The sequence below is a fragment of the Pyrus communis genome, chromosome 2 (assembly GCF_041283825.1).
Source record: "Pyrus communis isolate YQ-2024b chromosome 2, ASM4128382v1, whole genome shotgun sequence".
NCBI classification, from domain to species: domain Eukaryota; kingdom Viridiplantae; phylum Streptophyta; class Magnoliopsida; order Rosales; family Rosaceae; genus Pyrus; species Pyrus communis.
In genome coordinates this window covers 6,659,167-6,731,255 of record NC_142566.1, presented here as the reverse complement: position 1 = coordinate 6,731,255, position 72,089 = coordinate 6,659,167, and the positions used below count along the sequence as shown (strand labels likewise).

The 72,089-nt window shown below is 36.0% G+C and overlaps 4 protein-coding genes and 3 pseudogenes across 6 annotated transcripts in view; 3 read left to right on the top strand and 4 right to left on the bottom strand.

Annotated features, from left to right (window-relative positions):
- Positions 1-3,235, bottom strand: part of LOC137747048 (3-hydroxyisobutyryl-CoA hydrolase 1) — a 6,581-nt gene extending 3,346 nt beyond the window's left edge. Inside the window, exons 1-6 of the mRNA XM_068487051.2 lie at positions 3,083-3,235; positions 2,656-2,736; positions 2,079-2,147; positions 1,345-1,408; positions 1,035-1,114; positions 813-896 (exon numbers count right to left, since the gene is read on the bottom strand). Coding sequence (XP_068343152.2) covers positions 813-896; positions 1,035-1,114; positions 1,345-1,408; positions 2,079-2,147; positions 2,656-2,736; positions 3,083-3,121 — 417 coding nt within the window. The 5' untranslated portion in view covers positions 3,122-3,235. The remainder of the gene's footprint in view (positions 1-812; positions 897-1,034; positions 1,115-1,344; positions 1,409-2,078; positions 2,148-2,655; positions 2,737-3,082) is intronic.
- Positions 3,236-26,934: 23,699 nt separating this feature from the next.
- Positions 26,935-28,063, top strand: LOC137746671 (uncharacterized). The gene is made up of 2 exons (XM_068486671.2): positions 26,935-27,074; positions 27,572-28,063. The coding sequence occupies exons 1-2, from the start codon at positions 26,997-26,999 to the stop codon at positions 27,824-27,826; spliced, it is 333 nt and encodes a 110-aa protein (XP_068342772.2). The 5' UTR covers positions 26,935-26,996; the 3' UTR covers positions 27,827-28,063.
- Positions 28,064-30,721: 2,658 nt separating this feature from the next.
- Positions 30,722-31,192, top strand: LOC137747962 (agamous-like MADS-box protein AGL80 pseudogene; annotated as a pseudogene).
- Positions 31,193-40,340: 9,148 nt separating this feature from the next.
- LOC148698438 (uncharacterized) lies at positions 40,341-40,721 on the bottom strand. The gene has a single exon (XM_088678101.1). The coding sequence runs from the start codon at positions 40,719-40,721 to the stop codon at positions 40,341-40,343; it is 381 nt and encodes a 126-aa protein (XP_088534227.1).
- A 4,530-nt stretch (positions 40,722-45,251) lies between these two features.
- On the top strand, positions 45,252-48,284 carry LOC137749036 (Heavy metal transport/detoxification superfamily protein). 2 transcript variants are annotated; one of them, XM_068489219.2, is made up of 4 exons: positions 45,252-45,461; positions 46,710-46,894; positions 47,463-47,550; positions 47,678-48,284. In XM_068489219.2, exons 1-4 carry the CDS (start codon positions 45,302-45,304, stop codon positions 48,133-48,135), a joined length of 891 nt encoding a protein of 296 aa, XP_068345320.2. In that variant the 5' UTR covers positions 45,252-45,301; the 3' UTR covers positions 48,136-48,284. The 2 variants fall into 2 exon arrangements, with proteins under 2 accessions (XP_068345320.2, XP_068345319.2); XM_068489218.2 differs by having other exon boundaries at positions 45,254-45,461; positions 47,633-48,284.
- Positions 48,285-50,215: 1,931 nt separating this feature from the next.
- LOC137746465 (AT-hook motif nuclear-localized protein 23 pseudogene) lies at positions 50,216-51,586 on the bottom strand (annotated as a pseudogene). Its single transcript, XR_015955274.1, has one exon. The product of XR_015955274.1 is annotated as an AT-hook motif nuclear-localized protein 23 pseudogene (transcript).
- Positions 51,587-62,630: 11,044 nt separating this feature from the next.
- LOC137746828 (putative aspartyl protease At4g16563) lies at positions 62,631-63,859 on the bottom strand (annotated as a pseudogene).
- Positions 63,860-72,089: the final 8,230 nt, after the last annotated feature.

Genomic DNA, 72,089 nt, shown 5'->3' with positions numbered 1-72,089 from the left:
AACAACAGATCCCTCTTCCTTCCCAATAGAACGGTCAAACCATAATCTAATATCATATACAAAGCTTGGGATTTCATGCATCCCTTGGCCTGGTATAAAAATGGGAACTTATGTACCTTCCTTGCGTGCTTGTTCTTTACAAGTCCCCCATTTAGCTCACAGCATCTTAGCTCTCCATAAATATAAAGAAATGCTACATTTTAATCTCTGGTAAGTGCAAAATACGCCATAAATATTTTTTAACAAAATCTCAGCATTCGCCTTATAGGCTTATATTATTCTCAAAGCCCGTGGACTTTGGCCATGACGCAGAATGTGTTTTAATACATTTTCTAGGGTAATAGAAAGGCTATGTTTTCATTCCTTGATCAGGTTAACTCAAACTTACAGATTTTCAATGTACTCACAGAAACCTTGGGGTCCATAACTCCATATACAACAACAACAACCAAGCCCTATCCCACTAGGGTCAATATAAAGCAACAAAATTATTACTGATGTACAATGAAAAGTAATGAGATTATTTTCAAGATATTGAAGTGACAAAATAACTAGTATCTCACAACGGACAATTAACTGAAATACTTACAGATATAGCATTGAAATTTCGGATATAGGACACTCAGAATTATCATGGGTAATTCAGTCATATTCTACTGTGAATAATATAAGCAGAAATTAACTTCCCATAGTTCAAAACAAAGAGGGAAAATAGAGAAAATAGGAAAATATGCAATTCATAAATAGTTCAAATCAAAAGGATGCACCCCAAATTACTCCCAACTTGAGACCTGAGATAAAGTGAGACATACCGAATTCTCAGTTGCAACACGAAATATTCCATGTATTGAAGCACCAGCCCCACCTCCCATAACAATTCCGTCCAGAATTGAAACCTTCAATGATGTCATGATAATAGTAAGTAAAATATATTTTTCCAAATAAAGCTATATTGACCTAGAACGAATACCTCTGATACCAAAACTCAATAAGTTTTAATATGAAAACAGAAATTAACAAATGAACTGGGTCACCTGGGGTTTACTGTACGTTGCCAGCAAATAATTCAAGGTAAACTCCTTCTGAAAAAAATGAGCAGCTAATCTCCAATTTCCTAAGTTATACAACAGGGTGATCTCAGGTTGAAAGTAATTTATTGCATACTATAAATAGATACACAGCGTAGCAGAAAGGGGGAATGGACACTAGTTGAAAATTTAATAACAGTTAAATGAAACTTGCACCTAAATTGATGATATAGCTCAGTACTTGATGTTAATGATCAGTATATACGCTCAATAAAAATAGAAAAAGAAAAGACAGGTGACAAAAAAGCAGTCATGCCTTCATTAATCTGACGAACTACAGCCGCTACATCTCCACCAGCACAAAAAGCTCTTCCTTTCCCCTACAAAAATACAAACAAGTTGCACCTGTCACAATGTTTTACTTTCACTGTCTAGCTGAAAACAGGAGTATGAACGTTCAAGAATTATTTCAATCAAAGTTTTAGTGGATAAAAGCCCAGCCTCTATCCCAGATGATCCATTATACACCATAATAAACTGTAATCAAATCATCAACCTTTTAGATTGCCATTAAGCAAGCCAATTGAAACAGCAGAAAATGAAAGAGAATACCAAGCTGGCTTTGGTTTAAATTTAATGCAGGAGACTGTAAAACTTATTTTGCTCCCAACCATTTTTAAGGAAAATGGTCAAGATGAATTAGGGGAAACAAGTGGTATGAAACATGTGCTCCAAATAAACTTAAAATTCCTTTTTCTTGGAGAAGACACAACAGAATCGAAAGATGGCTTTACATCAACAGGATTATAGGTTCGCAACATCAAGCCAAACACTTTGATGCTAATATTTATAAACAGAACTCAAAAGCAAATGTAAGCACCGTAGCTTTGTCAAAAAGAGATATTAAGTTAAATGGTTAGAAACTTACAAACATCCAACTGCATATGCATAGTAACTTCATGCTAAGACAGCATTATTGGACTTCTTTCTTGTTCCTCATTTATAAAGTTTAAATACAATATATAAAACTAGAGCATGGAAGAAGCGTACCTTGACAATTACCAACTTGACATTAGCATCATCCTCATAGGCAAGGAAAAGTTCCAACAGACGAGAAATCTACCCAAAAAAGGAACAAGAAATGAGAAACATTATAATCTTGTTTCACCAGAACCCATATTAATCATAGTTAAGTAGATAATATCGCTACATGAAAAAGTTATAGACACAGCATAGTATGAAGCAGCTTAATTTAATAATCTAACAGTCATTTAAAAGATGATGCAGGCAACAAAAGATTGAGGATAAACAATGTTCGAGATTCTGTTTATTTTCTACATGATACCTCTATGGGATCTTCAAGGCTGATATGATTCTTAGAAAAGCATATACCTTCTTAAAAAAAAATTAAGAAAAAAATGAGAGGGTATGCCTTCTGCTAAAATCTTATCCTTGAAAATTTATAATCTAATTCCAAATTTAAATTCAAGAAAGTTGAGTTATGAATAAAAAATAACACAGAACACAAAACATCAATCATAAAACATAGACACAAGACAAAAACCGGAAAAAAGAGTTAGGTCTCAAAATTTCAACTAAAGCAGTAAAATTCATGATAGGGAAATACCATATCAAAGTTAAGGGCATTCAGTTGCCGAGGCCGGTTCAATGTCAATGTCCTCACAAACAAATTCTTCTGTACCAAAACCTATCAGATAACAAGAACCAAGCCATAAGCTCCAGACAAATATTAGGCAACAATTGAAATAAAAGCACTAAATAATCACATAATCCGCATTTCTACAATAACAATTTCCGACCCAATTCAGGAAAGCAACTAAAAATTGGAATTCAAGCATTAGGAATAAAAATTTCAAGATGCTCCAAGTTCCACTCCTAATTTGCCCAGAAGCCAAACACACAATAATATGGATTGAATTAAAACAGAAGAAACACACATACATACACACACAGATATATATATATATATATATATGCATATATGTATGTTTATGTATTGTAAAGGAAATGAATAGAATAAAAAATTGGTTTACCGAATCTTCTTCGCGCGGAGTAGGGGTGGAAGAAGCCATGGTTGTACTGGAAATGCACTAAAACGACAGATACAGACGCGCACGCCTGAAGCTTTTGTATACTGGTTTCAACTGTATATAGCGGGACAGATTTGTAATTTCCCCGACCCAAAACTTTGGTTGGGTGTTTTAATCGGTCAGAAAAAAAATGGTTGGGCCCAGTAATTAGAGTCGCAAGCCATTCGGCCTACCAGCCTCAGACTCCGGTCCACTTGATTAGAAACCGTGTCTCGTGTTCGACTCACATAGTGGAACTGGCTTACAATAATGAAAATAATTTGAAAATTTTAAATTTTAACAATAAGGACAAAATAAATTGTAAAGTGAATAGTACTAGAATTGACATTTTAATGGAAAATTATGATTTTTCATTAAAATGAACAGTACCAGAAGCTTTTCATTAAAATTCTCTGTATTATAAGCAAGGATTGGAAGATACTCATTTTATTGTCTAGGATTGTGCGAGTATTTTAAATGTCATCATTTCATTTCAAACTCCAACAATTCAAAACTTAACCACTGGAGTTGATTTTAATTATTATTGATTAAATAGAATGAAGAGGAGAGTTTTGTATTTTAAACAAATAATTTTGTCTACACTAAAAGGGTGAGGGAGTGGGCTAAGCCTCATAATGGCTAGCAATAATGTGGTTCAAGTTCGTCTTTGGTAAGAGTCGAACCTAAGATCTCTCACTTACAAGTAAAGAAGAATACCACTAGACTGTAATATTAAGTGGTAGAATGAAGAGAAGAGTTGATTATGTTAGCGTGAGTCAACTTTTTTATTTATTATAGTCAACTTTCTTATTTATTCTAGTCAACTTTTCTATTTATTATAGATTTGTAATTGATAGAAATTCCATATACATTGAATAAGAACTTTATGTAGGGGTGGGGATGATGCGTTTCGGTGTAGTTCCAACCCTAAACCGAAACCAAAGCCTTAAAATATCAACGGTTCGGTTCGGTACGGTTCCACTTAAATTTATTACTAGAACCGTATAGTTCGGTCTACACCGGTTCTGATTCGGTTCTTGCCGATTTACGATTTCAAACACTAAATTATTTGAACACCAAATCATCATGCATTCAAATACATCTTCTAAAGCAACATTCAAATACACCAAATCATCATAAACTATTTGTATCTTGTCATTCACATACATGTTGAAATTGATCTACAAATTGATCCACAAGCAGTATCAATTTGAAATCCACATAAGCAAAGCCGTATAAAATCCGAATACAAAACTTAGAGCAGATTCTAACAATAAAACAAAAGAATAACACTCGCATAACAAATGAAGAAAGATAAGTTGAGAAGTCACACGACTAGGTACAGGGGAGCCTTCAAATAACCTGACTACATCAAGTAACCCGCACAAAAAATATCTCAGATACCTGGATCAAAAAATTGCATAACAAGATACAAATCACTAAACAAAATAGCAACAAATCCAACACCAATGATCGTTTAGGTGTTTTTGAATTACAAATTACAAGCATTAGATCTATCAAAAACACAAATTAGTACAATTAATTACTAAATTATTTATATGCAAGTTTAAAGAGAGAGAGATACTCCAAAATAATCTGAAACAAAAGAACCCAACACTTAAAAACCTATCAGTTCTTATAATCCCAAAACAATTCCACATATCCATCCACATCTCGCATGAACAAGTACAGGTTTAATTTAACTTCATTTATTTATTTTTTGGGATTAGAGAGTACAAGAGATCTAATTAACAATTATAACAAGAGGTTGGTCAAAAGATATCTCGAAACAAGTGGAGAAGAAAATGGAGTTTTACCTCTAGAAACGGAGTCCACGACAAGTTTGCGCTACAGGAGTTGGAGTTGTGGGCAAATCAAAGCTTAATTCAGGTATCAAAAAACTGAAACAATCCAACCATGAAGTGATAGAAATCAACCCAACAATATGAACAAAATAAGGGAACAAATCATGTTACATACCTTTACTCATGACACCGGCAAGGAACCCATATGCAGGACATGAGTCACATAACTCAATTAGACAGTGTTAATCACACATATATAGTGCAGGTAAAAGAAAATGGAAAACCAGTGGAACTCAACCATATTCCTAATCTCAAATATGTGAAATGATAGAGAAAATACCAAGGAGGGAGGACGGATGACAAAGAGTCGTGACTTGTTGTAGAGGAGGGATGATGAGGGTCGTCGTAGAGAGCTGAGGTTGTGGGCTGCCTGAGGAATCACTGATATTTTTGGATGAGAGGAGGGTCGGCTGTGTGAAATGGGGGAATGGGGATGTGAGGGGTGAGGCCGTGTAAGAGAGGTGAGGGTTAGGCCATGTGAGCCCTAATTAGGATCCCCTGCTTTGCAACTTAGTGAACCTAATTTTTCAACCTATTATACCATGACATGTGTGTGTATATAATTAATTAATTAATTATTAATAAAACGGTTCGGTTCAGTTCCGGCTGGTTCTTGTTCATTCAAAATCGAAATTGAAACCGAAACTAGTTTGAATGGTCCAGTTCAGTTTTTTACTCAAAGTTGACTTTTCCGATCAACATGGTTCTTTTCGGTTTTTTTTCATACGGTTCGATGCGGTTTGGCGGTTTTTATGCCCACCCCTAACTTTATGTACCTAGATATCCTTGTATTTGTGTGTGTGTGTGTGTATTCTTTTTGAGAGAAGAATACATCAATTCAAACCCTAAACACTTTTATCTTGGTATCAAAGCAAGTTTAGGCATGTCTCTTCCCAAACCCTAGTTTGTTAGTCTTAAAACACAAGATCTACCAAAAACCCTAAAATCCTTATCTTTGTTATTCGTGCAATTACAAGTAGCATAAATCCAAACCACTAACAAAAAAAAAAAAAAAAAAAAAAAAAAACCTGGCTGATCGTTGTTAACCAGCATGAATCCAAATCAAACAAACTAGTTCCATCAAAAATCATCTCTTCACTATCATTCCCTTCAATGGTTGAAGAAAAAAAATTCTGTAGATTTGGTTCACATAACCACTCAAGTTGGGTCTTCCTCTAACAGATCATCCAACACCAATGCTTTGTTGTTTGGGTTTAAACTAACCAACTTAAACTTCAAGGTCTGGTCAAGGATGGAAGTACACGATGCTAGGTTGGAGAAATTGAGATTTCTGAATAGACAGACGCCACAGCTCAATGACACTAGTCCAGGGTACAATAAATGCTGCTGAAAACCATGGAGTCTCATCTTCTTGGCCTCTTTCTTCAGTTACTCAATGCAAAAAACATCTAGGATAATGTAACCTAGATGTTTTACTATGGATCTAACAATTCTTAATATTATGCACTTCGATGTAAAGCTACACACACGTGGTAGAACATATGCCAAGTTAATTTGTATTTAGCTGAGTTGAAGAGCCTTTGTCAAGAGATGGACAAGCAACACAAGTTGGATCATTGATTTCTACTGATTATATGACATATGATCAATCTTTGTTTCGATATATGACATCACCTTAAAGAGAAAGTGCAATTACTGCTGATGGGGATATTACTCTTGTTACTGGAGTCAGCTCTATTGCACTTACTCCGTCTCTTTTGTCGCATCACCCACTCTTTGTTCCAACACTGTATAATCATCTATTGTCCGTCGAACAAGTTGTTGAACAAGTAGGTTGTGAAGTACTAATGTTTCCCACTTTTTATTTACTTTAGGATATCTAGACTCAGATGACCATTGGGCATGGTACTAAGAGGTGTGAGTTGTACTATAGGGACGATGTTGCACTAGGCCATGTTAATCAATTCAAGTGGGAGATAGTGATAAACTTAAAAAATATTTGGTTATGTGGTATTTTAGACTCTGCTCTCTAGTATAATGTTTGCATTTTAGCTAAGTCATCATGCTTCCTATTCTTTGAGTTCCCATAAAAGACTAGTTAATTTATTTCAATTTGTGGGGATCTTCTCCTATTTCTACTCAACATGGCATTCGTTGGTTGTTATATTTGTGAATTATTGTGTTGAGAATGAATCCTACATTGATGAGATGATGAACCTTGCAAGAGCTTATAAGATGTTGGGTTACTCCCCCTATTACCAATTGGTTTTATGGTGAAACCTCAACTTTGTTCTTGGTATCAGAGCAGATTGCCCCACGTGAATGTAAAGCCCAATAGTTACATGTGCTCCACGTCACCTAATTCATGTTATCCAAGTTGATGGGGGACTATTAAAGGGCAGAGAATCAACAAGACGAACACTAGCACCACTAGAAAAGGAGACTAAGATAAAGAGCCAAGCTCTGTTCATAAATTCATTCAAATAACTTCCCCCCTCAACCTCCAGAATTTTAGCATTTTAAAAGGCCTAGCCAACTGCTTAATTAAACGCTAACACAACTTCCTAGTCCACTAAAACTTCATAAATGATAATCACGTCCCAACCCAAATACATAATTAAAGCATAACTTACCAAAGTACAAATTACTAAAATATAAATCAGCCATTAAATACGAGAGCTCAATGAATTTCTCTTTCATGCACTGCATCAGACTCTCTAGGTGAGAAAGAACTTGCCCACGAGTTCACTATTCAAAATCGATCCATAGCCCAAAGTGTTGTAACCAACTTTTCTTCGCATGCTTAGTTTTCTTTTTCAAGCTAACAAACAACTTCTTTGCATAATAGAAAAAAAAGGCGGTTATTTCCAGAAGACGCAATAGTTTATAAAGATTTCTTGAGGATGTATCAACTTCCAAATATTGCAATAACTTTTTTTGCTCTCCCATTTTTTTTGGTTATGTTAGTGTGCATGAAGTCATACCAAACCAAATCATGTAACTCAAATGTAAGAGTAATTTCCACAGCTTTAAGTTGCTCATGTGTGGCAATGTGTTGTGGCGTGCATCTATTTTTGAATTCTAGCACCATATCTCTATTACCAAAAACCATCAATTTGTTGCTGCTTGTTTGGTCAACACAAGACTCCACATCTAAAGCATAATTAGAGGCCAAAATATCCCTTGTAGAATTTGATTTGCAAACCCCGTCTTGACATAGACTTGTTGAGTTCTTCAGTGATACAAATTCAATTGTTTTATCTAGAAAAGTGTCGAGGTTGACATTCTTCAATTTCACTTCTTCATTGTCAGCATATTCATTAAAAATATGTGGTATAGTCCAATCAAAAGAACTAACCATTTGATCAAACTTGGGTTCTTTATCACAATCAAATTTCATTTCACCATATTGAGTTTCTTCTTCAAGAGAAATGCCAAGTTTATCTTCCTTACACCTAATTTCAAAATAAGAAGGCAAAGAAAATTGACTTATGTCCAGGTTTGAAACTTTGTTCAATTAGTGCTTCAACCTCAAACGCTAATCCTTCAGCGTCATCTGGTTTGTAATCTTTCGCATAATCCTTCACCACCTTAAGCCAGTTATGAAATCTTGGCATCCTAAGCTTCCATAATTGATTTTTATTCCTTTGAGATGAACGGTGTCGTCGATTGTAAAACCACCTCAATTCTGCCTCATTATCAGAATTATTGTGTCTTGACCCACCAAGCTTCATACGAGCTTTTTGGAGTTCAATTCACCTACTAAGTTGCTCAACTTGTCTTTGAAGTGCTTGAAGTTCTTTATCTCTTTCATCCCTAGATTCCATGATGCTCATATGGTGCTCATGCTTTCCTCTACCTCTTTGTCCCACCATTTTACATAAATGGTGCGGAAATGACCCAAAGAACGTAGCAAAGCTCTGGTACCGAATGATGGGGGACTGTTAAAGGGCAGAGAATCAACTAGACAAACGCAACACAACTAGAGAAGGAGACTAAGATAAAGAGCCAAGCTCTATTCATAAATTCATTCAAATACCTTCCCCCCTTAACCTCCAAAATTCTAGCATTTTAAAAGGCCTAGCTAGTAGCTTAATTAAACGCTAACACAACTTCCTAGTCCACTAAAACTTTATAAATGATAATCAAGTCCCAATCTAAATACATAATTAAAACACAACTTACCAAAATACAAATTACTAAAATATAAATTAGCCATTAAATATGAGAGCTCAATGAATTTCTCTTTCATGCACTGCATTAGATGTGTTTGGCTTGAAAAAACTCCCTACACGTGAAGGGGTGTGTGAGGATGTAAAGGTAAAAGACTTTATCAACCAAATATATTTATATAAAAAACTGAAGGAAAAAAAAAAATTTAAAGCAAACAAAATTGCTACCAAATCCTTCCAAGAGTAACACCGCTCCAGTTTGGTTTCTGCTCTTAGATGCCTACAAGGGAAAAGACTTTATCAACCAAATACTGTACATAGCACTTTAAAAGAAAAAATTGCAAACCTTAAATTTTGAAGAATAAACACCAAAACCTAGAGTGAATTTCTAATAAATTAGGGAGCTTGAATAAAAGAAATTCAAATTTCAAAATTAAAAATTTTGGTTAGTTAAGAGAGAGAGAGAGCCTTTTATAAATACTTGCTTGGCTGCTCAGAATAACCATGAAAGGGAAGAAGATGGGGTCAATAAGAAGGAGAGGGTGAATGAAAATCTATAGATGGCTATGAAGTTGAATGATAAGAATTTCTCGAAAATGGGTTTTTCAATTCAAGTCGGTTTTGAAAGGTTATGAGTTGTTTGATCACCTTGATGACACTGCTGTGTGTCCACCAAAGTTTGTGATTCATATTGAGCGTGGGGTAACTAGTGAGATCATTGATGCATTTCTTAAGTAGGAAGCAAGAGATTTAGCATTGCTCAGTTCGCTTATTGCAATCTTATCTGATGAATCCATTGAACATGTTTTGGGGTGCAAAACAACACATGAGGCTTGGGTGAGTTTGCATGACATATATGCATCTATTTCGAAAGCAAGAGTGAACACTTTGAAAACTGAATTCTAGACAATGCAAAAGGGAGTGATTCAATTGAACAATACCTATCTAGGCTCAGAAATATTAAAGAACTGTTGATTGCAGCTGGTGAATTTCTATCTAATAATAATTTTGTTGTGGTTGCCTTGTCTGGTTTAGCAAGAGAGTATTCAATTATAAGAACTGTGATACTCACAAGAAATACTTCTGTTTCTTTATGAGAATTCAAGGAACAATTACTATGTGTAGAAAGGGAAAATGACTCAATGGTAAATAGGTTGGCATGTAATTTCTCTAGTTTATATATGCACGGTTCACCTGGCTCATCTTCATCAATGTCTGGTATCACAAAGGGAACTTCAAGTAATTCTGATAACATTTCATATTCAGCTAGAGGTACAATTACTAGGGTACCAAATGCTGTTCCTAGTTTTGGTTTACCATTTCCTCAACAAAGTGTTTTGCAATTTCCAGCACAAAATTCTTTTTATGGGGCTTCAAATGCTAGTGGTTTTTCTTTTTTGCAACAAAGTGCATTTCAGCCAGTGGAAGTCTCAATTCAACAAGGGTTTCCTTATGATAATACTCAGTTTGGTGATGCTTAGCAGCAAGCATTGTTTCAGCAACCAATGCAGTTTCAACAAGTTAACAATTGCTTATACTATTTCAGCAACCAACACCATTTTCTGACTTCTCAAACACTTATGGTTTTGTTGGACAGAATAGTGCACTAAGATAGTTTAGTGATAATTTAGGTATCAACCAAAAGCAAATGGCAATGGGAATTACAAGTCTTCAAATGGCAGAGGTCAATCCTTTGGTAACAAGCAATCTAGTGGAAATTGGCTATCATGGTTTGGAAATACTGAAACTAGGACACAGATGACACACTGCACCTAATTGCTAAAAATGATCAAATACTTCTAGCTTTGGTCACCAACTATGGAGTGTCAAATTTGTGGAAAGAATGGACACAATCCTCTAAACTGTTACCATAATTGATTTTTATTCCCTTGAGACGAATGGTGTCATGGATTGTAAAACCACCTCAATTCTGCCTCATGATTGGAATTATTGTGTCTTGACCCTTCAAGCTTCATACGAGCTTCTTGGAATAAACACCAAAACCTAGAGTGAATTTCTAATAAATTAGGGAGCTTGAATAAAAGAAATTCATATTTCAAAATTAAAAATTTTGGTTAGTTAAAAGAGAGAGAGAGAGAGAGAGAGAGAGAGAGAGAGAGAGAGAGAGAGAGATGAGAGGGGGGAGAAAGAGAGCCTTCTATAAATACCTGTTTGGCTTCTCAGAATAACCATGAAAGGGAAGAAGATGAGGTCAATGAGAGGGAGAAAGTGAATGAAAATCTGTAGATGGCTAACTAAGAACGGTTGGGAAGTTTTGAAGTTGGTGTTGGTGGGAGAGAATAAAAAGGAAGTAAAAAAAATTATGGAATGATTTCACTTAAATTTGGGGAAGTGTGGGAATATTGTGAAAATTTTTAGTCCCGCGTTCTAAAACTGTTTAAAATAGTGTATAACAACATCACGTTTAATGTTCGTGGAAGATTAAAAAATACGGTGTGGCTACTAACAATATTGATCACGGCCAATGTACGTGGTGGTTTAATACTTTCACAATGTGCTGACTACGATTGTGGTAGTAAGTCGTTTTATTATAACAGGCTACTATTTGCCCGTTGTAAAATATTACAATGTCAGAGTCATGAACCTATACATAGAGTCCTGGCCGAATTACTCCACTCGGTTACCAAACCATGGCCGTTCAGAGGATAAGCAATGGATGTAATCGGCAAAATCACGCCGTTTTCTAGAGCAGCAAAACACACGTGGATACTAGTGGCTACCGATTACTTCACTAAGTGGGTCGAAGTGAAATCATACGATAAATTAACGACCAAAGAAGTTTGCAATTTTGTAGAAGAAAATATTATGACCAGATTCGGCATGCCAGAAACGATCATAACTGACAATGGCACAATCTTTATAGCCGACAATTTTAAGAAGTATACGGCAAATCTAAATATTCAACTCAAGCAGTCTACCCCGTATTACCCACATGTGAATAGGCAGGCCGAAGCAAGTAATAAGGTTTTGATCGATATTCTTGAAAAAATGGTAAGAGAGACCTAGTATGTGGCATTTGAAGCTAAATGAAGCATTATAGGCCTATCGAACTTCACTCCGATCTGCCATCAGAACGACTCTATAGGCGTTAACCTATGGACACGACGCTATGTTACCGGTCAAGCTGAGTATAAACTCGTTATGAGTGATCGAACAAAGTAGTTTGTTCAGTGCTGAATACAGTTAAGCCATGAGACAAGAGTTGGAAAACTTGGAAGAAATTCGTCTTGATGCTTATAATTTATTGGTGGCACAGAAGAAGATTGCCGAACGAGTCTATAATCAGCGAGTCAGAAAAAAAAACATTCGAAAATGACGATTTGGTTTGGCGAACTTTGTTGCCCATAGGGACTAAAGACCCCAGGTTCAGCAAATGGTTGCCAAATTGGGAAGGACCGTTTGTCGCCACAAAGTCCTTGGCAAGGAGGCATAACACCTCGAGGATTAGACTGGTTTAGTTCACAAGTTGCCAATCAACGAGAATTTTTTAAAGAGATACTACCCAGTCACTTGGGAGATGCGAGAATAAAAGATTATTTCATTGAAAATGACGTACAAGTGAAATTACAAAAGATTCCTAAAATCCTAGGGGGTATAAGGAAGGAAGGCTTCAAGAGCGGCTTTCAACTCCAACCACCTTACTTCGCTTATTATGACTTCGGCTTGCCTCGTCTTTTTGTTAAGTTGAAGATGCTGGATCTGCTTTATTCCAGCTGCGAAGTCTGTCAGTCAAGCCTTATTCACCTCAAAATTCTTTTCGAGTTCTGAAGCAACAACCGACCTTTGTTGTTGAAGCTTGGCAATTTGATGTTAAAGCTCAGAAATTTGGTGATCAAAGCCGATCAGCTGCACTTTCTTTGCTTTTATGGCCTCAACCTTCGACCAGCTGGCCTCATGAGCAATCTTTGCAACCATTAGGTCGTCCTCCGCCCGTAGAGCTTGTTCAAAAATAATAAAGTGCTACCGAGTCCGCTCCAGGAGATTGAATAAGTGAACGACATTTTCGGTGCTTAATACTCTCCTACAAAGTTGAGGCCTTTACATTGAAGGACCTGTGAGGCAGAGAGGGATAGGATTTCTTGCAGCTTGGCAAAGGCATTGGATTCGGCCACGGTCTCCGAAAACTCGGTCGACGCAGCAGAAGACTTAGCTACTCTAGAAATATTCAAGAGTAGAGCCTTAAGCTCGACCTCCCATGAAGGCTGCACAAGAAAAGATTTTAAGCAAAAGGAAAATTATAAAGAACATAGCAGAGGGAATTTATTTTAAACCTGTCGAGAGGAGACTTCGACCATGTCCCCTGGTTCATTGCTTAAACCTAGAGAGCTTAATGGCTGAGCCCAGTGTTTAAGATTGCTTCTCAATTCACGCGCCCAATAAAGGTTATCTACGTTCGACGACCATTGAGGTGGCCATGAAATATAGATAACACCCTTCGGCGCATAAAATTGTCGATGAAATGAATAGTTGGGCACCTGACATTTAATATTTTTCTCGGTTCAGAGTTGTTATAGTAAAACTAAAAAGAGAAAGGGATCGAGCCTTACAAACGCCGAAGTGACTTCTTGTGGAGGAACGCCAAGGTTTTGATCCTGCAGATGGATTGGTGTCTCCACCGTTGCTTCTGGCTCGACAAGAGGCCTTTTCCCATGATCTACTACAGAATGATCGACATGGTCAGCCGCCTCAACCACAAGAAGAGAATAAGTGGTAAGGGGTTTGGTCGGTCGAGGGCAACTTGTTAGCGGGGTTTCGTCGCCTTCATCATCCTGAAATAAGAGTTATTAGTATTCATAATTTATTCGAAGAAGTTACCAACAACATAATCATACCTCTTCTCCCGAACGACCACTGTTTTTGTTTGTGGATGGGGATGGATGTTTGTCTCGACCAGGATGGCCACTTCCTCCAAGACAGGAACAATGGCAGGCCTTGGTGCTGCAAGTGTTTTGACCACCAGATCATTGGTTGGTTCGACCACAACTTGTCGAGCGGGATGAACCTCAACTGCTCGACTAGCGGAATGATTTAGTTGCATGTCCATCGAAGTCTGAGTAACAAGGGTGCGAGGAGACTCAGCGATTACTCCTGTGGTCTGACTGGAGATCACATGGATCTCTTGCTCCTCTTTTTTTGCCAACTTTTTGACATTATTTTTGGGGCAAGGAATATTGCCTGCTGTTGTGGCTTCTGGGTGAAACTGGGAGGCGGTTGTGGTTTTCTTTAGCAAGGGGGCAAGTTTTTTCTTGCCCACGGTTGCAGCTGCTGCGTCCGTATGACTACCTAGAAAAGCTAAAATCAAATCAAAAGAGAGTTTGAAAAAATGGCCAACGTAAAATGATAGACACAGACAAATACCTTGAGCTGTTTCTTTGGGTGTCGGGGCGGAAGTTTTCTTTAGACGATCGCCGAATATTTTCTTGATAACGTTTTTGACTGGTACGTTGAAAAAGTCTTGAGTATATGCGGCCCACCAGTCAATAAAGGTGGCAGTGTTGAGAGTCTCAATGACGTTTGGCTGAAAACAGAATTTCTTGCACCTTTCTTGAAATTCTTGCTCGGCCTCCTTGCATTCTCTTTCCGAATACTAGAAAGGTGTCATTGGCTTAGGAGAGAACAGGAGGTTAGTAGAGGTAGAGGAAAGCATTGAAGGTAACCAAGTTGCCGCGCGGTGAAATGGGGTTGGTAGATTTCCCAACTTTCACGTTTGGCATCGTAGCCGAAAGGAAGATCGCGAGTTAATACGGATGACCTTCTAGCTCTTTCGAAGGTTAGCGTCTTCAACTTCATTCCATGCCGAGGATGAGAACTTGATAGAAGGGGGTATTCTTGATGATGGCAGATCAAAACTCGTCACTAGAAAGGTCTTCTAGGCTGAAAAAGTATTTAAAAACTTCTTTGGCCAAGTGAGGAGAAGTGAGTCTAGAGCCCAATTGAAGACCTAACGCTTTAGTGGATATGAAATTGGGGACTTATGGCCTGAGGGTGGCAAAATAGACTTGCAGCCAGAGTTGAAGAACTCATAGTGGGCCAGTCTAGTATGGGTCAATCTTGTTGACCGTTGTCTCAGCTAAGCAACGTGTAAGCTGGGCAAGAATAGCCGAGTTAAGAGCCAGGACATGACCATTTGCTAATGCTTCAACGACCGACATGTTTTTGACCAAACATTTATTTGACTAGGTACAACAAATAAATTTGTTGTCCCAATAGAAGAGGAAGGCTTCGTGTTCTCCTTTCCTGAGGTTTTCTTCCCTTCGACTAGCGAAATGTTGAATGAGGGTGTTGTAGTTGAAGAAGTTCTTGTGCAACTTCTTAACTTCTTCTTTTAGGGGCTCTTGATTTTTCTTCCTCAGCGATTCGACAGCGCATTCGTCGAAGAACATCTTAAGGTCAAGGTTGGATGGGCACCCTGAGAGGAAGATGTCAATCGGGAGACTTGAAGGGGAGGTCCTAAGAATAGCTGAGATGTTGAGAATAGTGGGACCAATAGGGTATAATGGAAGGACCTTAGTATTAGTAGCCGAGCACTAAAATCCTAGAGCTGCCATGAGAAGTTCTTTGTCCATGACGATCTCGATGGTCGAGAGCTTAATGGCATCATAAATGCCGAGAATCCTCCATTTTTTATTGAAGAACTTCTCCATCCTTTCAACCCACGCTACCCAGGCCGCGGTAGTTAAAGGCCAGGCTCCTTGGGGTTTAGTTAATTCCAACTCCGACCAATCATAACCTTGAAGTAGGGGTTCCAAGCAGTGATCTTTAAGGAGGTTGATAATGGATGCCAGGACGTTGTCTTTAAAGAGTGGTCCCAGGATCTGATGGGAAGCGCTCGAGTCACCTTCGAATCGCAGGTTTTTTATGGCGCTCCGGTCAATAAAGTCCCGACACTTGGCACATTCGTCGGAAAGCTTGGAAATAAAGGTGTTGAAAGCCATTGTGGGGAACTTGAAGGAATTTCTGGATTCAAAAGAGTTTTTCTGGTTAGAAATGGAGCTTTAAAGGGTGATCTGAGATTGAAATGTCTGAGAGTTTTGAGTGCGTATTTATAGGGGTTTTGGAAGAAGGCCAATCGTTTGATTTTGAAAAGAAAGGGTAAGATTAGTCGGACGGTTTCACAATCATCATGGAGATTTAGGAAATCCATATGAAGAGACCAAGAAACCTGCAGATCGAGGCTGCACGATGGTATGCGACAGCGGATTCGATGATGAAGAGACGTTTGATTATGTGCACAACTCAAACAAACCGAAAAATTCACAGTTTAAGGTTATAATGATAGCATGTGGTAGGGTTTTGGGGTTTGAGATGAAGTTTTAGTGTCAAAGACGAACATGCCAGGAAGATGCCACGTGGCAGGATGTCTGACAGAATCAAATCGTGCGATCGTGCTTCATAAATACGCTTGATGGATGGAATATTTGAGGTTTTTCATTATCCTTTAGTTACCATTTAGGGTTTGATTTCACTTCTTCAAGGTTGAAATTCGACGAAAGAGTTCGAGGTCGAAGACCTCAGAAGCGAAGGGGCAATGTTTGGGCCCAAAATAATATTATTGGGCCGAGCATAGGTTTATGTTCGGCCCAAAGCTTTTCCAAATTTACTATGGGCTGTCTAGTGGTCATAAGCCGCTCAGTTAGGGCGGTCGAGTCCTATTACAAGAAAGAGTGATTTGGATAAGAGCGGATGGGTCGAAGTCCTAGTACGATAGGGAGCCTCAATGGAGTGAGGACGCTGAGATTTGAGAAGTGAAAGTGGCCAGATAAAGAGTTTGGTTCAAAGTCCTAGTAGGTGTAGGATTGACCGAGCCCTAGTTAGACTAGGATGAAGAATCCTAATTCGAGTATAGTTCTGATTCGACCAAGATGAGATTTGCTATTATAAATAGTAGGGGGTGCGTCATTCGAAGTCTTCTCCAATTCAACACACAAATTGCCCTGTGCAAACCTCTCAAACATTTTGAGATTTTTTTTATTTTCTTTTTCCACCAACACATCTTCAGCTTGGATAAACAACACTGTGAAGGCAACCGGTGACATCTTCAGTTTGGATAAACAGCATTGTTACTATAGAATCAGCCGTTCCTGGAGCATCTTCAATTTAGATAAACAGCACTGTGTCGAGGCCGACTGGCTATCTATCCAAGTCTCGGCAAGAAGGATTTTCAAATCCTTATTGGTAGAGGTCATCTCATTAGCCATCTCGGCGAAGTGAGGTGTTACAAGTTATTACATTTGGCACATTGAAAGCCGAATTTGATATTGAACTTCGCAGAACTAGTAGCCTTGTCTTCAGGCTCTTGAACCCGAAGGCCGAGGCATGTTCCTTCCTCAGCCGTAGTCACAAGATCAAGAAGTCAGCAGCGTGCTCAACGTAATATCAATACATTTTACTCCTCGGCCAAGCTTGGCCGACGAGTTGGCACACCCCACATACACTTGAAGGACGTAATTAGGTTATTAATTATTCGGCCTGCGCGCCACGTAGACTTGATAGTTTTTAGGGTCAACAATACTATAAGACCATCTCCAAAGGAAATGTGAAATTATAAGAGTTAAATTACAATTGATGGCTGATGTGACAATCTGAAGCTTTATGTCAATTTTTGTAATTCTCCAATCGAATTGTCAAATGTTATTTTATTTTTTAAATAGAGTTTTAAATGATTGTAATTATTAGAAAAATGTTGAAATACAATTTTTATTAGTTGAAATGTTAGTGGAATAAGGGACCCACTATTAAAATGAATTAAAATTAAATTTGACATTGATGTCAAATTTGACATCAAATCACTAAACCTTTAAATCCAGTCAACAAATAACACTTCGGTTGGAGAGACTTTTGATGTCAAACATGCATAGTGGCATTCCACCTAGGATTTTGACATCTTCTTTGAAGATGCTCTAAGGCGTTTTCTCGTACCCACGACCTTTTGTGGCAACCTTAATTGAATAATAGAGACGTTTTGGTTGAATGGAGCTAATGACGGACGTTGCATTAACTAGTTGAAGTGGGATGCTTTGTGTGCCCCAAAAGGTGGGGGAGGCTTTGGCATTAAAAATATGTATTCATTTAACCTTGCTTTCTCAGTGAAATAGGACTGGCAGTTGATCTATGAGCCTGACTTTTTGGTGGCTAGGATCCTAAAGGCCAAGTATCACCTCAAACGTCGTTTCTTGAGGTGCAAGTTAATAGCAATTCTTCATATGCTTGGAAGAGCATTTGTCCTTCTAGAAGTGAGATTGTTAAGGGTTCGCGGTGGTTCATTAATAACGGGGAGAAACTGAAAATATGAGTTTGTTACACCAACACAATAAACTCTACATATTCTACAAAATTTCCCCTGTACATATATTGTCACACACTTGACAATAAATCAATTTTGTTGAGAATATCTGAGAATTTTTCTCATAATAAGGGGAGAAATTGAATGGAGATGCCACTGGGGCAATATATTCTAAGCCAGCCACACAATGTCATACATCTTTGTTTTTCTATGTAACAATGTGTGGTTGGTTATCGAATTAAACATGTGTTGGGTTTGAAAGTGTTGAATTGATACGAAATGCAGCTTACGTTGAACTCTCTAGGATATGAGATTATATTGGTGCCATCAGGAGGTGTAAGCCTCTGATCATCAGTGACATAGATATCGAAATTAATTAACAACAGGTTAGTATCGTGTTTCGTGTCCACAATTACCAACATTGATGTCGTTTATTTGGAGAAGGTTAAAGACAATTGCTTTAGAGACTTTTATGTCAAGAAACTTGGGTTACGAATTGATAGTTACTGAAATTTTGTAGTTTTGCCTATCTCTAAAAGTCACAAGTTGAACTTGATACAACATATCATTGGACAAAACTGTCTGATGGTGCTCTACGAAACATTGTTTAGTCAAGTGAACGCAATGATTGTGTGTTAAATATGTTCCCAAGCTGTATTAAAGCCCTGTTTTGGACTTTAAATTTGATTATTTGTGTTCTTAAGAATAAAGCTGATCTTTATTTATATGAGCTTTTTAGTTATTGCCCTATTTAATTTTTTCGAGGCCTTGTTAGTGCTTCCTTGCTGTTGGATGTGTCTGATGAAAAGCATCAGATGGGTTACTTGAATTTTCACACCATTGATCATCAGGTGGATTCTTGTTTGCGTAATATACTAATTTTTAGTGTTTAATTAAAGCTAATCACAAAAATTAGAAATTTTGAATTTTCCAAAAGATGCCCAATTGGATTTTGGCTCATCAAAACCATCTTGGGGTATTGGTGTGTTGAGTTGATTCAAATGGGTTGAATGTGTTAATCAAATGGGTTGCCCACTTCACTATTTCATTGCTGAGATTTTTAAGCCATGTTGTGTTTGAGCTTGGTGTTATTTACCAACAAGATGAGGCCTTTAAAGTTTAAATCTTTTGCTGGATAGGTTGACATTTTGCTAGCTCTATACCAAGTCCAAAAAATATTAGCGTAAAATAAGAGTGGAGTGCTTTTGCTCCTTGTGGGCTAATTGATGCTAATTAACCGTCTTTCTTTCTCCTTGAGTCTTTTTAGATATGCAAATGCAATGATATTGAAGTAACCGATGTAACAATCATTTTGTAGGTGGAGTAAGGGATAGCATGCAACTGCCTTAGCAACTTCCATTTTGAAGTCATAATACCCTCTTGAAATGAAACAAAACATATTTAAGGTTTCCCTTTATTTCTTCTTGTTTTAGTTTGCAGAAGCGAAAGAATTAAAATAGTATGAGGTTTCGATTTCTGTTTGTTTATGTGAAAGTTATGATCAATTTTGTTTTTCTTTCTTTTACCTAAATATCGTCGACCTGGCCTTTGTAGGAACTGGCCGAATGGAAATTCTGGGCGAGACCACTCGCCAACCTTACCTATAAAGTTGAATGCCAAGAATTTCTCAAAAATGGGTTTTTCAATTGAAGTCGGATTTGAAAGGTTATAAGTTGTATGATCACTTTGATGGCATTGCTGTGTGTCCACATAAGTTTGTGATTCATATTGAGCGTGGAGTAACTAGTGAGGTCACTGATGCATTTCTTGAGTAGGAAGTAATAGATTTAGTATTGCTCATTTCGCTTATTGCAACTTTATCTGATGAATCCATTGAACATGTTTTGAGATGCAAAACTGCACATGAGGCTTGGGTGAGTTTGCATGACAGATATGCATCTATTTCGAAAGCAATAGTGAACACTTTGAAAACTGAATTCTAGACAATGCAAAAAGGGAGTGATTCAATTGAACAATACCTGTCTAGGCTCAAAATTATTAAAGAACTGTTGATTATAGCTGGTGAATTTCTATCTAATAATGATTTTGTTATGGTTGCTTTGTCTGGTTTAGCAAGAGAGTATTCAAATATAAGAACTATGATACTCATAAGAAATACTTCTATTTCTTTGAGAGAATTCAAGGAACCATTACTATGTGCAGAAAGGGAAAATGACTTAATGGTAAATGGGTTGGCAAGTAATTTCTCTTGTTTATATATGCAAGGTTCCACTGGCTCATCTTCATCAATGTCCGGTATGACACATGGAACTTCAAGTAATTTTGATAACATTTCATATTCAACTGGAGGTACAATTACTAGGGTACCAAATGCTGTTCTTAGTTTTGGTGTACCATTTCCTTAACAAAGTGTTGTGCAATTTCCAGCACAAAATTCTTTTTATAGGGCTTTAAATGCTAATGGTTCTTCTTTTCTACAACAAAGTGCATTTCAGCCAATGCAAGTGTCAATTCAACAATGGTTTCCTTATGATAATACTCAATTTGGTGATGCTTAGCAGTAAGCATTGTTTTAGAAACCAGTGCAGTTTCAACAACCTGCACAATTGCCTATACTATTTTAGCAACCAGCACTATTTCCTAACTTCTTAAACACTTTTGGTTTTGTTGGACAAAATAATGCACCAAGACAGTTCAATGATAATTCAAGCAACGGAACAAGACAATATTATGGACCAAAAGTAAATGGCAATGAGAATTACAGGTCTTCTAATAGCAGAGGTCACTCCCTTGGTAACAAGCAATCTAGGGGAAATTGGCAATCATGGTCTGGAAATACTGAAACTAGGACACATATTGTTCCCGAATGTCAAATTTGTTTCAAGAGATGACAAATTGCACCTAATTGCTGGAAAAGATCAACTACTTCTAATTCTGTTGGCCAAACTATGGAGTGTTAAGTTTGTGGAAATAAGAGACAATGCTCTAAACTGTTACCATAGGAATAACTTTGCGTATCAAAGGACTGTACCATCTCGATCTCTAAATGCTATGCAAGCTCAAACATTACAGTCATTTCAAGCTTCTCAGTCATTGCTTCCCAATGACTCATGGATTGTAGATATAGGAGCATTTCATCACATGACTGCTGATATGCAATCTCTACAGAATATAACACCATATGAAGGCAAGGATAAAATAATAGTTGGTAATGAAAAAGGTTTACCTATTAAGCACATTGGTTCTACACAGCTACAAACAATGTCTCATTTCTTAATTTTGAGGAGTGTATTACATATCTCTACAATTGTTGTTAGTCTTTTATCAGTAAAGCAGCTAAAGATAACTAGTGTTGGTTTATATGTGATGACACTAACTTCTATGTGCAGGACAAGGTAACCAATGTTGTAATCTACCAAGGAAAGAGTAATGATGGTGAATTGTTTCGAATTCCTATGAAGATGCTTACAAAGAGTTCAAGTCTTTCAGGATAGAGTTCAGTAGGATTGCTTGGTCAAAAGGTGAAATCTACAATATGGCATCAAAGGTGTGGTCATCTTAGCAATGAAGTCTTATATGTAATGGTGAAACAATCTGATATAGTTAGTTCTTGTGATGATAAACAACATTTGTGTTCATTTTGTATTGTTGGGAAGATATCTATATTACCATTTGTTGGTAAGAAAGAGTCATGTATTTTTCCATTTCAGAAAGTACACTCTGATCTTTGGGGTTTTTCACCTATAAATTTCATAAAAGGTTACAAGTATTAAGTGAGTTTTGTTGATGAATTCACAAGATATGTATGGATATTCTTTTTGATCAATAAATCAGAAGTTTTTGATGTTTTTCAGAAGTTCTATAATCTTGTTGTTAATTAGTTTGGTTACAATATTAAGTGCTTACAGATAGATGGTGGTGGAGAGTATACCAGTGATAGATTTGATGAGTTTTTGAAACATAAGGGAATTGTACAAATGGTTTCATGTCCATATATCCCTCAACAAAATGGACTTACTGAGAGAAAACATAAACACATAGTGGAGACAGAAATCACATTGCTCATAACTACAAATTTACTTTAAGAGTTATGATTTCATGTATGTGCTCATTCTGTATTTCTTATAAAAAGAATGCCATGTAAAATTTGATTATGAAATCACCATATCAGGTTTTGTTTGGGTGCAATCCTTCACTGCAAGGTTTAAAAATATTTGGCACAACCGTGTATCCATACATTAGCCCCTATAATGAGAACAAATTGTAGCCCATAGCATCTCTGTGTTTTTTTGTTGGATTTGAAATGGGATATAAGGGAGTAATTTGTTTCCATATACAGTCTAGGAAGTTTATCATTTCCAGACATGTCATACATGATGAAACACTGTTTCTATATAAGAATGTGGATCTTCGAAGAGCTCAGGTGTCTAGTAACACTCATACATCCAAATCATCTGGTTCTCCAATTGTAGTTACTATTCCAGTACAAAATATGCACAGAGAGGTACGGATTCAATATGTGAATGAGAATCAGGACAACATCGATTATACTTTTTCAAGGTCTTCAAAGGATTCCAATATTGAGGTATCTGCAATCCCAGAGTAAGTGCAATGCAAGAAAAATGCAATGCAAGAAGAATTTGATGCACTGAAAAGTTAAGGAACTTGGATTTTGGTTCCTCCACTTACTCACAGAGCTATTATTGGAAGTAAATGGGTATCTAAGTTGAAAAAAAAAACCCTGATGGTTCCATTTCGAGGTATAAAGCTTGATTGGTGGCTTAAGCTTACACTTGAGAACTTGGCTTGGACTATTTTAAGACATTTAGTCCAGTTGTAAGGCATACAACAATTAGAATGATAATTTCACTTGCAGCTCATCATAAATAGGAATTAAGACAACTTGACATCAAGAATGCTTTCTTGCATGGTGAATTGGAAGATGAAGTATATATAAAGCACCCTTAAGGATTTGTAGATTTTACACATTCACACTATGTGTGCAAATTAGTAAAGTACAGGCACCAAGAGCCTGGAATGCCAAGTTCACAGCATATTTTCCTACAACGGGGTTTCAAATGTCACATTCTGATACTAGTCCATTTGTTAAACATGATCGAGAAGATGTAATAGCTCTACTATTATATGCCGATGATATTATACTGACAGGATCAAATTCTAGTATTGTGCAAGTAGTTATTCAAGAGCTCAATAAAGTGTTTAAGTTGATAAACATGGGGAAGCTGTCATATTTTCTAGGGTTACAAATTCAGTATAAGGAGATTGGAGATATCTTCATTAATTAGTCTAAATATGCAAAAGACTTGATTCACAAAGCTGGGATGAACTCTTGCAAACCAACTACAACCCCATGTAAGCCACACACTCAGATGTTAGCTACTGAGGGTACTTTATTGTCTGATCCTACCTAATACAGAAGCTTGGTTGGTGCACTTCAATATCTAACATTTACTAGGCCTGATCTATCATATGTTGTCAATGTAGCATGTCAATATATGACTAATCCCACAAATGTGCAAGGATTAATACAGTGTGGTTTGACATATTCAACATCATCAAATACATCAATTACTGCATTCTCTTATTCTGATTGGGCACCTGATCCCAATACCAGAAGATCAGTCATAAGCTTTGCAGTATATATAAGACTTAACCGTATCTTATGGCAATCAAAGAAGTAAGCATCAATGTGAGATCCTGTATTTTTAAACTTTGTATTAATGTTATTGTTAGCAGTCTATTTTAACCTAGAGCCTTTTTAGCTGTTTTAATGTTATATTAGTTACTTACCTAACTATTTGTGACACTATATATGTATACTTTTTGGTTAAGCCATGCATGCTTTCATTTCCTGCATGCAAAGAGTAAGGACTAGTGATTAGGCTTGCCATTGTAACAAAAACTATGGGCATCCTCACCTATATAAGCTGTCATATTTCTGTGACATTCTTATCTTTTATCTTTGCAATATTTACACCTAGCATGCCACCATTTCCCAGCCGCCAAAGCCAACCAATTAGAGCCATTGGTAGCCGCCTTATATTCCTATAAATAGAAGCTCTGCTCCATTTGTTTTCCTACTACAATTTGCGTGCTCTAGAGGTGGTATATAATGTGTGTGTGTGTATACACATTATATATGTAGAGAGAGAGAGAGATTAGAAAAGATAAGGGTGGAAGAAATACATTGGTTTAGAAGTGATCAAGAAGCTAGATCAAGTGCGTGAAGTTTAGCTATTGCGATAGTGACATGGATCTTCGTTTTAGCTTTGGAATCCAAGTAGGGGAAATACGGTAAACCTTTACGGAAATTGATTTTATTATATTTCGTGAAGTGTTATAATAATCTTGATTCTTTTTATTGATTAACGTGGTTGGATATTAATTGGCTAATTGCTTCGGTTAAGTGTTTACTTGTTATTGGTTATGGAATTATTGCTGGAATGCTATTCGTTGAGAATATATTGTGATACAAGTGAAAGATGAAATGATATTATTTTTGCATCATTCATGTTGTGAGATGTGGTTGGAACTTCAGTGTTAAGATTGGAATTCGGGAAATGAGGGCAGTTGGAAAGGATCTTTTGTGTAGTTGAATCTATTCATTGTGAAACCAGTTCTAGGTGAGCCCGGAGTGCACATTAGAATAGGATATAGGTGGGAATTGTCGATGTGAGTGATGTGGGCTGGAAATCAATGAATTGGATAAGATGACTAGCAAAAGGGGTTTATGAACTTGGGATATCGTATGGGGGTTAGTTTCTGTAATAGAACATTCGAATCACCACTGCAGTGGTAAAATGCATGGCATGGGACGTGCAGGTCTGCATGTTTTATTATATAAATTAACGGGTGTAGCTGAAGAGGTTGGATTGCATACATACATTGTTATCATCTATGATTTGATATTTGGCTATATGATTTCATGACACTTAATTTAATATTGTCAATTTACTGTGATAAGGTTATGTCCATATTGAGCTGTTGAAGCTCATCCTTCTATTATTATGCAGGTTTACGAACTAGACATTCAAGAGAGTACGTAAGATGAGATCGAATTATATTGGAGTAAAGAAAGTTCATCTATTTATTGTAGGTTGTAAAGAATTCTTGATTTGTTTAAGAATCATAATTATTTTATAAGAGGAATTTATTTTCCAACATGTTTCAATTTCTTTTTATTTATTGAGCTTTTAACTCATGTTTTGAATTCGGGTTCGAGTTTTTACTATCGATTCAGGGCGTGACAATCAGTGTCTCAAAGCTCCACTGAAGCAAAATACAAAGCTTTAGCACATTGTGCTGCATACATGGCTTGGATAAGACAGTTATTGAAAGATTTACATCAGTTCATTGCTGAACCACCATTGTTACACTATGATAACCTTACTGCTTTAGCTCTATGTTCTCATCTAGTATTTCATACTAGAATCAAACATTTGGATACAGATTTTCAGTTTATCAGGAAAAAAAGTGCAAAGAAAGGATTTGATAGTCTAGTATATTCCAATTGAAGAGCATAATGCTAACATTCTTACCAAAGGGTTACATGGACCAATGTTTGTCAAGCACTGCAGCAATCTCAAGCTTGGTTACGATAGCTGAGATTGAGGGGGATGATAAGCTTGGTTACCATAGCTGAGATTGAGGGGGATGATAAGGGAAGGAATTGAACAAGTGTCATCAGTTTATTGGTTAGGATCCATGTCAGCATAAAACAGTTAGAATTACTTAGGATTAGTTGGTTGCCTAACTTCTGTAAAGAAATCTGTTAGTTTGTTAGTATCGATGCATTACAATGGCTAATGAATATAAAGCTGTTAATGTACTCTCATTACTCATCAAGGAATCTTAAACACCCTTTCTTCTTCACATCTCTCTCTCTCTCTCTCTCTCTCTCTCTCTCTCTCTCTCTCTCTCTCTCTCTCTCTCTCTCTCTCTCCATTGATTAATTCTTACCTTGATCTTTAGCTAATTCTTGTACTGTTAATAAAGTTAAGATACAGGCAAATTTCAAATGAGAATTTCACCACATACAATGTTATGTGTTAGTTTTTGTTTACGTGACAATAGATTATTAAACTGGAATGTCACAGTAGTCATTCCCGTACACACAAAATTGACACTCATCGAATAATAGAAGTACAATACATATAAATTTACACTAGTCAATAATTCTGCTAGTGAAAAAATTAGATTAAGATCCAACACAACCTTATTCTCGAATTAATTATGCCTTAATCCTTGATGTGGAATGGAATTAACCACGTTAAAACAAAAATTTCCTCACTCATCGAAAGACACAATTTGAAATTGAAATGGAGTCACGCCTTCAACTAAAAAATCGGATCTTGAATTGGCATTTTGGGATGGGATTTTAGAGTACTTGACGCCTTTTCAACATCGCCCACAAGTTTTTCCTAAACGTCTGCATGTTTGACACGTCTCAACCATACGTCCACAAGCCATCTTTGCTCTTTCTGGGTCGTACGAACTCTCGATATACATGTTAACATTTTCATTGTCGATTGGGAGCATTATAGTTCAGTTTATTCGGCTAATTTTGTAAGGTGCTGATAAAAGAGAAAGGAAAAATGCAGGCAGTGAAGGACAAGATAAATGAAATGGGCGCCTTGCGCAAGGTCAAGGAGGAGGCCAGGGCCGAAGAGAGGGTACGTATATTTCATATAAATAGTAATGCAATATTGTTACATTTTAGATCCCATTGTCGCCCATAAGAAATATGTCAACGACTTAATTATTTGTCTCCACAAATAATATATTCTGATGTTAGATTTTCTTTTCGGTTTTTTTTTATCGTACAATATTAAACTTGTTTGGAAATGCTTTTAAAATGACTGAAAGTACTCGCACAAAACAATTCAAGTGTTTTTCCAAGATTTACTTGCATTTTACTAAAGATTAGTTCCGCAAACATTTTCATAAAAAGTGTTTTCAACAATTTTAAAAACAGTCCAAACAAGTTCGTTATCATTATAAAAGTACACACAAGAATAAAGGGGCATGTATCGTATATCAATGTACCAACGAACGTGAATGTACCTGGAGTTTTTACTACGCATAGTTTACCTAATCAAATGACTATAATCAAATTTCAACCTAACACTCATTTTTCATACTGCTGGATATTCAAATTGTATATTGCTAGGCTGAGAAGGAAATAGCAAAGGCGAGAAAAGACGTAGCTCATGAGGTGAGGTTGGCTAAAGAAGCTGAAGCAGCAATGTCACTGCATGTGGCCATGGCTGGGGAGATTGCCAGAGCTGGAGACAAAGCAGCACATGAACATGAAATTAAGGCAATGCATACGGCTAATGGTACGAACACTACACATGAACATGGAGCTTCTCCTGCTGAAATGGCTGGTGCGGGAGGTCATACAGCTTATAAACGAATGCCCTAAATTTTTATTTATCTTTCTCTGAGCATGCACCTATGAATTTGTAATCTCTTTATTCATATGTGTGTGTATATGTATGCACGCTTTGTACGTTCATGTATCAATTTCCTTATAATCTTCTACGTTAAATTATTTCTTATAGGTTTGAATATTCAAAACAGTTTCCGTTATATTTTTGGCAAAATTGTCTCAGCATTTTTTGTAATACAGAATTAGTAATATTAATTTTGATGTTTATAATCTTGAGTTTTTATCACAAACGATCCTTGAAATTTACTCAACCCATTAAGATGGTCCTTAAAATTGAAAATTGATCAATGTAATTCCTGAGAATAAGTGTTAGAAATCAATGTGGTCCTTCCGTTATAATTTCATCAAAAACTGTGTTATATGATGATGTGGTACATAAGTGGGTCCCATAAGACTAATTAATATTACCATGTGGATTAGAAATATTTTAAAATAATACAAAACAATTTTTATTTTTGGATAATTAAAAACTTAAAAAAAATAAAAAATAAAAAAAGTCATCCTCTTCTCCCACCCGAGGAAGCTGCACCCATCCACTTCGACTCCGAATCAGGAACTATATGCCTGATATCCAAAGCCTAAAGCCCCTAATATCTCATCCACCACACAATGAAGCAACACATCCCAAAATTCAAATACAAAATTCAAAAATTAAATAAAAAATGTAATAAAATAAATTAGAAAATGTGAAATTATGAGAAGAAAAAGCTGATTAAAGGAGGAATTACCCTCAGAATGCGCATCCCAACCTCTTTCATGAGTATGTTGAGGCCGCCAATGATCAGAGGGTACCTGGGCTCTAGCTTGTGCAAGCGGAACCCGTGCGCGATTCGAAAAGGCAAAACATTGGACGAAGTGGTGGAAGTTGGAGCTTGGTCGACCTTGAAGGCCGTGCTAGCAAGGTGCAAACGGCGGGTCTGCTCCTGTGATTACTTAGATGGGAGAGGAAGAAGATGATGAACAGTCATCTTCTTCTTTTTTTTCTTTTTCTTTTTAAGTTTTTATTATATAAATAATTTTTTTTTATTTAAATATTTTAAATCCACATAGCAATCTTTAATTATATTGGTGGGATCTAGTTATGTGTCACATCAACATTGTCACATCCTAGTCTCGACTCCGTTTTAGCATGATATTGTCCGATTTGGCCTTACCATTCCCTCACAAATTTATTTCTGGGAACTCAGACAAGAACTTCCCAGTGGGTCACCTATCCTAAGATTGCTCTCGCGCGAACTCGCTTAACTTCGGAGTTCTGATGGAATCCGAAACCAGTGAGTTCCCAAAATGTCTCGTGTTATAGGAGGTGGGCATGTACATATAAGGCACATCACTCCCATTCCGTTGGTCGATGTGGGATGTTACAATCCACCCCCTTAGGGGCCCGACATCCTCGTCGGCACACTCGCACTGAATGGCAGAGTGGTTCTGATACCATTCTGTCACATCCCAGTCTCGACTCAACTGTAGCACGATATTGTCTGGTTTGGGCCCCGGCCACGCCCTCACGGTTTTGTTTTTGGGTTTTTCGACACGAGAGCTCCTAGTGGGTCACCCATCCTATGATTGCTCTCGTCCGAACTTGCTTAACTTCGAAGTTTCGATGGAATCCGAAGCCAATGAGTTCCCAAAAGGCCTCGTGCTATAAGAGGTGGGCATGTACATTTAAGGCACATCACCCCATATGCGTTGGTCGTTGTGGGATGTTACAAGCATATAACAGGATTTTTGATAGAATTGTAACGGAATGACCACATTGATTTGCGACACCAATTTTGAGGGACTACATTGATTGATTTTCAATTTCAAGTATCATCTTGATGAGTTAGGTTCATTTTAGGGATTATTTGTGATAAAAACCCTATAATATTTGTTCTGATATATTTAATCACACTACTTTTTAGTCGCCACACATCCCGTCCTCGAGGCTCTATATGTATTCAGGTTTTTATTTTATTTTGTTGTTTTAGGCTCAGCACTTATGGACGGCCCCTTATATGGTCTTTTAATGACCTTAGAGAACTTTAATGAGCTCCCAAAATGAGAGCTCCAAGTTAAAACAAGTTAAAATATTGAACCATATTATTTTTAGCCCATTGTAAGACTTAACTACTCCCTCACTGCTTAATGTAGATAATATTATTTGTTCAAAAAAAAAAAAAACGAGTTAAAAATATCAAATTCTAATCATGTCTTTTTTAGAGAGATTTTATGAGTTCCTAAATCTAGGAAATGAAGTATCAAGCACATGTGTGAGGCGTATTACACCAGCTATCCATAATGAGGTGGTATTCCAAGAATGCGGAAATTTTTCTCCTCATAGTGGCTATATTAATGCTAACGGTTGTAATATTATTTTTAGTAACTAATGAATTCATGGTTGGAGTACAAGAACTTTGTAAAGCTTATGCGTCAACATGTCGAGATTTACATGATATTTATGGATCATCTAATGCAACACGTGATACGATAATGATTTAAGCACTGAAATGAGTATGAAAAAAGTACCAAACAATTTTTTGTCTACAGAACGATAGGTGGATTTGAATTCAAAGCCTTGGTACACAGGTAAATTCTCAATCAATTGACTAGAAGCCCTTGCAAGAACATCCAACTATATATAAAGATGCAGAGGATTAGAACTTATCAGATCCTCCATAAATGTGGATAATAAATTCATTTGTCATCACTTAGTCATCCATATCCAACCAACCCTAATCTATCTGGCTTTACATTTAACTAAACCCTAAAACTACATATTTCAGCTCTACAAATACCTTCTTTCAGGGAATGAACTACAAGGAGCCGCCTCAACCTCAAACCCATCTAATACATTGTCTCTTCCTTCAGCAATATCCCTAGCTCACCATGGCAAGAAAGAAAATTAAGCTTGCATACATAAGAGATGATGCTTCAAGAAAAGCCACCTTCAAGAAAAGGAAGAACGGGCTGATGAAGAAGGTAAAGGAACTTAGCATTCTTTGTGGAATTGATTCATCTGCTATCGTTTATAGCCAGTATGACATCAAACCAGAAGTTGGTCCGAACCCGGATGTAACCCGAAGGATAATCACAAGGTTTAAGCAGATGCAAGAGATGGACAAAAGAAAAAATATGATGAACCAAGAAAGTATTCTAAGGCAACAAATAGTTAAAGTTGAGGAGCAGCTGAAAAAACTAAATAAGGAAAACCAAGAGAAGGAAATTATGATACAATCTATGTACGGGAGCCTTCCAGCTGACTGCTTGCAGAATTTGAGTGGCACGGATTTGAACGGCTTGTTGTAGTCGATTGAAAAAAGTATAGAAGCAATTGAGGAAGAAATGCAAGAGCCATGACCATAAGCAACAATGATTAATGAGGTTCGAGGGGTAACGGAAAAGGGGTGTGCTATCCACACACCCGTTTTTACTTCTCCCACATCTCTTGTTAATTTTTGTCTTTTGATATTCTTCAATTCATCCGATCCAACGATTGGAAATTAAAAGGGTGTGAGAGAAGTAAAAACGGGTGCGTAGATATCACACCCCAACGGAAAATAGAGTAAGGGACTAAGGGAGGAGAAATATGGGGTAGTAGGTTAATTAAAATAAAATTCAATGTATTTGATTTTTATATTTTAATTTACTTTTGAATGTTACGTAGTGCAACGTCATATGATAATTGTCTAGTTCATTTATGATAACATTTAGAGTTAAAGAGGTATCAATGATACACAAAGATTTGTACCCGAAAAACCCTTAACATGGTAAAAAATCGGGGGAACTCCCAAGAGCTCTATCCACTAATAGAAAAGTATGTTCATACAAAGAATCAAACACATACAAGCTCAAATCCTAGACTATGTTAAAGAGCAGTTTGTACCTTGTTAAAGAGCAGTTTGTACCTTGTTGGAATCAAATTTCCACACCACCGCGGAAGGAGGAGTGTCTAATCGGTCTCCTACAAGAAAGAGCAAACAACTCTGAACAACCTAAGGTATTGGTGTGGTACCGGGCAAAGGGTCTCTGGTCATAACCTAAACTGATGTGGTATTGGTCAAAGGTTCTATGATGGTCAAGTAAGTCTAAAGATCTTAGAACTCAAGTAATAGATAATAGAGAAATTAATAGCAAACTAGGCATTACCATGTTGAACTCTAGAAGGTGTGTTTATACCAGTCGAGAGAGAGTTTTCAAGATAGTGAAATCTGCATTAAACTGAGAGAATCCTAAAGGATATCTAGCATAATGATAATTAAATATAAGGGAGCTTTAATGAAAAAGGCTTGGACCAACAAATATTTAAACAAAAACCATCCCAAAATGTTTTTTAACCAAAATGGCTCAAAGTTTAATAAAAAGCCATCCAAAACTATTGTCCATGGGTCAAATTTACAAGCCCAACCCACTACAAATCTACACTTCCGTAAATACCTCTAAATGATTCGATATTGTCCTGACTCTTCACCAAGCTCAAGCTAGCACGAAGCCGCCATAATAACTCTTTGTCTTCCTATCAAATTGAATTCCCCCATTTAAAAAACAACCAAATCAAAGTTGAAAAGGGAAGCATTGATCGGAACAAAGCCGCCAAAGCAAGTTCAAAGAGGTTTAATGGCAGAAACCGGCGAAAAAGTGTCTAAAAAAAAAAAGAAAAAAGAAAAAAAAAAAAAAAAACCAAAACATAAAACTGTTTCTGGAGAACCCAAAATATAACATTGTTTCTGGGAAAAAAAAAATCAGATACACTGTTTGTTTTGTCTGTGCACAAACAAACACTGTATTTGGAAAGAAAATAACCAAAATCCAGAAACAGTGCCTTAAATTCCAGAAACAGTGATTTAGATTTCAGAAACAGTAACTTAGATTCCAGAAACAGTCTATGTTTTAACCTTTGATTGTTTCTTTTCTTTTATGCATTAGTTGATTATATTTAAGAAACATGATGCTTATTTTGGTTTGAATTCAAATACAGTGATTTTCATTATTTCTTTTCTAGTCCACATTTAAGAAACATTGTGTTTATTTCATTTGGATCCAGGAACAGTGACTTAGATTCCAGAAGTAGTAACTTACATTTCAGAAATAATGACTTAGATTTCAGAAACAGTGTTACTTAAAATCTAGAAATAGTTTATTTTTACAGTCCATAAACAGTGACCCGTCGTTATTATTGAATAGGATGCAGATCTCAAATTTATTTTCTAGATAAACAAATGATGAACTCCACTGACAAAGAAAAATGAAAAAACAGTACCTCGAATACACTGAATAATAACTACGATCACAGTTCAACGAAATAATACAAAATATAAATTAAAAAGCATGAGGATCTATATTTTTGTTTCAAAGAAAAAGAAGAAGGTCTGCAAAACAATGATGAACTCCATTAACGACGAAAATCTGGAACTCAACCTAAAAAAGTTAGGGATAACATCGACAAATCATAATTTATTGTAGTTGAGACATTTTTAGTTGGACTACTTTAATATGGGCCTTGTACTAATCATTAAACAGTATTAATCATTAAACAAAACTTATAACATGGTTTTTTATTTATTAAAACTAAAATTTTTCAAATCTTTTTCATTAGTTTTCTTTAAATATAAAGGTATTATTAAGATGAAACGAGAAGATAAAAACAACCCTTGGTGGTACAAAGTAGCAAATAATCGAGCTCTCTTCTCCCTTAGTTGTATTCCAAAGTAAAGATTCTCTAATCTACGTATAAAACTTCGGCTTATATACCCGACTAAAGAGTCAAATCCTACTAAAATATGTTTCCCACAAAATCCAGAAAACCCACAAAATAAGGTAACTTAAAGATAGTTTCCTTATTTGTTACATACTCAAAACTGTGAAGATTCTTTCCCTTGAATGATTAAATCTACACAGAATCAGCCTTAAGAGGTGTTATTGAAACTTTTATGACTTCACTAATTTATTGGTCAAACAATCCCAAAAGGTCAATCTGTCCAACACAACATACTTGTACTTTTTTAACAAACACAACCAAACCGCTTTGAATTTAAAGAAAGCTTCCGGTACTGTTTACTTTAACGAAAAATCATATTTTTACACTAAAATGTCAATCATGATACTATTCATTTTAGGGGTGTGCTATCCACGCACCCATTTTTACTTCTCACACACCCTTATTAATTTCTGTCCGTTGATCTTCTTCAATTCATTCAATCTGACGGCCGGAAACTTAAAAGGTGTGGGAGAAGTAAAAAGGGGTGTGTGGATAACACACCCCTTTATTTTACTCTTTATTTTGTTCTTATCATTAAAACTCAAAATTTTCAAATCATTTTGATTAGTTTTCCTTTGAATTTAAGGTTGAGATTTTGACTCAGTAAACTTAAATGCCTTCGGAATCTGCTTCAAATGGAATTATTCAAAATATCCATCATTTCTCCACTTTCCCATCAACGTAGATTCTATTGCGTCTGTATGCAAAATATAAAAGGAAATATCAAACATCTTCAAAATATATAATAATATCCAAGTAAAAAAATGGTAATATATAATATAATGACTCATCAACATCCTTGTTTGTGGCAATAAACAATTCCTTCTCTCGTTCTGACAATCTTAATTTGATTCTGGCATTCCTCTCTGATTTTTTTTCGGGATTGTGTATGATATAGACAACATCTTCATCCGCCTTGGAGTCTGAGTGATGTCGTCTTTGAGTTCAAGGTTAAAGTCAAATTCCTTGTAACTTGTTTCTTGACCTCAAGGTTGTGGTTTCTATATCACCACTAGAGTTGGAGTTGGGGTGCTCTGCTCAGCTTCACAGATCATGTTCATGCTCTCAACATCATAGCAATGGGCAGCGGAGTGATCCCCTTAATTTCCTTAATACTGTCAGGTGACGGATATTAGAGCAGCTAGTGGTATGACGAAGGAACAACCACTATGCTATGAAGCCAATTCTGCCCTATGATTGTTTTGTTCAAAGTCATTCATAACATTGAGAAGTATCAGCATGTTGTAGGATTCCACCTGAACCACTAGACCCATTATTCCGATAAATCAGACCGGGGTGCCTTCAAAGGTATGAAAAGTCGTCTTGCTTCAATTGACATTGTTTAGAATTCTTATCTTTTCCACTGACTCTTTAAAGAGAACGTTGACTCCAGAATCGTTGTCTACCATATTCTACTGGCCATACCATTGAAAATCTATATCTTTATCACCATAGCATCATCGTGGAGAGAGTGCACATATTCCAAATCTCGGTTAGAGAAGGTCAAGATGTTGGAGTCGATTAGAAGGGGTTTGTTGATGGAAATTACCATCCTCGAATTATTGCAGGCGGTCGTCCTATCTTTTTTAGTGCTACCAAGATATTCTTATTCACCATAGGTGCCATTGATGTTAAGTGTTGGCTTATCTGCTGGTTTATCTTTTTCCTCGTCAGTGAGCAGATATGGATCGGACTTGCATTTGTCCCTCTTGTCTACAGGTTCGTCCTTCTTAGTTTTATCTTTCACATATTCCTAGCAATATCCCTAGTTGATAAGTTCTTCAATGTGCTATTGGAGCATGGGGCAATTCCGTGTAATGTGCCTAGTGCGTTGGTGGAAGGAGTAGTACTCATTAGACCATACCTTAACCATGTGCTCTAGAAGAGGCTTTAGTCATTTGAGATAAGGCTTATCCTTGATTCCGTGAAGGATATTTTTTATTGAAGTGTTCAAGGTGGTAAGCTGCCTTAGTTTAGACGAAGTTGACTTATCTTTTCGTTTCTTTTTATCGTTCAAATGAGAAGGGGGGGGGGGGGGGGGAGGGAAAGGCAGAAGAGTATCACGTCTATTCACGTTCTATTCGGACTTCCTTTTTCATTTGATTTTGAACCCTTCCTTCGGGCTTCGTCATCTCAGCTAGTACCATCACCAGTGTTCTTGAAGCATTCCGCCAACATGGCGTAGTCATACTTGCGTCTCTTCAGCTTCCGGCACATATGTGAATGGACACAGAGACCTTGCTTGAAGGGCATTGCAGTGAGTGTATCATCTGGTCTCTCCACGTCAACCAATTTCGCTTGAAATTGCTTGAGATAATTTCTAGCACTTTCATGCTTAGATTAAGGCTCCATGCTGAACATAGCATCATGATGCTTTCAGATATCGCGATACACAAATAAGTTTGCAATAAAAAAACTCAACAAGCGTATAAAGTTGCCAATAAAGCATTATGGCAACTCCGAGTACCATTTCATAGTAGGTCCTTCCAAAGTAGATAGGAACATCTTGCACATTTATGCTTTATTGTTCCTATTCAGAGCCATGGCATTCTGTAATGCATTTATATGGTTGTCTTGATAGGAATCCCCACGGAAGTACTTGAATCGAGGTGGAGTAATCTTCTCTAGAGGAGGTGCGGTGTGTATAAAATTGTTTGTATGAATATATTTTTGTATGTCATAGCAGCTGTACATAGGTAGAGATTTATACAAGGATGCGATGCTATTCTAGGTAAATGAAAGCTAATTACGATCAATAACTATAATTACTCCAAGGAACATTGTATCCTACAATCACTCCAAACCATATATGTTAGTTGACTATTTTATTTCCTTTAACACTCCCCCTCAAGTTGAAGTGTGGATATCAATAACACCCAACTTGCCAAGATGCGATTGGAAGATAGGTGCTCTCAATGGCTTTGTAAACATGTCTGCTATTTGACGTCCCATTTGCACATGAGAGGTCTTGACTTTTCCCCTCTGAATCCTTTCACGAACAGTATGACAATCCAGTTCTATGTGTTTGGTTCGTTCATGATACACAGGGTTTGCTGCAATATGTAGAGCAGCTTGATTGTCGCAAAACAATCTTGCTGGCTCAGGATGGTTTACACGCAAATCTTTCAATAAATTCCTTAGCCAAGTAAGCTCACAAGTGGTTGCAGCCATGGAGCGATACTCGGCTTCTGCTGAAGATCTTGCTACCGTGACTTGCTTTTTACTTTTCCATAACACAAGTGATTTACCAAGGAAGATACAAAAACCTGTCATTGATCGGCATGTGATCGAACATCTAGCCCAATCCGCATCAAAGTAGCCAATCAAATTAAGTTGATTCACCGAAGGAAAAAGTAACCCTTGTCCTGGTGCTTCTTTCAGATATTGGAGAAGACGATGTGCTGCCTTAAGGTGATGAAGTTTCGGTTCTTGCATGAACTGACTGAGATTATTTACTGCATACGTAATATCTGGCCTTGTAATGGTAAGATAGATCAATTTTCCAACCAAACGTCGATATCGAGTCGGGTCCTTGAGGGCATCACTACCTGTTGTTGTCAACACTAAATCAGGTTCCATAGGTACCTTGGCAGGTCTTACTCTAAGCAAACCAGCTTCCTCCAATATATCCAGGGTATATTTTCGTTGGCAAATGAAGATCCCAGCTTTGGACCGTGCAACTTCGACACCAAGAAAATATTTTAATGGTCCGAGGTCTTTAATTCGAAAACTTCCACTAAGAAACTTCTTGAGTTGACTAATGGCTTCCTCATCATTTCCTGCAATGATCATGTCATCAACGTAGAGTAACACCACATTAATAGAGTGTCCACAAACCTGAGTGCATAACGAGTAATCCGCACGGGACTGTTGAAAGCCAATTTCTTGAATGGCAGATGAAAAACGTTGGGACCAGCTGCGAGATGCTTGTTTGAGTCCGTATAATGACTTGTGAAGTCGACAAACAATAGTCTCCCCTTGTTGACGATAACCAGGAGGCGATAACATATAGACTTCCTTATGCAGTGCACCGTGAAGCAAAGCATTCTGGACATCCATTTGGTGAAGAGACCAGCTGCGAACAGCAGCAATAGTCAAGAGACAGCGGACAGAAATGAGTTTAGCAACTGGAGCGAACGTCTCTTTGTAATCAATGCTTTCGCGCTGCGTAAACCCTTTGGCGACAAGGCGAGCCTTATAGCGTTCGATGGTACCGTCGAAATGGTACTTGATTTTGAAGACCCATTTACAACCAATGGGTCATTGGTGAGGAGGTAAAGGAACCATAGTCCAGGTGTGATTGGCTTCAAAGGTTGCAATCTCAGAGTTCATAGCTGCAAGCCAGTGAGGGTCATGGCGGGCCTGCTCATAAGAGGCTGGTTCAACCAAGTGAGAGACGTTGTGAACAAAAGAGCAGTAAGCAGGAGAGAGACGAGAATAAGAAACATACCGTTGAAGGGGATAGCGCGTGCCGGACATGGTGGAAGAGATGGCGCTGGGCTGAAGCAAAGCATCATGATGGGTCTGATAGTCACGAAGATGGGCAGGTGGATGTTTAATGCGATCAGAGCGAAGAAGGGGAAAAATGGGTAGCGGAGGAGACGGCACAAAAGTTGGCGAGGAAGAGGTGTCTGGGGGTAAATGAGGGATGTCAGCAGGAAGTGAGGGAGTGGGTGAAGGAGTGAGGTCAGCAGTGGGAAGGAGGTCTGAAGGTGGAGGAGGTTGAACTGAGAGAAGGGAAGAAGTAAGGTCGTCATGAGGAATAGGTAAGACAGGGAAATCGAGGTCAGGTAATTCTGGTGGTGAGGTAGCAAGAGGGAAAAGATGTTCATGGAAGATGACATCACGAGAGGTGAAAATGCGCTTGCTATCGTGGTCATAGACACGATAGCCCTTTTGGCCAAGGGGATAACCCAGGAAAAGGCAGCGACGAACACGAGCATTAAATTTGTGGGAGGGAGTAAGGTTGGTAGCATAGCATAAACACCCAAAAACCCGGAGATGAGAGTATGTAGGTAGTGTCCCATGCAAGAGTTCAAAGGGAGATTTATGGGAAAGTAAGGGTGTTGGAAGGCGATTGATAAGGTAACAGGCAGTTTGTATACTCTCCCCCCAGAACTTTAAGGGTAGGTTAGCTTGAAATCGTAAGGCACGGGCAACATTCAAAAGGTGGCGGTGTTTGCGTTCAACGACCCCGTTTTGTTGAGGGGTGTGGGCACAGGTGTGTTGAAAGATGGTGCCATGAGTGTCTAAAAACGATCGCATAGATACAAATTCTCCCCCATTATCTGCATTGAGGGTTTTAATGTCACGATTAAACTGGGTTTTGACCCAAGAAAAAAACGAGTGCAACAAGGTTTGTGTGTCTGATTTAAATCGTATGAGATGAACCCATGTGAAACGAGTAAAGTCATCTACAATGGTGAGGAAGTAACGTGCCCCAGAGGGTGTATGGATTTGGTGTGGCCCCCAAATATCACAGTGGATCAAATCAAAAGGTGCAACTCATTTTATTGAACTAGAAACAAAAGATGAACGAGTTTGCTTTGCTAAAGGACAAACATCACAAACATGTGTAGAATCAAAAATGATTTCTGGGATGGTCTGGGATAAAGAGTGAAGAGGAGCTGAGGATGGGTGCCCAAGACGTCGGTGCCAAAGTGCCGAGGTACGGTTGACATGGTGAGCGAGATGAGGGTTTTGTGTTGGAGTGAGGTACTAAAGTCCATGAAACTGCTTGCCCAGGCCAATCATCCTCTTCATAGCCATGTCCTGCACAACACAAAAACCCGGGTAAAATATCACAATACACTTCAATGCCCAGGTCAACTTACTCACAGATAACAAATTCACACGAAATTGTGGCACATGCAAAACTCCATCAAGGGTTATCTCGGGTGACAGTTTAATAGACCCAATGGTTTCAATCGCAGCATGTCCGCCATTTGGTAAACCAACAAAATCATGTTGGGTTTTAGTGTGATTATGGCTGGGTGATAAGTGAGAAATATGATCTGTGGCCCCACTATCCACGATCCAATACAATGTTGAATGCGGATCATGTTATGTAAAATTGCAGTTTGGTGTATAGATACCTATTGCATGTGCAAGTGGCAGATTGGTACCATTCTTATTGCGAAGAAGGGCCATGAGTTGATTGCACTCCTCGGTTGTGAACGTTGGTTGATTGCTGGAGATCGTTGCTTTGGTTGTGTCAATCTGAGCAGCTGGCAACGGTAGTGCTTCAACATTGTTGGAGGTTGGAGGTGCATGCCTATTTCTGGGCTGCACATTCTTTTCGTGCCATTTGTGTCCTTCAAGGAAGCTAATAAGAAAAAAACAACGTTCGACTAGATGTCCTCCGTCACAGTAGCTGCATTTGAATGTCTTTCGTGAATTAGGGTTGTTGGCACTATAGCCTCCTTTTGGTGCTGTCGAACGACTGGTTTGCATTGCATGGGCAGTAGGTTCACGACGATTTACCACATCCAATTGGCATTCGTGTTGAAGAACCAATCCATGGACCCGTCGTGTATCCGGGAGTGGGCTCATCATCAAGATAGAGCCTCGTATGGTTGAGTAATTCTCGTTCAATCCCATTAAGAGCTATATGACTTTCTTTTTCTCTTCCCTATCTGCATGTGCCTTGGATCCCTCGCATTCACAAGCAATGGGCCCATGATATGATGCTAATTCATCCCAAAGAGCTTTCAATTTTGTGTAATAATCTGAAACAGATAGTTGTCCTTGTCAGTGTTCGTCAATTTCTTGTCGAATCTGATAGATCCTGGAATCGTTTCCTTGCGAGAATCGATCCTCAAGATCTCTCCATGCTGCTGATGCAGTTTTGCAGTAGAGTATACTGTGAGCAATGTTGCCCTGCACGGATTGCCAAATCCAGGACAAGACCATGTCATTGCATCTCTGCCAAATTGGATATTTAGCATTAGTGGTTGCAGGGTTCATGATTGATCCATCAATGAACCTTAGTTTGTTTTTGGCGCTGAGAGCGATTCGCATATAGCGGCTCCATTGTCCATAGTTGTGTCCATCAAGAAGTTGTGAGACTAAAATAAGACTTGGTGAGTCTGAATGATGCAAAATGAGAGGATCAGATACATGAGGTATCATCTCAGTTGATTTTTCGTCACCTATGGTGGCTGTGTTTGATGAAGAGGAACTGGTTGTGTTTGTGGCAGAAGCAGAATGAGCCTTCTAGAGTCACTAAGATCGGTGCTCTGATGCCATATAAAATTGTTTGTATGAATATATTTTTGTATGTCATAGCAGCTGTACATAGGTAGAGATTTATACAAGGATGCGATGTTATTCTAGGTAAATGAAAGCTAATTAAGATCAATCACTATAATTACTCCAAGGAGCATTGTGTCCTACAATCACTCCAAACCATATATGTTAGTTGACTATTTTATTTCCTTTAACAGTGTGTATTATAGAAAAAATAGGGTCTTTAATCTCTGAGATGATACTACTTTGGACTTGGTTTCGAGTATCCCTCAAAGTGTCCCTATAATTATCTCGATTCAGTGTTATGCGCCTCTCCTGATCTTCAGATGGCTCCAGATCATCGAAGTGAAAGCGCATGGGGTTCCCCACAAAAGAGCCCTCGTAATACCTGGAGGTCTAAGGTTGAGCTGAACATGGATTCCGCATATGGTTGTATGACTAATAGTCTAGTCTTTGCGTCGTTCCGTACACTAGTTCTCATCAAGAGTTTGTGTTGAAACTGGAAGAGGATTTCCGGCGTCGAGGTACTCAGAATCCCAAATTTGGAGACTAAAACTTAAGTTTGCGAAGTAGTTTCGTGAGAATTCTCTAGATCTTTCATCTGTAGATGAAGTCCAAATGGTTCTCCTCATGAGATGCTTTTGAAGTCTGTTGTGGATCTTCAACAGTTGTGCGGATCTTCTTCAGGGCCTCCTAAAGAGTCTAAGATGGTCAAGTTAGTATAAAAATCTTATAAGCCAAGCAATAGGGAAAAAAGGAAGCAATTGAGTGCAAAGTACGCGTTCCCAATTCTTTTTAGGAGAGTGAAATCCGCATTAAACTAGGAGAATCTTAAAGGATATCTTGTAAAAAATATTGCTTCCTTTTGGGATTGTGATTACGTGCGGCACAAGCAGATTCCTAGATTGCAGGAATCTCAACGAATATAATAAATCAATCTAATCCCATTCAGATCAAGCTTCTTTGTCTTGCAGAGTAAGCATGGTCATTCTCAACAAAGCCTACGAACCTTACCTACCATTCTGGAGCCAACAGGGTATGGTGGCACCATTGGCCCATTTAGTCGGCTTAGTCCAATCATAGCCGTATAGTTCGTGACCGATTAGGGAGGCACTGAGGTTTCGTTCTGCCTTACTCTAGCCCAGGAAAATCCATGATCTCATATACCTCTGTGCAACTTGAATTTTTTCAAGGGGATCTAGGTTTAATCTTCACAAATCACAATAGTGGCAGCTTTAGTTCGAGCCCTTCATTTGTGGCACCAATGAAATGATTGAGGATGAAATAACATGCAAAATGTAGATTCAATAATACGAAACAAATCTCCTCAATTGAATGATGACAGATCAAAGAGATTTGATATGAACCTTCACTTGAAAATCCATACGCAAAGACCTATAAACTCAGATCAAAATGAGTCAAGAAAATGGATTATAAACTCAGATCAAAATGAGTCAAGAAAATGGATTATCTTCCCATGATTTCTCTGAAGTACAGTTTTAGTTCAAAGAAGAAAGTTTGTGCATCTTGGGTTATGAAAATTGCTGGGAGAAGAACCAACATGACCTAGGGCTAAGGTCATATTTATACTCCTAAAAACCTAACTCATAATACAATCATAAACTAAATTCTATATGAATACGTGGACATTTATGTGTAAATAGTTAACAGCAACCAACTCATACATAAGGCACACGTCCAACACTGAGATGACATGAATAAAGGAATGTATGATGGCTCATCCAAATTCAGAGCAGAGTCACATGACAATTTTACATATGTACGTGCTCATACTTGACTAGGTAGACAGCACTAGTCAAGTAGTGTAAAAATGTAGTTTGAGAAGAAAATGCATGAACCAAACCTTGTTCAGTGTGAGAGCTTAAATCTTCATCATCTTATGAGCTTCGTCAACATCCTATCATTGCTCTAATCCCAATTTGACCTTGGATTGATAATAGAACCATAATGAATACATTGTTTGATCAACGAAAGTCAAACCCAATCAAGTTCTAGATCTAACACTCCCGTTGAGGGGAGTTCTGTATTGAATATTATATATGCCTAGGTCAGTGTGTGTTCATCTAAATCCATCACCCTTTAATGTAAAATACCGTTGCTATTTGGCTCCACATGCATAATACTTGCACACACACCACAATAGTGCATTCTCCCAACAAATAATTAATGTATCTTAATCGTATAATTTTCACCCAATGTATTAAATAAATGAATGTTTTATCATGAATATATTACTTAATGTATTAAATAAATGAATGTTTTATCATGAATATATTACTTAGTGCTCGCATTGTTGACTTGTTTCATGCATAAACAACTTCCTATTCGAATGATTTTTTGTATAGATGATCTTCAAGTTAAGATTAAAAATTAATGATTCTAATTATAAAATTCATATGGTGGAGATACATTATTCGCATGGGATTGGATAAGTGCATTCCACTTGGTGTTCTTGCCAATAAAACAAAAATATATAAATATAAACTTGCACATGTTTTTATTTCATTGGCACGAGATACCATCGTGGTGGTGTACCATTGTCATATAAATTCTTCACCCCTTCTCCCCATAGGACATACAAGTATTATCCTTACAACCATGTCTCTAATATAAGTGAGTTTCGCATTTATAAGTGAGGTCAAAATTATGCAATATAGTTAACAACACTTGCTAGTTAATATTGCAAACTTTTGAATACCTATTTGACCATAAAGTAATTGTATTTAGTGCTAGAAAACCATAAGAATTATATGAAACTCATTAGTATTATCTTCGTTTCTTAAAATTTTTGTTAGAGGTGAAAGAAAGTGAGAGACGAGGAAATTGAGTGTGGAAAATAGCTAGCACAGGATTCACTGGTGGAGCGTGGAAAATTATTTGACAATATGCAACCAAATTATGCTATTTATGTTTCAAAAGCAACATACAAAGGGTAGAAATGGATATGAAGAAAATAACTTCAGTACAACTTATATACCAATTTATACAAAATATTCTTCAACTACGTACCTCCAAATTAAACACATTTTTTTTACAAAGCAATAATTAGAACTATTATAATCTATTGAGAAGAGATTTGAAGTTGAGTACAAGCTAGAAGAACATGAAGGCATACTACTGTCTCTAATCAATTGATTTAACCCACAAGTCCTGCTCAACTTTAATTTAGTTAGAAGTGACCATCAGTGTTGGATCTACATAGGATTGAGGTCAATTGACCCGTGGACGCTAGAAAATTTGTTGGCGAACTCCGCTAGCGAACCCGTTGAATGTTGGTCTTTGACCTCAGAATGCAATAAGTGTTCGACGAAATACCTCACTTAGAAATTATTGACAGGAGTACGCGCCATGCTTGGCAAGCTACGCACGCTACTCTTAGTAAGTCTTTCAGGTAGCACATCCATCATTTATCCCTCCTTCACTGTGGTTTCTCCCCTCCTTTTCTTATTGTCCATGTCTCCTATTAGGATAACTATAAGTTTTATACAAGAACACTTTATGAGCTCAACAAACTAAAATTCTAGTGGTGCAAATCTCGCATTACAATGTCCGCTAGTTTTTTTTGGGTTGGAATTGGATTGTTTATCTGCAAAATGCAATGTTATCAAGAATACTTTTATATGTGAAAAGATCAAACCATAAACCACTCGATCAAATGATTGTCATTGCAATGTTTTCTTGAAATATCATTTTCGTCTATTTTATTTCCTATAGTGGAATGTCCTAATAATTTCTAATGCCTATTTCTTGCAAAAATGATCTTAAAAGCGATGAATTAAGGGATAGATGATGTCACTAGCATTATGAGTTAGTGGTATTTGTTTTCAATAGTAAGTGTGAAAGATCACAAGTTTCAACTCTAATAGATGGCTAGTTCAATACCTAATAAATACGGCTGATCGACACTTTATGTGGCGCCAAGTCCACCATCCCTTAGTTTAACATATTGTTGGTTTAAAAAGAAAAATAGATAGTTGCGACCGTTGAAATAAAACTTGGAGCAAGTTTCAGAAGATATCATTCAAGGTTGTTTGATGAATCCCTTGATAGCAGGGACCCTTTGATATAATTATATCAAGATCATATATGCATATAAATGTAAGGATGGAAGTTATGGTCCCTGGTGTTTGCCCTTGGTAAATAGAATAGTAGGGTTGTTGCGTTTGGTGGTGTTTTGATCATGATCTGAAGGAATGAACCAATTTCTCCAATTCAAATAGCTAACAATGGCAGGTCAACTACCCCCACCGCAAGTCCTACCAACACCAGTGCCTTGAAAAACAAAGCAAACCCAAAAACTTTTTTAATGAATTACTCTTAATTTCTTACCCCTTTGAAACATTCTAGATGGCTTTTCCTTTTTATAAAAACTATTTCCAGAGTGCATATATATATGTTGATTACTTGTTTTTCAAACCCCTCTGCTTATCAGTGCTGCTAAAATGGCAGCAACAGCAGCTAAGGAGAAAGACAAAGACGAAACGAAAGATGAAAAGAAAGTGAAGGAGAAAGATGACGGAGTAATCAATGCTGTTTACAAAGTTAACCTCCACTGCAAGCAGTGTGCACGTGATATTAAGAAGCCTCTTATGGCTACCCAAGGTATGTATAGAGCAGCATTCCTTGTGTTAATTCCTCACCATATATGCATGTCGTTTTCTCAATATATATGTGCCAATTGAATGTGAAATAAAAAAGCTTTTTAGCCAAAATGGTCATGAGATTTGCTTAACTCTTTACTTTGGTTCATGAGATTTGAAATCAATAAAAGTGGTCCATAAGATTGTCCATTATCAATCAATAAAAGTGATCCTTAATTAACATAATTTTTCAAATTTCATGGACCAAAGTGAGGAGTTATGCAAATCTCAAAGACCATTTTGGCTAAAGAGCCAGATAAAAACTTTTTTTTTTTTACGGTAAAAATAAAAACAAAAACTTTATACGTAGTTTATACTTAGACTACCTCCGACCCTTGGATTCAAATCTAAAACTTTTAACCCAAAAAATTTAGGTTTTAACTCAGAAACAGTTTTTCTGCTCCAATTCTTCTAGGCTAAATTTTTAGCCCGAGATTATTAAAAAAGAATTTAGGATAATTTTTAACCTTTTTTTCAAAAAAAAAAAAAATTATATAGACTATCCTAACTTAATTTTATAAACATTTTAACCTAAAAACATTTAGATTCCAATAAATGTTGAAAAACCATTAAACTGACTCTATGAAACTCGTGGAACACTATGAAATAATATGAAACAGATAAAAGAATTTTTTTTTAATTGCTTTAGCCATTTGATTTGAATTTGGACCGTTAGGTACCATTGGATGTAATCATACTAGATCTTAGCCGTTAGATTCAAAAAATTTATAAATATAAAGATAAAAAAAAAAACACATATATGGTGGGCCAACCCACTAACCCAGGGGTGTCCTGGCCTAAATTTACCCTAGAAAGGAGTATTAGATTAAAACTCATATTTATCCCAAGGGTTGGAGCTAGTTGGATAGGTTTAGAACCTAAAATTTGAGTTTTACTCCAAAGGTTGGAGTAAGTCTTACTGTGAAGAAATGAAAAATGTAGAGCATGTGGAGTTATGCATGTCCCCGGGATTGAAAAAATATACGATGTTTATATTGTCAAATTATGAATTTTTGTTATAATGTACAGTGTATATGCTTACAATGTGTAAAATAATTTTCTGTCTAGTAGTATATATAACTTAGACGATCATAATAACATTACCACGTTACATGTGAGTGTGTTTCCTTGCGTTTATTTTCGTTTGTATAATATGGTCCATAGTTGAGGCACCTAATTAACGGAGCATTATGTAAACATGCATCACCAGGGGTTCACAATGTAGAGGCTGATATGGAGAAAGGTGAAATAAAGGTAAAAGGAGTTTTCGACCCAACAAAAATTCAGAAACGGCTGGAGAAACTTTCTAAGAAAAAGGTCGAGTTAATATCACCCAAACCTCAGATCAAGGAAAGCACAGTAACAGAGAAAAAAGTAGTGAAGGAAACCAAAGAGGTGGTGCTCACTCACCCATATACTTCAAATATTTTTTTGCTTAATATGATTAGCACTACTTAACAATCCAGGTAAATTATTGGATCGTCATCAATTATATTTCATTGATAGTCTATTTAATCAACAATCATGGCTGGTTCTTTTACTTAAAAGTTGTTAGAAATTTCCACTTTACTTTTATTTATTGTTTAATCAGTATACTAGTATTGACAAGTGCCAAAGTTAGATATACTAGATGCATCGTTGGTGATATTTTGAGTGCTTAAGTTGCTAATCAATTCTTAGGTGTGTATAAAATCCCACACGGAAATGACTCTGAGACCCTCACATAGTAGTTTAACAAACTGTTGACCGCTCACCAATTGTCAATTTGTTTTGAGTTAGATACTCTAAATATGTTATAATTTTGAGCAGTTGACATAGTTACATGTCATATAATATGTGTGTGAGAAGAAACCTTTCATATAACAGTTTACACGTGGATATAAGCCCTATTTTTTAAATTTTTAATAAAGCTATAATCAAATGATTGCACTAGAATAACCAATTCTGTTCTTTTATTCCGAAGCCAATTTCACGGACAATAGTGGTGAAGGTTCACATGCATTGCGACAAATGTGAGCAAGATTTGAAGAAGAAGTTAATAAAGAACAAAGGTATAATTTCTAAACTTTCTTGTTTGTATGTATAATTTAGGGGTTTTCTAAAGAAGAAAATATATGTCAATGATGTTTGTAGGTATTCACAATGTAAAAACTGACATGAAAGCACAAACTCTAACAGTGGAAGGAACAATCGAGCCTGAAAAACTAATCTCGTATTTGCGAAAAAAGGTGCACAAACATGCAGAACTTGTGCCCTCGAAACCACAGAAAAAGGAAGAAACAAAAGAGAAGGAGAAGAGTTCCCCAAAACCACCAGAGGAGGAGGAAAAGAAAGAGAAAAAGGAGGATAAGCAAGAGAAAAAGGAGGATAAGCAAGAGAAAAAGGAAGAAACAAAAGAGAAGGAGAAGAGTTCCCCAAAACCACCAGAGAAGGAGGATAAGCAAGAGAAAAAGGAGGATAAGAAAGACGGTACTGAGAAATCTACTGAATCAGTTTCCAAGGTTATAGAAGTTAAGGAACACGTAAATGTGGTGGAGGTTAAAACTAAAGAGGGCAATACTCCATATTTCATTCACTATGTTTATGCTCCACAAACGTTTAGCGATGAAAATCCAAATGCTTGTTTTATAATGTAAATAGGTGAGGGTAGAGTACATATATACCTCACTCCGTATTTATTTGGACTAATTTCTTTCTATTTGTCTGCTTGTATGAAGATATATGATGCTTATAATATAGACTCAATATAGACCATGGATATTAGGTATATTCTTAATTCCTTGAATATATGGCTCAATTTCTCAATCTGAAAATATAACTTTTTTCTTTTACAGTATAATTCTAGTAAGCAAACATTATCCCCCTGATGTATGTAATTTCGGTTGTGGTCCTGTTTCAAAATTGAATTTGTTAGTTCTCAAGTTACTTAAACTCTTTACCATCACAAAGATGAGGCTGAAGTTTCAGTTTCAAATTTAATCATTATTGTAGGAATGATCGGTGGAAGTTCCCTTAAGTCCTAAACCCTAAGTCTCACGCTGGAAATCGTTGCAAAAGATTTCAACTAAAGTGGTTTCACTTCTAATTGCATGGCAAGTCTTCTATATGAAAGCCCAATTTTGCTGGACTCGATACATAGGTCATTTGATTAAGTCAAGAACCATATCAATATTGACTAGTAGTGAGCCGTGGCATCTCTGAAACTCTAAACAATAAGCAACACAACATAAAATGCAAATAATTCATATGTATCTGCATGCATTCCAGCCACGTCTTGCACATCTAAATCTCAAGGGTATATACATTACTGACTATACTTTATACATAAATTGCTTGCCTTCTTTTCCAAACACCTATTTATCATCACCTCTTAGTTAAAAGACTATAAACTGCATACCACAAAACTACCGCAGAGAAATAACTGTTCATAGTAACCATATTAATTTCTGGTAATGAGATACAAAATGCCCTGACGGAATTTTTTTTAGGGGTGAAAACATGATATGAAATCAAGTGCCCTAAATCATAACATAAAATAAACCTGAATTATAAACTAGTCTTATCTATTAAGCCTCAGGAATTAATAGGTAGTTTTGGTTAGTTTATCGCAGCCTTACCCTCCTTGGAAGTTCATGCTACTGCGAGGTTCACGCTTGGTACAGCTGACTTTGTGCCTTGGGTTGAAGAGGAGGCTAAAAGGCCAATTCTTAACATTAAATTCATTGGTTTGATTTCCTTTCGCTGTTGTTTGACTAGTAAAGTGCGTTCTCTTTAACAAGGTCACACTTGTTTACAACCCTTCCCTATGTATTCGTTATTATGAATGACTCAAATTTAATCTCGCAATAAGAAAAAGGAATTCAGGTATCTTTCCTTTTTCTTCTTGTTCAAGAATATTATCATAACATGCATTTCCTAGTCCTTCATGTCTAAGTTTCTGAAATATTAATTTCTAAAAGAAAAGTACTCCTAGAATATGTACGAACGATATAAAACTGAGGAATAATCCATGAATGAAAGAACCTTTGAGATAATCATCAGTACAACTAAGTAATATATTTTAAGAAATGAGAGAAAAACTGAGAACAACTAAAATATATTCAGTGCAAGAGACTAGCTAGGACGAGTTGGTTAGAAAATTGATTATCTGGTTATGTGGGTGAAGTGGTCAGATCATGTGAGAGCTTTCTTTTAGTAGGTTTTGGTTGTTTCTTATCTTTCTTTGTTTTGGTGGAAGATCGGACAGATATATTGGGGGCCGGGGGGGGGGGGGGGGGGGGGGGGGGGGGGGGTGGGGGGGGTGGAGAGAGAGAGATAGAGAGAGAGAGAGAGAGAGAGAGAGAGAGAGAGAGAGAGAGAGAGATCTAATTATATAAATTCATGTTTATGATATTAGTTTCACATGACCAAATTAATATCATATAATTGTAGAGGCTACGAGTGGAAAGCATGATTTTTATAGGTATATACAAGCATCCCACACATGGAAAAGGCAAAAATTAATCATCGTTTTCATGAAAAATCACCAAGGATTAATTAGTAGAAAATATTTTACCTGATTAATCAATATAGTTGATAGCACGATCTTTATTCATCCTACGGATTAAACAATATATAATTATTGAAGCTTATGTTAAGAGGTTGTGATACTTATCACAAAATTATTTATCAGTAATATCAGTTCTGACAATTATTATATCCAATCCAAAGCTAAAATATTCTCCGAAACCATTTCTAATTAAGAAAAGGGAGTTCCAAAATCCAATTTCCATCAACATTCCATGGATACATTAAAAAGCAATACAAATTAGGAACCAAAATGAAGTTACGAGAAGATAGACGAAAGAAATTAAGCAAGAAAAATAATTGTACAAGGCTAGGGAATGGGGGTGATGATATTAATATAAAGATCGATTCTCTGACCTTGGTTGACCTGACCTATAGCTAGCAAAAACTATCAATAAGGCGGCCGCCCAGCAGAGTTTCCTCCCCAATTATCGACCTGCAGCTGATGAGGCATGTTATTCAGCGGCAGGTTAAAGAAGGGAAGCCCCGAAGACGGATCTGGAAAGGGGTTGCTTACTCCTACGCCACCGCTGCCATCACCACCGCCTCCGCCACCTGAGGACTGTGGCACAGGCTGCTGCATCTGTAGCTGCTCCTCTTCCTCCAAGGGCAATCTCTCATAAGCCACGTTGGTAAACGATGAGGCTATGACAATAACAGGTCCAGATGCTATTAGTGATCCCACAACATTTCCACCCACAACCTGGCCTTGACCACCAGCTAAAAATATTGTGAGGCTGGTGGCCCCAGGAGGTGCAGGCGGCGGCAGAAATGAACCTGTTAATGACAGAATCTCAAATCTGCCGTGCAGTGTGAGAACTGCGCCAGCCGCTGATGGTTGACGCAAGCTCACGTTGGTCACCATACCACTCCCACTCAAAACACAAATCCCTCGCTGCCTTTTCCTCGCATAAGTGCCGACGGAATCAAACACATCACAGCCACTGCTGACCTCCAAAATATGTGCTCTTAGGGTGTTTGCGCTCTCACGAGTTATGATCACTGGGGGTTTGAGCTTGTTTCTAGACCCTGGGGGCCGACCTCTGGACCGTCGGCCCCCTGAATCACCCGAACCAGGATTTGGGGTCACCAGGTCAAACCCTTGATGAGGATTGTCATTATCAACATCATTTTGGTGGTGGTCAGAGGAGAAAAGATTGTTGCGGTTGGGGGTGGTGTGGTCATCTTCGGAGTCCGGCGGTCTTTGGAGGTGGAGATCAGGGAGTTGGAGCTGCTGATGAACAAACCGAGATGCTGAACCCAAGTCTAAGCCAGCCATACACAGAGAGCTAAAGAGAACAGAAAACAAGAAAAATATAGTAAAATATATGCATAAATTTTAATATAGCAAGGTTCAATATTTTATGGGTTTTGGAGAAAGGAGAGCCCCATAATTTCAAACCCTAGAACGAATAGAAAACAAAGGGGATCAAGTGCAGAGAAAGGGAAGGGTACGAGTTGAGGAGAGAGAGGTGCAAGGAGGAGGAGAGATCGAGATATCATAAAGTGGCAAACGCAGCCATTCTCAACTTCTAAATTATAAATATAAAACGTATATGCTTATAAAATAGCGGAGATAAAACAATTCGCTTCTTTAGTAACTTTTACTTTTTTGAATGTGGGAATTGAATTTTCTATGTTAACACTTAGTGTGCTTGAAACTGAATACTCGATCAAAGATAATGTAAAGAGGAACAATATTTTATGAATGTATATATTAGTTGATTAGTTATTACATGATTAAGAGAAATGTTAAGGAGATTCTCTCAAAGTTGAATCCTTCATGAATTTTTTGCTACCTCATAATTTAAGGTTAATTCTCACGTCAACATTATAAAACATTATGCCAAAAACATAAGGTAACATATAGTATATATAAAAAGTCTCATTTTTGAGAGAGTCTCCTTAGCGCATCTCTCCATAATCAATTATCATACATGTAAGAACTGTGTTATCAACAATATTCTATTTAAACTAATCTTAAATACATTGATGAGAGAGAATTCAAACTCCAATGAGATCAATTAGCAAATGACACTTTATTATAATGAAGGAAAGCAATCATGTTTATACACTCTTATGTGGATTCGATTTCCCACCGATTTCCCTCCCCCCAAACTAATTACCTAACCGACTAATGATATCACTCTACTCAAATGGGATCAATTAGCCCATGTAACCATACCCACGTCTACATATATATATATATATATATATATTTTTTTTTTTTTTAAATTAATGTGCTTAAAAAATCACGTTCAGTGTGATCATGGCAACAATATGTAAATTTGATACGTATTATTTTGCATCAATTATGATGATAAATTTTAACGAAAGTAAATAGTTCAAAAAACTTCTCCATTTCTTCAAAGTATTCTTTAGAGCAAAAAAGACACCTTAGCCACCAAGGGGAGGAGGAGCAAAAAGAATCCTCCTCCCCATTCCATACTTTCTCCACCTCCTATAAGTTGGTCTTTCGTGATGATTCCGTCTGAGTTATACTCAGGTTTTAGAATGTACTTTATCATAATTTCGAATGTGCTCCTTATTCAATGATCAATCCAATCACTCTCTCAAAAACTTATAAAGAGAAAATTGTAGAGGGAAATGAGGAGAGAGTAGATAAAGGAAATGTAAAGTGTTTTCCAAACTTGTGTATATTTCATCTTTGATAAATTAAGCACCTATTTATAAGCTTATAATGATGAGGTTAACCCATAAGTTACAAACTACTAATACACTCTAATTAGAGCATGCTCTACTAAACATTAAGATAGGAGAGGTTGTGGACATTATGGTGGTCATCCACATTCCATACATTTATATAACACTCTCAAATTATTGTTTTCTCTACATTATAACTAGTTTTGGAGGAGTTTGTTGCTATCTACATTAGGTATTTTTTGCCATCTTCACCTTTATTGGCTAGCTGCTACTATGCGTAAAATATACGTTAGAGACCATGTTTTCCTCAAATGTTGATCCACCCATTATTCCACAATGATTTCCGTGAGTTGAGTTGTATTGTTTAGGCTTGTGGGTTTGGCTTAATTTGGTGAGTTGTGTAGTATTGTTGACATGGTTGATGTAACTTTGATATTTTCTTAATGAAATTAATTTTTTTTTTTTTGGGTCAAAAAATTAATTTCTTTTGTTTAATTGATAAAAAAAATAAAAAATAAAACAGAAATAAAATAATTGTAGCCGTTTTTTTATCATGTTGTAATGAATTGTTAAATTTAAAAAAAGCCTAGTGATATTTTTTTTTTCCCAATATTAAAAGTAAGTTTCAGCTCCAATTCTGTACTCCCCATTGATTAGCAGGAAAAAGAAAACTGTTACATAATTTTGTTCATAAAATATGTCACAAAATGATGTTGGATCGACTTATGTCGCTTTCTTTTAAATATTACTCAATATTTACTTGAGATTATACAATTTAATTAAGTACTACCTTTCTGAAAAAGAAAAAAAAATTTTGGCCAAACCTTTCTAACAAGTTTCTTTGAATGAATGTTTTTATTTAATCAAATATTTGTTTAAATAGCTTCATGTATTTAAAAAAAAAAAAAAATCGCATCAATATTTTTGTTGGGCATCTAAGTACTTAGTATTGAAACAAGATCGGCATTTAACAAATGACAGATTCAAATGGTTCATCACAAGGAAAGTTTTGAATCAACATTGTAAAAGTTAAAAACTTGAGAATTGTGGATCATGATGAATTGTTTATATATATATATATATATATGTGTGTGTGTGTGTGTGTGTGAGACACACCCCGACCGAGATCAGGGCATGCTGGCCGTCACACGAAGGTGACGTAGCCATGTGCGCGTGCGGAAGCTATTAAGATAGTAATATAAAAGTACAAATAACTAAAAACTAACTAGCATACAAAGTACTAGTGTATGTGAGACACAATTCAGAGCAAATCTACAACAGTCCAAAACGAAAAGATACGACATATTTACACCCGAAGGTGACCCTACAATGGTGAATGTCTGTCAGAAATGCCGGGACGCCCTCTGGGATAAACCACCGAACTTGCTAGACCACTAGAACCTGGAGGGGCGCAAAAACAAAAGTGTGAGTGGGCAAAAACAAAGCTCTTTGAAAACTCTTTAGCAAAATACATTCTAACCCCTCGCCGTAAAACCTGTATACTTCCCAGAAAATGAACATATATACGTATGTATAGATATGTCAATCATGCTCCATGATATGCCATTCATGCTCGAGAATATGCCATAACGGAAACTCATAATCAAATATAAATACTCAAGCATAATTCACATCAATAACATATAATCTAGCAGCCGGGAGTCACCTAACGTGACCTGTACGGCTGCATCTAGAGCTCCACTCTCAACTCAATAACTGAATCTGCACACGAGTCGGAACCACCTAACGTGGTCTGTACGACAGGCTGGGTGTAATATATATATGTATGCTCTAGTGCTACGATCACGTGAAGCTGTGCGATAAATCGCGGGTCACCTACAAGTCGGAACCACCTATTGTGGTCTGTACGACAGGCTTGCACCTATCTTGGATCCAAGGCGAGCATGCGGTGCTGGTGAACATACACGTGAAGGCTGTGCCCTGGCCTCGGGCGGGAGCACTAACACCGGGGGTGCAGATTATGAGCTCTCTAAACATCTCAAACTACCATTGCATAACAACATGAATACCGCTTACCTGGCACTTACCTGTGCGTCCACAGCACCAAATACACATATATATATGTATGCCACTACTAATACATGCAATGATGCGTAAACAACATTTATATGATGCATGGCATAAAACAAATAACCTTTTCTATTTAATTTCTGGGAATTAATATGTATATAGGTATATACGGAAAACAAAAGCCCACTCACTGATAATTAGAAGGGTCGTAGCCCCCCTGCCTCGAGTGCGAACGCTCGTCCTCGGAATACGAATCACCTAAACGCGACAAAGTTACGAAAACGTTAATTTAAAAGCACCTAAGCAATTTCTCGTAATAACTTCTCATACATTGCTCAATTTGGACAATTGAATATACCAACGTGCTCTACACAACCTCAGGATCACACCCATATTTTTAAAATAATTTTTGGACCACGCACGCGCCCCCACGCGCCTGAATAGGCACGGACCCACGCGCCCCCACGCGCGGCCACGTGCCATGCACACTGACGGCGTCAACTGACGCCGTCAGGAATATTCCGTTAAACTGACGGAATATTCCATTAACCCTAACTGACGCCGTCAACTGCCGTTAGGAATATTCCGTTAAACTTAACGGAATATTCCCCTTCCTTCTCCGGCGAGCCTCCGGCGCCGGCGACGGCGTCGGAAAACTGGGAAAAATTCAAACTTAGTTTTCTCCTTCGTTTTTCAACCATTTTTCACGATCTTTATACCAAAATGAAGCTTAGGACTAGTAGAATCACGATAGGCTAGTTTCAAGGCCTAAAAATTAAGGAATTATACCTGTCTTCAAGGTCAAAACTCGGCCAACTTTGAACAGGACGATCCCGACGTCCAAACTCGTCCAACGAAACACTCCCAAGCTCCTGGGAACTTCACAAACACAACTACAAGCTTAGAATCTCCTAAAACAAGCTAGATTAGGTTTGCATGAACAGTGCTCAAATCGGCCATGGTGATATCGACGTGAAAACGTCAAAGTTCTTACCTGGAAATGGCACCACTGGACTCCTCTCAGCCTCACGAACACGATGATGGTCTTGGTTTCTTGATTTGTGAAGGTTTGGGTATGTTTGTATGTGTGTCCGTGTGTTTGCAGAAGGAAGAAGAAGAAGATGGACTCGGGGAGAGAGAGAGAGAGAGAGAGACAGAGTGACAGAAAGTGAGGGAATGAGGGAGGGAATCCCGGGAGAGTGAAAGTGATGTGTGAGTGTGTGCGTGGTGCTACAACACCACACTACACAACACTTAACGTACACAAACAAATTAGGGTAAAATTGTAATTTCAATGTACGTTTCGATATTTCCGGGACGGGATGTCACAGTGTGTGTGTGTGTGTGTGTATGTGTCTTTCTTGTTTGGGAGTTTGTTATTTATTCGTCTATAATTGTATACAAAAGAGCAATGGCTAATCAAATATTTTTGGGAACTTTAATGAAAAAGTTTTGAGCATAGTTTATTTTAATAAAAAATCATACTATAATTTTATTTAATGAAAAAAACTTAAATTTTAATAAAAACGACAAAAGAACTTAAATTTTAATGAAAAAGACATAATTTGAATATTAAAAGAAAAAACTAATGCACGGGAACCGCGTGTCCTCACACATACTGTTTATGAACTTAACTTACTACACTGTTTATGAAACGTACTACATCGTTTATGAAAATTAATGGTACCACACTGTTTATAAAACTTAACGGTACTACACTGTTTATAAAACTTAAAGGTACTACACTGTTAATGAAATTTACTACACTGTTTATGAAGCTTAATGGTGCTACACTGTTTATGAAACTTAACGGTGCTACATTGTTTATGAAACTTAACGATACTACACTATTTATGAAATTTAATGGTACTATACTGTGTATATATGTATATTATTTCTTTTGCCTTAAGTAGGTAGGTACAAGTGAAATCTACATTATCACTTTTATATATATTATTTATTATATACATGAAAATATACCTTACGAGATTATAGTACCAGACGTGTGTTTGTGTTATCTTACTTTGTCAAATGCCTAAAAATGAGTATCATTATTGTTACAGTTAGCTAATTCATACATAATATAATATATATACATAATATAATATATATATATATATATATATATGTGTGTGTGTGTGTTTTCATGTACTTTTTCTTATTTAATTATATATTTGGGGGGGGGGGGGAGAGGGGGTTAGGGTAAGCGCTGGGCACGCATGTATATATTTTATGTTTTTTTTGTTCTTATCATTAAATAAACTTATTAGATGATTTTTTTGTTAAAATGCAAAGTTTTGAAGTATTTTTCATAAATTTTCTTAATATTTTTAGGCCTGGCAATGATGCAGCACAAGAAGAAACACACTACCAGAAAATATGGCTTGCTCTACAAAATTTTACCCGACAAAATTCTACAAAACTTCTGTCAAACTACCCCTGCTATTTGCTTCAATTATGGAGGTCTTGGGAGTAGTGTTGGTGGTAAAAATCAAAGGAGTAAGTGTGATAAGATGAAGGAGTGTGGTAGCCAATTGTGGGACGCGCATCTATAAGATTTGTAACGGTAACATTAGAACTAGTAGTTGGAAAGGATATAAACACCCCTTCTTACTCCATTTTGTAGCTCAATTCAACCGTCAAACATGTTTGCATATACTTCAAGATCTCCTAGGCCAAAAATCACCTAAACAAAATGTCTGGTAAAGGGAAAAAAATCATTTGACGGTTATAAATGAAAAATCATGATTTAACAGTTGTTTTATAACTCCAATTTTGTTGATTTTTTACAAATAAAATCCTCAAACCTAGAAGAATACAATTAACGAACCCGATGGTCAATTTAAAATATTTATACTTGTGGATACAACAAAAACTTACATTCTACTTAATGGAAGTATAGAATAATAAACTCTAAGTGTTTTGGAATCCATTCGTTTGATGGGACACACATTCTATGAAACTAGTTTTCATGATCCAACCGTCAATCATGTTTGCATATACTTCGAGATCTCCTAAGCCAAAAATCACCCAAAAGAACGCTCGGAGATTAGGTAATGGGACAAAATCATCTGACGGTTAGAAACGAAAAATCACAATTTAACGGTCAAACTCTGAATTTTGTTGATTTTCTACAAATACACTCTTCAACCTAGAAGAATACGATAAACAAACCCGATCATCAATTTAAAGTATATACACTAGTGGATACAACAAAAGCTTACATTCTACTTAATGAAGGGATAAAATAAAGTGATTAATAAAAGTCGACAGAAATATAGATCAAGAGACCTGTCCCTCTCTCTCAATATCTCTTGCTTACGAGATCTAACATAGGTAGACACAATGTAGTATTTTCACACGGCAGAACAGTGAATATGGGATCAATTAGCACCCTAGTCAATCTATGATCTTATTTTTCAGGTATTGCATTACAAATTGTAATGTAAATCCTCAGAATGTTTTCATTCGTGTGTTGGTAGACATACTATCGAAGATAACAAAATACTCAATAGAAATTCTGGTTTTTTTTTTCTTCTTTCCTCTCATAATTTGGATCTATCTATAACAAGAAAGACAATTAGAAGTACCCTTCATCTCATCCTGATCATTCATGTCCTAGTTCATCTCATCCTTTCCTTAAAATTTGGCCCCCTCTTTTATATCTTTTAATTGAATATATATTTGGAGTTTATCATCCATGTGCAAGGCTAGTGTGTTATAACAGGCTTGTTAGAAATTAAAAACTCATATTCATATGCCTAGGAAGAAGCATGCATTGAGTTAAACCTTGAGATGTGTATTTAATTGTATTAGGAAATATGTAGATAATCAAATATTGTTTTAAGGTGCTGCGCTAGAATTTTTTTTTTTTTAATTTTTTTATATTTGTGTTATGTTGGATAAAGTTTCAATATTGTACATGTAATTTTGCTGTTGTGTATGGCTTGGTGCTGGCTACTTATAAAGTGTCTGTCACATCGCAACCCATTTTATATGCCATTCATTTGTGGTGCACTAGTGGTCATGATGGATTCAAAGAATCGAAGAATCTCATGGGTACCTGAAAATTTCAACTCGACAAAGATATGCCTAATTTAAGGGTAATAATAACTAATACAGAATGGTATGGACTTTATCCGTGGCTAATTCAATTTCAATAGTCATTTAGCCATAACACAATGAAATGCTTTGATACAAATGATTGGACTGGAATATTAATCTTTTAAAGTTAAGGTATTTTAAAGGTATAGAAGAATAATTTTTCATTTTGAGAGAATTGAAAGAGGATCAAACATGAAACAAAACTTCTCTTCTAATCCAATTACATTTTGAAGAGAGTTGGAATGTAATCCTCTAATGATGAAAAACTTCGAAGATCATGCAATAAAGCATCACTTGAATTGGCTGCATATGTTTCTAGGGTGAATGGTCTGTTCTATAAAAATAAAAAAAAATTAAAAAAAAATAAAAAAAAAAGATGCCTGTTCTATATTCAGCGTCAGAGACTCACAGGGGGTTCTGAGGTTCCCAAATTTTTTTGATCCTCCAATATATTACATATAAGTATAAATTTTGTTAATAAATAAATTTTAACTGACAAGAAAAATCATCATCATATGATTTTATTTATATTACAATTGATTAAGTGGAGCTTATATTTAATATATTAACTTTCCACTTTTCTCTAGCCCCCCCAAAAAAAAAAAAAAACAAAAAACACATGTGTATTACTTTATTGCACTTTTCTTTAGTAATAAAATCCTAACTCGTGTATTACTTTTTCCACAAGCACAAGCATATTTCCATATCTCTCTTTTAGTCATGCTCTATTCTTTCATGCATGAACTCTAAATCATGATTTCATGGCAATTGACAATTATTCAATTAATAAGAATGAGATGATGATTTCAATTAAGTTTGAATATTGATGTTGATTATAATCAACAAAATTATTATTTTATAAATAAGAAGGACCTTTTAATTAAGATTGCATAAGACTTCTAAATTATCAGAGACAACCTATTCAGCATTAATACAAAATGACACGACAAGAAAATGACATATACTAACTAAAATTTCTTTTGTTCAATTATCTAATCCAAATGATCAACATCACCGTCGCTGAAATAGTGCATGAAAGGAGTGAAGGGAGCTTTTATTTTATTTTTTATTTCGTTGAACTTTCAGAATATAAAAGTATTGAAGAAATAAGACTAAAGCATGTATTATAGAATTGGCAGCTGATGTGTTCGGTCAGAGAAAACCTGAGAGCAAATAAAAGATAATACTTGCATTTCATGGGAATGCATATATCTCAATTTTTTTTTATGAATAACGTATTTTCAATGTATAAGTTTTATAATTAGAATCGCTCAGTTTTTTATTTTTCATTTGAAATTAACTCTACAAAAAAATTAATTTGAATATGAATTAACAACTAAATAATCTCTTATTTAAATGATATATTGTGTCTTACTCTTGAGAATATACAAATATTATCCTCAACAAAATTAACTTCTTTTTTTTTTTTTTTTTTCTGGTAAAAAATAAATAAAATTATCATTTGAAACCAAGATTTTTGCAAGTGCTCCCCATGAATTTCGGGCTACAAGGCCTACATGTTCCAAAAGCTTTCATAAAAGTTATGCATTTGGCACTAAAAAGAAAAGCACACATAAAACGCAGTGAGTAGAACACTGACAATCAATAAATAATTACATAAGAAAAAGAATAATAATTTTGTTGTATGTTTGTTTGGTTTTGGTTAGTAATAATTTTGTTGTATGAACGATGGGGTTGCCCTACAGGACGAAACCCCTACCTTGTATTTTGCTCTTCCAGTCCCATTCATTCTTGGATGCGAGATTTGACCAATCCTCTTATATCATTTCTGTCCACATCATTTTCACCATCATTCTTTCTTTCACTCCCCAATTCACAAGGTCATCTTTGTTTATTTGTCGATGAGCTTGACCATACAATACATACATACATACACACATACATACATACATATCAACGTGTAAGAATGTCTAAGGACAGTTTTGTGGATGTTAACAATTAGTATTATTCAAAGATTTCATGCTTCATATGGAAGGCAAATGTTATTATCAAAGTAAGATAATTAAGTCACTAACTATGAGCTCCCATTTACCAAACAAATCCGACCTAAAGCTAACTTTGCACATTGAATACCAAAATGACCGATCAACCCTCAATTAAGATGGCTAATCGGTTTGGGAGACGCATGCAAAGGTAAGATTTTCCATTTTCATGAAAGCAAACAATTTTGTTGAGAGAAATCCATATTCTCGTCTCATGTTCTTGTATGTTATTAGTGAGTTTTAATGACCACAACACTATGGTTTTCAGTTATTCAATATAAATTATAATCACATTGTACCAAAAAATTATAATAATCATCCATTTAAGTAAATGGTCATGTGTTTTAGGTGTGAAATGAAAATATAGGCTCTTGTATGTTTGATCGACGTTTCCAAGTATGTTGACTTGTATTAGTTATATAGACTTGGCTCATTTACTAAAATTAAAAGTTTATTCAAGAAGTGAAATTAATAACTGATGCGCTCCAAATCACCTTTTTTTTTTTTTTTTTTTTTAACAAACAATATTATTTACACTACGGGAAAGGGTTAGGTTTCGCCTCACAATGGGCTAGCAATAATGTGGTTCAAATTTGTTTTTGGAAAGAATCAGATCTAAGACCTCTCACTTGCAACTGAAGAGGAATACCACTTGACCATAGTACTAAGTGATGCTCCAAAAACCTCTTAACTATAATTATATAAGATTTGCTCATTATTCACTTGACATAGTTTCATAATTTTAATTGAATTATTAGTCCTATGGTGATAGGAAAGTCGGAAAGTAGACCTTGTGATAAAAAAAAATTAGGATTTAAATCAATTTGGCAAAGTGAGAGGTACTACGGTTTGGTGGTATTCCTCTTTACTTGGAAGTGAGAGGTTTTAGGTTTGAATATCGTGAATGGCGAATTCGATATCAAATTAGGCTTTGCCGAACTCCGTCTCGCCTTATTATAAAAATATCAATGTACTTAAAAAAAAAAAAAAAAAAAACCAATGTGTAGAAGTTTCTTAGGTTAAATTCAAAATTAAAAGTTTCGTCAACTTTCCGTTAATTATTAGTATGTAGGCCGCACATGTGAGGCTCGCTTGTTAACAATTAACAGAGAGTTGACACAACTTTGAATTTTGAGTCTAAATCCTAACAAGCTTCACTACAAGAGTTTAAATCCTAACCTTTTTACGACATGAACTACTTTTCGACTATCTTATCACTACAAGGACTATTTAATCTAATTAATCCTAATAATATTTGTCCATCTTTGACTGTTTCAAAATATTATCAAGCACTTAGCATCTTTTAACAGTTGTTTAAGGGCAAGTGCTCCTTATGGAACCTAATGACATGCATTCTGTCGTCTTTAGGATTAAAATATTGACAACTTTCATTGATTATCTCAACAACGACAATATCATCGACCAATCAAAACGCGTCTACGGACACAAGAAAACTAATTAACAGTACCCTAATGTCTCATCAAATCCGGGGTCCCCACCACGTTGTGATTAAGACTATTATATTTCCAACCTAATCTTGTCATATGAAATACATAATGTTGTGGGATTGTCAGTTAGATCATACTTGGAAGGCAATTAGATCATGTCTCCACCTAAATTTTGTGCGCATTTTAAGCAAGTCCAAGGTTTAATTTTTAAAGCAATAACACTCGGGATAATGACTTTTAGGTTTAGCCAAAGTTGTTCAGAATAATGTGGGCTTTTGAGCCTAAATGATCCCTAAGATTTGCATAACATATAACTTTGGTCTCTGAGATTTAAAATCCATAGAAACGGTCCCTAAGATTATCCACCATCCATAATTTTGGTCATTCCGTTAAAACGCTTTGTTAAGCTGAGGGTATTTTGTAAAATCAGCCCACGACACCTCCATCAACCCTTCATTCCCCAAAACCACATCCCCCACCAAATCAATAATGAGCTCAATCTTTGGCCTCGGAATCAAAACCCCTTCTTCAACACACAACATCAAGTCCCTCCAATGCTCGCACCCGACAACATACTGAAAGGGCCTCCTTTCCTCAACTATCTGCTTCCACAACATATAAAGCTCCTCAATTTCCACCCTTAGCCTAACGTTTCCGTTGTTGTTATCGACGTTTTTGGGTTCTTCGATTGAGTCCTCCATGAGCCATTTGAGCTTTATGCGCAAAAGGTTCAAGTCCAGCATTACTCTCTACTACTGATAATTCCCCAAAATAATGGCAGGTCCACCATTACTCTCTGGACCAATAACCCCATCACTAATAATCGTCAAGCATGCAACCCCCGAGCTCAAAACCAGCGAAAAGTAATTCGTCAATGGCAGCTTCATCTTAGCACCCCATTTGAATTGGAAAACCAATTCCAGAAACTTCAATTTTTCCTTTTTCGAAATATCGAAACAAGGTCTCAATCCTGTTTTGGTTTCCAAGTCCTTTGCTCTCGTGTAATTTGCCATCTGCGACTCAAACCCTTGCGCCATGGCTTCGAAAATCAGCTTCTCCATGAATGTGATGGTCGATCCAAAATCCACGATCGTCTCGCCATTGCTGTCGGCTCCGAGGACGAGAAACTTGTACGAAATCTTCATGTGCTTCTTGCCCATGATGATTTTTCTAAGCATTATGTAGTAGTACTCACGAAATGCAGAGTTTGGAGGACCTAAGTTTTTCTAAAACAGTGTGCAAATCGAGCTTTGAGCTTTCGTTTCATTTCTTCTGGTCGAAGAAATAAAGGGTTCATCGGTGCTGTTGTTACCTGTGTACAGAACAAGGTCGCTGCTTTGTGGGATATCATCGAATTTATGGGAGACTAAGCAGTAAGAGAATTTGGAGAACTTCATTTGGGACGGCAGCGATTCCAATCCGCAGTAGAATCTGATAATTCCGGTGGGCTGCTTGATGGAGAAGAACGAGCAACCGACGAGAAAATCAAGGACAATTTTCTTGAGAAATTTTAGGGACTCGGAAAGTAAAATCCCAACTGTTATAAGAGAAATGAGAGAAAAATGGTGAAAAAGAAAGTTTTACAAAAATACCCTTAATTTAACGGAGCTTTTTAATTGAATGACCAAAATTATGGATGGTGGACAATCTCAGGGACCATTTCTACTGATTTTAAATCTCAGGGACCAAAGTTATGTGTTATACAAATCTTAAGGACCATTTTGGCTAAAAAGCCAAATAATATGTTTCTCTTCTTGCATGAATGCGGGGATGGGAAAGGGGAGGAAGCCTAATTAGGGTTTCATTATCTTCAATCGGTCTGAGCAGGAGAGGATGTTTGCTGATTCAAATCAATGACCGCGCCTTAATTCAACTCCCTTAACCCACTATTTGTCCATGCATTGCAATTCCCTTTTGTCTTGTAGTCTTTTGAATTTTACAAAGTCTTCTCATTTCAAAGATGAACAATCTTCAAGGATGAAAAATCTCACAACATGTGAAACTTGTCTTGTATGCCATTTACTACATATCTTAATAAAAATACTTCAGAAAACTTATGATATGTTTAAAAGTGTTTTTAAGCCACTTAGTATTATGATCTAGTGATATTTCTCTTCACTTGTAAGTGAGAGGTGTAGGTTCGATTCTTACCAAAGGAGAATTTGAATCACATTATTGCTAGTCTATTGTGAGGCTTAGTCCACTCTCCACACCCTCACTATAGATCATATCATTTGTTAAAATATATATATATATATATATATATATATATATATGGTTCTATATGAATCAATTCTAATTAATTTGAGGATTCTTTAGAGATCAACACTTGAAACTCCTATTTTCCAAACAAAAACTCACTTAATTTTAAACATTCAAATACTTGGTTACATATTTGTCTACATATTTTAGACAAATATATAACCAATTATTAAAACATATTTACAACTTATGCCACAAAACCCTAATTATGTCAGTAAATGTTATTACTCACCCTATTTATGATGACCAATTTTTTTTTAAATAAATGATATAAAACCCATACGAAAATTTTATCTTTCTTGTATCATGAATATTAGTAACATATATAAATTTAATCTACCCATTAAAAAAATAATAATAGGCACCTTCCATATAAAAAATAAATTCCTTTGTACTATCAATAATTTTGAATCAAATAATATTGTCTGATAAAAAAACAAGGAAACAATTAATATTATTTTATTTTGCATGGGTTCCTATATATATGGCACTTTTTATTGTTATTATATATGCGTGTTGAAATATATTTTATGTTTAATGTAAATTAATTTTGAATCATATAACTTTTTTTTTTCTAGGTAAATTATTTTGTATTTTTTTTTATAAATAATAGCATTAATTTGTTAAATTGTAAGTTGTAGGTGAGATAGATTGGTAGAGATCGAACACACACCAGAGTGGATATGTATAATTGTTTTCCGTTACTGTGGTAAAGTGTCATTTGCAAAATAATTTACCATTATTTATTTGTAAAATATAAGTAAATTAATTTTGAATCAAAGAGCATTCCTTTATTTTGTAGGCACGTTATTTTGCATGTATTATTAGATATATTAGGCACGTTTGGTTGTTATTATGAATGTGTGTTTAAATAATTTACTTATATTTATATATAAAATATAAGTAACTTAGTTTTGAATCAAATAACATTCGTTTATTTTGTAGGTAAATTATTTTGCATGTATTATTACATATATTCATAACATTTTATTGTTATTATGTGTATGTATGTGTAAAATAAGTTACCTATATTTATATGTAAAATATAGGTAATTAATTTGGAATCAAATAACATTTTTTCATGTATTATCACATAGATTAGGAGTTTCAGAAAACAAAGTGTAATCAAAATTGAGTTTCAGAGAGTGAAGTGATGACTTTGAGTTTCAAGTGGCAAAGTGGAATCAAGATCGAGTTACGGGGAGTAAACTAATGACGATTGAATTTCGGGAGATAAAGTGGGATTGAAATCGAGTTCCATGGAGGTTAGGTAAAAATTTTACTTGTATAATATACTTTTGTTATTAATATGCATTCAAATCTTAAATTGCCACTTAGTACTATGATCTAGTGGTATTTCTTTTCACTTATAAGTCTTAGGTTCGATTCTCGCCAAATGCGAATTTGAACCACATTATTATGGCTGACCTATTGTGAGGCTTAGCACACCTTCCCACCACTTTAGTGTAGATAATATTGTTGTTCAAAAAAAAAAATCATGAAATTAAATTCATATTTTTTTCTATTGGCATAAATTATTACCTATAAAGCAATATCAACAGAAGCACTAATGAAAGTACTTACTTGAACGAATTAATTTGAACAAAAAGTGCCCTAAGAAAATTTTGACATCCGCTTTCACGTTATTAGTGCTAACCTTATTAACTATACTTTGGGTCAGACTTTGTATTATAAGTGCTGGCTGCTTTAAAATTAAGAATAGAATGCTTGGTTTTATCCAATATTTTATGAGATACTATGCACATGAAACATTGTTTTTTTTTTTTTTTTTTTTTTAATTTTATCTTTTTAAGACAAGAACCATTAATTTTTTTTTGTAGTTAGTTTATAATAAAAGAAGACGCATAGTTTCATGTAACAAAATTTGATTAATTAATTAAACAGCACCAAGTCGCTATTATTTTGTTATACAGGAAAGGAAAAGGACAATTGACACAACAAGAAGTGTACATCTATTGCTAAACTTTACAGTTAGTATCCTTTATCTAGTGATTAACAAGGCTTTGATATGATGGAAATTCCTTAAACTGTGGGAAGATTCTTGGCTAATCATTTATGGACGAACACATCTCTAATTTTATAGTCATAGTGATGTATTTTATAATCTAAATTTGAAGACTAAAATGATTAACATTGATCATCTTACCATAAAGTAATATTTTACCTAATTACCTGGTTGAGGATTCTCCTAATTTAAAAAGGTTTTCTGCTTTTATTTTAGTTTTTATCCATGACTTGAATTTTGAAGGTCAATTATTAGAATAATTATACCAGTTTTTGTCTTCCTCAAGCTGAGGAAAACATTTTCATATAAAAATGGAGGATGTAAGCTCAATTAATTATTGCTACCCAATTAATCAAGAGTTTCATTTCAAACACAAGGTGATCACTTTTCATTTAAAAAGATGCATCGATCGGTGTGGATATATAATAAGTGGGGAAAACAAAATGTTTTACGCATCAGACACGTACAAGCGCTCCCGCCAGAAGGGCTAACGATTCCTTTGCATGACCTCTTTCTTTTTTTTTTTTTTTTTTTTTTTTTTTTTTTTTTTTTTCATGCATTAGAGATATTCTAATGGGAGATAAAAAATTGTTTTGAAATTGACATTTTATATTTCCTGTTTCGTGAGAGATTTTCAATAGACAGAGTGTTAAATGCACATTTTAGCTGATAAATCTTTATATATATTTTGAGAGGGTGGAACCTGCTAGTTAGCGAGAAAAAGGTAAATGAAATCTCAAATTTATATATCACTGTAGAGTATATATAACGCATACTTATATATTGTGAAAACGTAAAATAAGATGTGAATGTATTTTAACATCTCAAATTTACATGTCTACATTAAATCTATATATCACTGTAGAGTAGATTTTTTTTTTCTTTTTTTTTCCGGATCTGACGATCCATTTTCCTGAAATCTAACCTGCACCAATGGAGACCATGCGGACCACATCATTGTGGCCGTTGATAAAAATCTTGAGCGTCTTTCAGTCGTGGATGCCTCTTTTCCCTGCCGCTTCAAGTCTGCTCCTTTCCTAGAATTCTCTCTCAATTAGAATGGTCACTCCGTCTCAAACAACACCACCATGTTCCGGCCGCCGAAGTGGTTCGTCAGGTGTTCCACTCTGTGGCTGAAAACACTTCCATCTCCTCTTCTCGAACCTGGAATTTCGACCCAAAAAGTAGAAAGAATTCGGCACGCCCATAAGTTAGTGTTGATTCAGTATTTAATCAGTGAAATTTTGACATGGAAGAACTCAAGTTTGAGCTTTGTCGGTTCCTGGGGTCTAAGATACGGCAGAGAGAGGAGGAGGAGGAAAACAAAGGTGCATCAACCCTGGTTTGGATTCAAGTAAGTTTTAAAAAGTAAATTTAATCCTGGCCACAGGATTCTGAACCAATGGCCAGGATGATGTGGTCATCCAGATCCCAGAGAACAGATCAGAAGAGGATCCTGTTCCATGTGGTTGTGACTCGTAAGGGAGCCACATAAGATAAAATATATTATTTGAGACGAGAGCATTTTAGTAATTATACTAGTTTATATTTTGATGATGTTAAATTGATAAACAGTTTTATGGAATCATGTACCATTTTTATTCTGATTCCAGAACATTTTAGTAAATAGCTTTTATGGAACCTAGATTTTTATTCTTTTCAATTCAGTTCTTTCTCAATCCAATTCCTTCTTATTTTAATCACAGTTACATAAACGAGTCACAAAATTGCTCTTCACATATTCTGGAAAGAGCTGCTCGTTCTTTTCTAATTCGTCTCTCTTTGTGGTTTGCTGGGCCATTATGCTGCTTCAATTATTATGCTGTTTATGAGTAACAATGAATAGAAGCCTCGTAATTATTTCAATGGAAAACTAACCAAAACCCCGAACAAAATTTCCTTTTAATCATCAAGACAAAACAATTCTATAATACCCAAATTAGGCATGGGAAAGAAGACAAGGGAAAAAGCATTTCAGGGATATCACATGCAAAAGCTAAAATTGGGCTATAGAAGACAACCATGCATGAAGCTCACATGCATTTATCAATACAAGCAAGTTCACATGCAAAGCAAAAAGAAGACAAATAAGTCAGACCACGTTTCAGAAACAGTGCTGACAATTTCAGCAACACTAAAAAATGACAAGTACCAAGGAGATGTCCATACCATACATTTGTAAAAAATTTAAATCAAAGTATTCTCACTCAGTCTATATAAGAGAAGTTCCATTCATTGTACAAACACACCTCAACACCTGAACACCCTACTCTCACCATATACTCACACCATCTTCATCCCTAGCCTTCATAGCATCCTTGTAAACACTCTCTTGTAAACAATTATCTTTGTAAACATTCTATATATCATTAAAAGTTCAAGAGTACATATTCAAGCAATCTTCAATTCTTAAGTAAGCTTTCTTTTCTTTCTTTAGTGTGTTTGTTTAATTAAACTTCTAGTCCAAAACAAGGAAACACTATTATAGTTATATTATTAACCTGCTAAACTGACGATCATACTTTGTTCGAGCACTTTGTTATAGTTGAATGATTACCATACAAATAACTAGACATTAACTAGGGTACCTCTGAGTTCTTTGTACTTCTGAGTTCAGCCGTTAAGGTCGTATACCTGCATTGTGGATGCCCGTCATGCTGAAACATGTCGAGTTCTATGTGCAAGGTTTTATGTTTAGTTGTTATAATGGTCATCCGACTATTTAACCGGGATTTGCTATGCGAATCTAGTATTAGAGCCAAGTTTAGCATTTTAATAATATAATTATAATAATAAAGTACCTTGAGGACGGAAGTCATTAACACATCTGATATCACACTTGTTTATTTTGTATGAACAACAGATATTATTGTCCTTGTAGACCTTGTCAACCACAACCACCAGGTATTTATTGTCCTAGACACCCAACTATAACTAGTATAAAGAGAAGATTAGCATACATATCCAAAAGAATTATCTAGACTTTGAAGAAGTAGAAGTTTTATCTTAGTTATCTTAAACATCCTTCATTTATTTGTAAATATAATAATACAGAAGTGCAACATAAAATTTTAGAAGCAAAAAGAGCAATAGATCAAGTTTTAGAGACCTTGAGAGAAGAAAAAGAGTTTCTAAGAAACCAATTAGCTGTAACTTTAGAGAAAGCTAGACTGTAGTTTATGATAGATTATCTTAATTTAGAAATTAGTGAACCACAAAAAAGAAAAATAACTTAAGACCAAAATAGTTTAATTTGTTTTTTTTTTTTTCATTGAGAAAGCATAATCATATTTTGCATAGTGAAGAAAATTCACAAGCCAATAGTATTATAGATCTTATTATTAGTCAATTAGAAAATATAAAATTAGAAAATAATAAGTATAATAATTTGTTGAACCAGTTGTTAGACCATTTTCAGAAAAATTATCATATCCCAGCCCGGGCCCCCACCACATCCAGGGCTCGACTTTACCATAGCACGATATTGTTCGTTTTGGGCCCTGACCACGCCCTCACGGTTTTGTTTTTGGGAACTCACACGAGAACTTCCCAGTGGGTCATCCATCATGAGAATGCTCTCGTTTGAACTTGCTTAACTTCGGAGTTCCTACGGAACCCGAAGTTAGTGAGCTCCCAAAAGACCTCATGCTAGGTAGAGATGAGAATATACATATAAAGCTTACAAGATCCACTCCCCTGGGCGATGTGGGATGTTACAATCCACCCCTCTTAGGGGCCCGACGTCCTCGTTGGCACACATCCAGCCAGAGATTGGCTCTGATACCAAATTTTCACATCCTGACCCGAGCCCCCACCACATCCCGGGCTCGACTCCACTGTAGCACGACATTGTCTGTTTTGGGCTCCGACCACGTCCTCACGGTTTTGTTTTTGGGAACTCACACGAGAAGTTCCTAATGGGTCACCCATCATGGGAATACTCTCGCCCGAACTCGCTTAACTTTGGAGTTCCTACGGAACCTGAAGCCAGTGAGCTCTCAAAAGGCCTCGTGCTAGGTAGAGATAGGTATATACATATAAGGCTTACAAGATTCACTCCCCTGGGCGATGTGGGATGTTACAAAAATTCCATAAAAACAACTAGACAAAATTTAGATTATATTACATCTCAGTTATAAGATAAAAATAAAAATATTCAAACGTTTCCTAGCAAAAGAAAGATAAAAGAGCTTGTTGACCTCATAGATAGTAAGCCTAAGCAAGTAGAACTCAGATCATTAGAAATAGTTGAGCAGTTAAAATTAGAAGTTCAAAATATTCAATTAGTGCAAAAAGAGTTGAGTGAACAAGTTAAGTTGCATAATAAAATAGATAAATTATTAGTTTAATGACCGATTCTAGAACTAGCAGAAAATATATCCAAGCTTTTAAAGAAATTGTAAGTTAGATAAAGAACCAGTACGTTTAACAGATTTTTCAACGCAAGTAGCTAGTGGTAATATTCTCATTAGGCAAATAATTTAATTATTCAATTAGTTTTAAGTTTGGCTGATATAACACATCTTCATCACTTCCACCATCTTTGCTAGAAAAATTAGAAAATTTAACTTTAAGTACAAATAATCATATTGGAAGACCTAAGATAAATTCATTTGATAATAGAAAATGGAACTTTTTAGGAGAAAAGGAAAAGAAGTACTTAGAGCTGAGGATATTTACCCAAATGAAGAAGAAGCACACGAATTTATTAGAAGAGGTTTTGAGAGAACACAAAATAATAAATATAATTTGTATCAATTAGGTTTATTTGAAAATAAAAGCAGAATTGTAAGTAGCATTAGGCAACATGAAGTTAGCTATATTGATTAAGAAGTTACACTTAATTTAATTAGTAAAGAAACAGCTACTCATTTGAGAAAATCACATTTTAGTCAGATTCACATAGGAACAATATTAATTGGAATAGCAGGATTAACCAGAGCACAAGTAGGCACAAAAGCTTTAGTATACATATATGATGAATATGAGATAATCACTAACAAGCAGCAATAGCAACAGTTGAAGTAGAAGTAGACTTAAGTTCAAACTTAACAGTCATAGAATGTATTCCAAATTACATTATGACAATTAATGAATTTAGTAAATATATTAAAATGAGCATAAGAACAAAAAATTATAATATGAAAGGAGAAATTTAGTTCAAACATTTGGTAGTAAACATGTAAATATAATAGAAGCAAAACCTGTAGATAATAGCTTTTTAGAAGGAACTCAGTGGACATTGCCTAATTTACAACGAACAAGAAATAGACAACTAGATAGAGTATAAATATATGAAACTAGTATAGGAAAAGAAACAATTAGGTTTAGTAATTACAATCAATTAAAAAAAATAGAAGAGAATGAGAGTGAAATCGAAAATGAGAGCATTCATATAGTTTTTGATAACTTAGATATTAATTTAGTTGAACAAAATTTTGACTATATTGTAGATAAGTTTATAGAAGATATTGATCATTTAGATG

Bases quoted from the DNA above. Each gene is read 5' to 3' on its own strand.
- LOC137746671 (XM_068486671.2), top strand. From the start codon at position 26,997: ATGCAGGCAGTGAAGGACAAGATAAATGAAATGGGCGCCTTGCGCAAG. The intron at 27,075-27,571 runs GTACGTATATTT...GTATATTGCTAG, and splicing joins AGGCCAGGGCCGAAGAGAGG to GCTGAGAAGGAAATAGCAAA.
- LOC148698438 (XM_088678101.1), bottom strand. From the start codon at position 40,721: ATGATACCTCATGTATCTGATCCTCTCATTTTGCATCATTCAGACTCA.
- LOC137749036 (XM_068489218.2), top strand. From the start codon at position 45,302: ATGGCAGCAACAGCAGCTAAGGAGAAAGACAAAGACGAAACGAAAGAT. The intron at 45,462-46,709 runs GTATGTATAGAG...ATGCATCACCAG, and splicing joins GCCTCTTATGGCTACCCAAG to GGGTTCACAATGTAGAGGCT. The intron at 47,551-47,632 runs GTATAATTTCTA...TGATGTTTGTAG, and splicing joins GAAGTTAATAAAGAACAAAG to GTATTCACAATGTAAAAACT.